Source organism: Cryptomeria japonica, chromosome 2, assembly GCF_030272615.1.
Source record: "Cryptomeria japonica chromosome 2, Sugi_1.0, whole genome shotgun sequence".
Taxonomy (NCBI): Eukaryota; Viridiplantae; Streptophyta; class Pinopsida; order Cupressales; family Cupressaceae; genus Cryptomeria; species Cryptomeria japonica.
The window spans coordinates 317,267,903-317,339,991 of NC_081406.1; the positions used below are offsets into that span (position 1 = coordinate 317,267,903).

Below are 72,089 nucleotides of genomic sequence, written 5' to 3' on the forward strand. Positions count from 1 at the left end.
TACGGATGCCCCCATTTGGCTTGAAGATAGGCACAATGTTGGATATCCAATTTGCATAATCAATTGGTCTAATGAAACCAACATCTAGGAGTTTCTTGAGTTCTGCTTTGACTAATACTGCAATCTGAGGATGCATCTTACGAAGCTTCTGCTTGATAGGTTTGGCTCCTTCCACTACGGTGAGGTGATGCATGACTAAATCAGGATCAAGCCTAGGCATGTCTGCATATGACCATGCAAAGTTGATCTGTCGCTTTTGAAAGAACTCTACAAACTGAGGCTGTTCCTCTGGAGTTAGAAGAGATGCCAGATGTATGTGGTGAGGAATTTCAGGAGTCCCCACATTGTATTCTTTTGTTTCCTCGATGAGAATCGTTGATCGTTCCCATTGTGTACTAGCAGGGAGAATGTCAAACCTTTCATCCGTCGGTGCCTTGGAGAGGTTTTCACCATTGGATACGCTCTTTCTTTTTACTTTTGTTGAATCAAACAGTGCCACAGTGTGGTTTTCACTGGAAGATCCATATTTTATTGTTATATTTTTGCAGCTGAAAGGTTTGGCATCCGCCCCAAAGTATGTTGCGCTATTAAGTTCAATGGCGAATCCAGCTTTGTGATCCTCGCTTGGTATGGTATCCTGCAGTTCCAAAAAGTCAATGATCGCCTCATCATTTTGGAAATGGTCAAGACATGGGGGATTAGGGTGGTTCCATTCGATGAGTTCAAGATGGATAATGGGCATTACTTCATCGATTAGGTTAAGTTCATTAGATGTGTCAGTGAGGGTTAAGACGGTGTGGTGAAGGTTGTTGATGGTACTCTCCTTGTCAGAATCAGGCATAGGATGTGACGTAGGGTCTGTGGAAGAAGTTTCCAGCTCAGGAACCCAAGAGGTCTTTATCTGCGCTTCTCCGTAAATAGGGATGTCTTTGCAAGGTGGAGGTAGTGATGTGTTTTCCTCATCTGAAGTATTAAGCTGGATGGAATCAAATTCCCATTCATGTGAGTCGGTCTTTGAGTCACTTTCCAGTATCCAATTACTATACCATACTGGGATGTCCTTTGAGTTAAACACTGCAGGTGTGATCGGTTGATGTACCTTTGTAGATGAAATGATTGGTGTTGCAAGAAGGATGATGGGGATCAATGAATCCGATACGGGGAGTATCGGTAGTGTTGACTCTGTTGCTTCTGCTGGAACTGCTGATGTTGTAGATACTGTTGCAGGTTCTGATACAGTTGTTGCTGCTAATGGTGCTATTGATGTTATTGTTGTTGCTGATGGGATCACTGGTTTGATTGGTGGGATGATTGGCGTTGTAGATGGTTGTGTTGGGATTTTGAGCTGCGATGGGGTAGTTGCGATGGTGTTTGATGCTGCTTTGATAATAAAAGGTGTGCTCTTTGCAATAGGCTGATATAGTGGTTTGTTAGGTTTTCCTTTGAATCCGAGCTTAAGAAATGTCTCCTTTTGAAAGCCTAGGCCTATATTATCTTTGGGCTTTAATTCCAGCAGCAGTGGTTCATGTCTTCCTTGTTTGCAAGGTCCCAAAGCACTCTGAGCATCATAACCCATTCTTTGCATAATGAGGAGGCCTTTTCCATACTGATCCATGGGAAGTGTAGCTTGCGGCATATTGGTGGTCATGGGATCTTTATAGATCCATTCCGCTAAGTCCCCATCTCTAGTTTCTTCTTCTTGACTCTTCCCAATGATGAAAGGTGTCAAAGCACATGCTGGTGTGATTAGTGATGTTTGAAGTAACTGTTGAGGTTTTCCATGTGTTCTAGGAGAAGTGGGCATTTGTCCCACACAAAAGAGTTGACTCAAATTGTATTCCCCAGGACCTTCCTCTGCTATTTTCATCTTAAGCTTTTCTTGCTTGGGTATAGTGGTGTTTGAAATGGCAAGAGAGGCTGGACTTATGTATGAGGTGGAGGAGATGGCTTCTCTATTGTTAGAAACGGTAATCTCTGGTTGATGACTGATATTATGACAATATGCAAAGGGGTTTGCATCGCCCAGGATTGTGATGTCTACACCGTTATGTGGGAACTTGATACACTAATGGTAGGTGGATGGAATGGCTTGCATGGCATGTATCCAAGGTCTTCCTAACAATAGATTGTATGGCAGAGGAAGGTCCAGAACTTGACAGATGATATACTTCACCACAGGGCCCACTCGAATAGGTAGTACCACAGCTCCTTTGGATGAATGCTCTGCATCATCGTAAGCTTTGATTGTGATCTTTTTACAGGGATCCACTGATTCTATTGCATATCCCAAAGCTATGACCAACTGCAGTGTACAAATATTCAGGCCGACCCCATTATTGATCAAGACTCGCTTGATCCTATGCTGGTTGATAAATCCTTCAATGTGTAGGGAAGCGTTATGAGGTTGCTAGAAGGAAGAGTTGTCACTTTCGAAAAAAGTGAGACAAGGTGATGGCTTTAGACTTCCAACCATGTCTTGGAACTGATCTGTATTTAGGTTTGTAGGGACTGACGCCTCTTGGAGAGTTTGATCCAAGATTGTTTTATGAGACGGAGATAGGCGCAATAGCTCTAAGATAGATATCAGTGCGGGCGTTTTGTCTAACTGTTCCACAAGGTTATACTGCTTTGGGATAGATGGGGTGCCTTGTGGAGCTGCTTTTATGGTAATCTTGTTGCGGCGTGTAACAACATTGCAAGTGGAGCTAGGATTTTTGATGGTTATAGTTGCAATTTGTTCACTGGCATCGTACAGGTGATTCACAGTATAATTATACGCGGCTTGCATATAATCAGTGGTATCAGTGGTATCAGTGCCTCTCATGGAAGTGGAAGGACACCTTTGATCTTGTGATGGAAGTGGATTTTTGAACATCAGATGATCATTGTTTGTTGTTTTTGGGTCATGTCCTTCAATTTTGATTTCACCTCGGTCAATAAGATCCCAAATAAGATCTTTTAATCTGTGACAATTGCTTGTCTTGTGTCCTCTCTCTTGATGGAAATCACAATATTCAGTATCCCTCCACCATGCAAGTTTAACTTGAGGTTCATAGTTTGATGTTTTGGGTAGAGTTACCAGATTTTAAGAAACAAGTTGTTGTAATACTGTTTCAATGGGTTCCCCTAAGGGAGTGTATGTTCGCTTTTGTTTTTGTTGACACGGTCTGGGTTCATCGTGAGATGTGACGCAGCCTTGATTTGGAGGAGCAATTGTGTTAGTCTGAGGTGGGGGATTCTGTCCTGCAAATCAAACTACAGGTTGTGCACTTTTGATGGTTCTGGCATCCACAACCCCGTCATTGACAATATTTTTGTTCTTGTTCCAGAAGCTTGGTTTGTCACTATTGAAGCGTGGGCGATCATTTGGCTCATTATAGATTTTGATAAGTCCTTTCTTGATGAGAGCCCACTCACATTTTAATCCATTGGTGATCATGTCATTGAAAGAGTCTGTGTCTTTGACATCCAGGTGAAATTCCATTTCTTCGTTTAAGTTGGAAATAAATATTTCCACTAGTTCTTGTTCAGGTAACTGAAGAGAATGTCTGCTAGACATTTGATGCCATCGTTGCAGGAATACTGAGAATAGTTCACCTGGTTTTTGTTTAGTGTTACATAGATCAGCCATGGTGATATCACGTTCAATGTTATGAGAGTAATGTGCCAAGAACTTCTGAACTAGCTCTTCAAAGGTCCTAATGCCACCTGGTAGTTAGGAAAACCATGATGTGGTTGTTCCTGCCAAGCTTTGGGGAAAAAGGCACATGAGGTACGTATCTTCGTATGCCACTTCGAGGCAAGCTGAGTGGAATTCCCTGACATGATTGCAAGGATCTCCCTTTCCTCTATACTTTTCGAATTTGGGTGTTTCAAATCCTCATGGAAAAGGTGGCATATAAAGATTCCTATCAAAGGGATAGGGACAAATGTCATTGAGTGAAAATTGATTAGTTTTCACACCACTATGAAGTTGTTGGGCGAGATTTTTAACTTGTTGCCTCAACATCTCTATTTCATTTGGAGGAGGAGGAGGTGGGTTACCTCGAGGAATATTATATCTGATGGGATCTCTACCTCTTTCTTCTTCATGGTGACTTTGTTGTTCTGATGCTTGTCTTAGTTGTGCAAGATCAAAGTCAGAGGGGAGTTTGGCTCCTTCTTGAGCAAGCTTTAAAAAGTGAGCATCCGCATTGCTCCTGAGTATTTCGTCAAAAATTCTGTTAAAGAGAGGGTTGTGCAGAGCCCTTTCTATTGTTGCAGGAGTAGGAGTACTTGGGTTTTCGTCATTAGCATTTCCTCCAAGTGCTTCTTGAAATTCATTGATATTTTCCTCCTCTTCTTCTTCAATTTCTATTTCTTGTTGCCTTGACTGTGATCGGGTATGGGCCATTTTGTTTACAAGTTTTTGTTTGAAGTTGGGTGAAAATGATGATGAGTTGTTGATGAAATGAAAGATTGATGATTGGTGTAGTGTTTATATGGATCTCTAGCACTTAAAGGTAGATGTGACCGAAATTCTTTCTTTGAATTGCTTGTTGTTTTTGAAAAGGTTTGATGTGATAAGGTTTAGAGAAATCTGAGATGTGTTACAAACTTAACTACCTAGTAATGAGAGGATTCACTCATAAACTAGTTTTAACCTGTTTAGAGATGTCTCTTACGATGAGCTTATCCTAGATGTAGAAACAATCTAAAAGTGATGTTTTGTGTTTGATTCAAGCAATATCCAAAAGATAACTTAGTACAAGAACCTCTTTAATGTTTTGAGAGTTAAAAATGAATGAGATGATGTGTGAATGAGAAATGGATGAAATGTTTAACTTCAATAAAAGCTTTGTGTCACAAATGGAACAAATTCTATCTCTTCCCTTTCAGGCATTGGTGGCATTTCTCGAGCTACGTTGTAAGTGATACAAATGTCTGGGAAGAAGTTGGGATTGATCTTGCCTCCTTGGTTTTTGTGATAACTCAAAGCTCTATATTGCATAAAAGCTCTGCGATTCAATGACTCTGGATCAAATTCGTTTGATTTGCCTTGAAGGTAGAGACGCATGTGACATAGAAAAACTCTATGAGAGACAAAGATTTGTCTATTTAGATAGAAGAATTTCCTCCTTTTGATCAAAGCCTTTGAGCTCAATGGTCTTCTTTTCAAGTTGATGTTTTGATGAAGATTCTTCTTTCTCAAGATGTGAATAATGGTCATAAAGTTTTGATACTTTGCACTTTGTTTTTGATATTTTTGGTTGGATTTGAAAAATGTTTGGTTGGATGAATACTTGTTTTGATTTTTTGATTTTATGATGTTTCTTTGACAAGAAAACAAAGCAAGCACACAAACACAAGAATGTTGCCTCAAAGGCACAAATGAGTATGGGTCTAGATCAACCCAATCCTTGGACTTTTTATGACCCTTTCCTTTAAGTGTATTTTAGGTGTTTTCTTTCCAAAGCCTGAAGTCGGCTCAATTTGTACTTTGGTCTTGACTAAAATGAAAATACTTCAAACACTTTGTATCCCTAAGGTCAAATGGCCAGTTGCGATAAATTCAGCCCACATCTTGATATTTCTTTGACTTTGGTACTACATACCTTATGAATCCTGTCGTGGCAGGTAAAGATGTGATATACTAAGTCTTGCACGATCTTAACAAATAGATGATCCCTATGATGGGGGAGTCACCACTTTCATCAAGCCACAAGTGACTTTTCAAAAAGCTATATTTCTACTCAAGGAAATATGTATGGTGAGTATCTTGGGAGCAAAACCATCTATGATCTTGCATTGAATTATATCACAAATATCCTCAATCAATAGAATGTGTGGGCTACTACTTAAAGGTGTTTAGTAATTTTTGATGTCTTTGGACATAAGTTCATTCTGCAGTGACTCACTTAAGAGCCATGGTTATCCCTTTTGCCTTTGCACAAGAGTTTATCCATTGGATAAAAGCTTTATTATTTGAATAAAGAATTTATTCATTCAACTAACCTTGACCTTAACTCCCAAGTTAACTCTCAGGTCATGTCAAGCATTTAATGCTTATTCCCTATCCTCTCAACCTATCTCACATTGACACTTGTCATCCTGGGATTGGGTTGAAAGCCCTCACATGGATCTCAAATCATTCAATCTTGACCCTTGTTGAGATTACTCATTCTCAACCATCCATTGCTCCATTTTACCTATAAATAGAGCTCACATTCCTCATTTTCAAATCCTCAAGCATTTAGCATTCATAGTCATAATCCTGAAAACTTGTATGCATTTAATCTATAGTGAATTTTAGAGAGCATTTAGCATAAATCACTCATATATTGTCATCTTGAACTAAAATAAATCTTAGTTCTTTTTCATAATATGTTTTATTAATTTGTTTTACACTTGCATAGCATAAGCTTGAGATCATTTACAATCTTGAATCTCCATAAGCATCCATAGTGCAAAAAGCTACTGAGAGCTACACTGTTTTGGAACTTGGAGAGGAGAGGAACAAAGGAGAAGGAGCTAAGAACATGTTAAGAGGCATTTGGAGATGCCTTCTTACATTTGTGTCATTTGTTAAATATGTTAGCATGATCTTAGTATCTCTTTTGATATGCCTTCTTAGATTAGTTCTTGGTTGAATAATACTAACTTTTTCTTGTGTGTTTTTGTGTGTTATACGACTACAGGTTCCAGTCTAACCTTTGGGTATTTTGCAGAGCATCATTTAGATTTTTTAAAATATAGGTAGGCTAGTTTTTTAAAAGCACAAATATGAACAAATATGATATCTACTTATAATCTTGTAAAGATAGATATGCTAGTTGTATACTCTATTAAAAGCACCTATAAAATCAATTAATAATATTTAAATTAATTAAAAAATTATACAACATAATATAAAAAATAAAATTTTGAAATACCTCATCTATTAATTATTTTATAGAAGTGACATCCTAATCATCGGTCCGGGTGCGGCTTATTTCCAACACCAATACCCCCCTTCAGCCACACCTCTCGTGTGCTTATGGCTCCTAGCCTGGACCTAGCTTTGATACCATGTTGAGACATGGACCAGCTAGGACTCAAACCTAGGACCTTCCATACGCTGCCGGAGTGCTCTACCACTGAGCTACTGGCCCCTCTTGGACCAGTCCATCATCGGTCCGGGTGTGGCTTATTTCCAACACCAACATTTGTTAAATTGATGTATACGCATTTTGTATATATTATTCTATCATCCAATTCTTTAGAGAGGAATATTTATTCTTCCTTTATACCTATCAATGGTGCCCCTTCACCAAGGGTCACCACTCTTCCAAGTTGGTCTCCAATAATTATATTAATAATAATATAATAACTATACAATATATTTATAATATAATTATTTATCACATAATAATATAATTATATTATCTCTCAATAATTTAATATTATCACAATAAATATAATGTAATTAATTATTACAATATAATCACAACCTTTATGTTGTCGATATCGACCTGAAGGAATCCGACCATAGCACTTATATATTTGTCTTCCTCGGGCTAGAAGTGATGACCAACACTGCCAATATTTGTGTAGCTCAATTGATAAGAAATCAATGCAATGGTGTTCATAATACTACACCTCAACAAAAGATGGGTGTATTTATTGCAACAAGAAGCAAATGTATCGCAATGTTAGGTTTCATTAGATATTTGCATTGCATGCATCTAATGTACATAATTTTGCAAAAAGGTCGATGTATGATCAAATATTGGCAAAATAGTAGCATGTGATGTCTACCAACAAGCTTAATATATATCAATGAATTACACATTTAGCAATACATACATTGAACAACATGTTCATTAGCTCATTTACTAAGTAACCAACATTACACTTTGAAGAAATTATGAGAGAAAAATGTTGAATATATAATATATGTACAAAACAAGATGCTTTGTTGATATTTTATCAAGGCCAAAAATGTTGGTTTAATGAGAAGCAAAAAATTCAATAGACCCAGCTTTTAGTTTGCATATACAACATGCAATGGGTATAGTGAACCCTGCTTGGTTACAAAATGTTGAAGTTAGTTGATATATGAATAACTAACTCACAAAAAAGCCTATCAAAGTAATGGATACAATTGCATTAAAATTTGCTCACAACATTATTTGTGGATAATTGTGATCCTATGAGACATCCAGTTGAGCATAATAGATTTTATAAGGGGGTTTTAGAAGGAATGAAATCGTAACTATAAAATCAATGTTGGCTTTTTGTATTAGTTCTAACTGCAATTATTCCATAGAATGGTGATTATATTGTTTTTGTTTGTTGAGGTGTACTATTCTCAAAGTTTTGTTCTCCAATCAACCTTTTATTCTAAATATATTTGCAAGCTAATAGATAATTTTTCCTATGTTCTAGGCTTAGTGTGATTGTGAGATGGATAGAGAATGAGAAAGGCAATGTGCCCAATATAAAGCTAATCCAGCTCTTTGGCCAGCCTAGATATGCCCTATACTCGTGAATTTACTTCTAGCAGGAGAAAATGGTTTCACATTGATTCTTTTGCTTTGCTCTAAAACAAAATATTTGTGTAAAAGTTCTTATTTAATTCGTCATTACTACTGAATCCACTAGCATTAAGGGACTTTCAATGCATACATAAACATAAAATATATATGAAAAAGATTATTTACGCTTATTGTAAACACATTGTGAAATATAAAAAATTAAACACAAAATAGAAAATAAATAAATAAATAAATTGGAGGACTATTTCATTGAGAAAAAATGCTCCAAATTGAGTTTTAATATGTAAATATTCAAATGAAGTATCCTCCAATTGAAAGAATAGCAAATGTTCAAATATCCATTTCATAACTTCCAAAAGTCAATACAAAAAAGAATGTTCAAATACACATAAATCAATAATATTGAATACCCATTAGGTACTGTCTAGTGAAGAGGGTCACTCTATGAGTTTTTTGGTGTGCCAATTGTTTGATTAATGCAACACATGCATGCTATTTTTACATCTCATTGTTTATTTCTTATTTATAATATGTTTGTTTATTTTTTATATTAGATTTATTTTTGTTGTAGAAATATTTTCAATAAATTCAAATACTATTGATTTTTTAAATAAGCATTTACTAAAATATGTTAATTTTATATATTTTCATATTTATTGATTTGTCATAAATCCTCTCCACCTCATTAACTTTAAGTGCCTTTGTGTAGTCAAGAACGAAGTGGTTTACAATGGAAAGTAGTTGTTTGCAATTCTTTGATTAACATGTATGCAAAATGTGAGAATTTAGAGTCTGCGTGCAAAGTGTTTGATAAAATGCCTCAACTAGATCTCATGTCATGGAATACCATAATTGGAGGATATGCTCGCAATGGAGATAATGAGGAGACCCTGGAAGTTTTTTGTGAAAGGTATCAGGCAGGCGAGAAACCTGACTATGTTAGTTTTACAAGTGTGCTCAGGGTGTGTGCCAGCCTGGAGGCGTTGGAAATTGGCAAACAGATACAGGCATCTATTGTTAAAAGCGGATTTGGATTTGATATCTTTGTGGGGAATGCTCTTATCACTGTTTATTCTAAGTGTTGCAGTGTGGAGGGTGCACGAGCCATATTTGATAAAATGCCTCAAAGAGATGGGGTGACATGGAATGCTATGATTGCAGGATATGTTCAAGAAGGCTGGGATAGGAAAGCCCTTCAATTATTTGAACAAATGCAGCAATCAGGGTTTAAGCCAGATCATATTACATTTGCCAGCATCCAAACTGCATGTGCCGACCTAGAAGAACTGGAGTCTGGCAAATAAAATCATGCCCACATAATTAAGACTGGATCTGAAATAGATGTTTCGGTTTGCAACACCCTTGTTTCTATGAGTGCTAAATGTAGGAACATGTAAGGTGAATGCAAAGTTTTTGACAATATGCCTACTAGGAATGTAGTTTCATGGATTTCAATGATTACTGTATGTGCACAAGATGGACAGAGCGAGCATGTTACCCAGCTATTTAAACAAATGCGAATGTCAGACATTATGCCAAATCAGGTTACTTATGTTAGTTTGCTCAGTGCATATTCTTCCTCAGAAATGCTGCAAAGTGGGAAGCAGGTTCATTTCCTCGTTCTAAAAACTGTGTATGCGTTGGATGTAAATGTTGGAAACAGCCTTGTTACAATGTACAGCAAATGTGGTAGCATAGAAGGCGCACGACATATGTTTGAAAAAATGCCCGAGAGGGAAGTGATTTCATGGAATGCTATGGAAATTCCCAAGATGGCAAGTGTGAGGAATCCCTGGAAGTGTTTGGCCTAATGCAACGGGCAGACATGAAGCCCAATTCTTTCACCTTTGGCAGCATTCTTTGTGCATCTCTGGTAAATCTGGATAAGGGTAAGTGGATCCACACATTCATCCTAAAAATTGGATTTGAATCAGACGTGTTTGCTGGAAGTGCACTCATTGACATGTATGGAAAATGTGGCAGCATAGACGATGCATACGATGTAATCAACAAAATGTCAGAGAGAAACTTGTTATCTTGGACTGTAATGATTGCTGGATATGCTCAGCATGGTTACGTGGAGGAGGTCCTTAAGCTTTTTAGCCAAATGAGCCAAATGCAACGAGTAGGGGTATGAAGCCAGATCGTATCATATTTCTTGGTGTCCTCTCTTCGTGCAGTCGAGCCGGTCTTGTGAATGAAGGACGCCATTATTTCAATTCAATGAGTCAAGAGTATGGTGTAACACCAAGATTGGAACACTATGCTTTCATGGTTGACCTTCTAGGACGCGCAGGACTGTTGGAAGAGGCAGAGGACTTTATCAAGAAAATGCCCCTTGAACCAAACATTTCAGTGTGGCAAAGTTTACTCGGTGCCTGTAGAATCCATGGAAATATGGATCTAGGAAAATTTGCAGCAGAATGTCTTCTTAAGTTGGAACCAAATGACTCTGCAACTTATATATTGCTTTCAAACATCTATGCTGCAGCTAATAGATGGGAAGATGCAGCAAGGGTTAGGAAAATGATGAGGGACCGTTGTGTGAAAAAGGAGGCCGGGCGAAGTTGGATTGATATAAATAACATAGTGCATGAATTTGTCGCAGATGACCGTTCACATCCTGAAGCAGAAGAAATATGCTCAATGTTGAAGAGATTGTCCAGGGATGGCTAAAAACTAGTATGATATAATAGTACAATGAGTAACAAGCTCAAAAATCAATGTTATCATTGGATTGACTTCAAATGCTAAGGGATCTAAAACTTGCACAATTCCAACTGACAATCCAAGGGCAAATTGGGTTAGCTTTGTAGGATGGGCTGCAACAAGAAGTGGGCATGCAAAAGAGCTACAGAGCATATAAATATCAGACATGAGATCTACATATTTGAAATAACGGATAATTATTTTTAGTAAGAAGTGAAATTGTCCCTGAGCATTACACAGGTTATTTCTAAAAACTTGATTTCCTACACAAATAGTAAGCCTGGATATTAGCTCACAGTGTACATGAACTAGAGTTAAATTTAATTTATGGTCTGATTCAAAACTTACCAAATATAGTAATAGATGATAATTAGTACATACAAAACTAGGCTACGATACGACAGTTGATTTTCCTAGTCTTTGATTGAACAAGCCTCTCCAATTTAAACTTCGGAAATTGTCTTAAGTTCTGATATGTTGTAAATTAAAAATACAGCCAAGTCAATGCTGTAACAAAAGAATTCATATGAAGCAAAAATATTTTATATTCAGAGACTGCTACTGAAAATGGTCTAGCCAGTTGAATGTCATAACTAGAATTTAAAAGTTTAAGCCACTTATGTGATTGTATCTTCCACTGTAACTGATTCAATAAAATGTTTTATGTCATCACATGGTCCTGCCCTCCAGGTTTCAGACATGAGGAGGTTCACACAGACTGATTGAGAAATACATGATGACAATTTGGAATTTTGTTTACAATCTGTTAAATCTTAACGTTCAGTCTTCTATTTTTGTAATAATTGTAATCTATCTAAAGCCTTAAATTATCCCAAAGGATAGCCTTTACCTATTCACTTATAGATATTCTCTCATGAAACAGTAAACATGACAATAAATTGAATTTCGCATAAAAATTAAAATGATTAATACTTCTTTGTTCATGTTACCAGCACAATTATTGGCAACAATAGGTAATGTGAGGCCCTACCCCGACCCATCCTAGCATTTCAGTGTTTTCATGTTGGAATTATTATGGATGCTTTATTTTTATGCATTATGGATATAGAATTTTAGATGATCCCAGGAATTGGATAACATTGGTATATTGATGCTTCGTTTCTATGCATTATGGGTATATAATTTTATGTGATTCTAGAATAGGATAACATTGAGAGGATGTATGTCATTATTTGATTTGCAGGACTTTATTATGATGCTAGAAACATGTTTGCATATCTTATGAATGGATTAAATTATGAGGATTATGATGAATTGTTTATGTGAATTGCTTTGATATGTGGCAAATTGTATTGTATAATGTCAATTCTATGCAGAGTGATTGAATTGTATTCTTGATTACGTGTTTAATATTATATGAGGCTATTGGAAAGTACTAATGTTTAAATTGAGATGCGCAAGAAATTATCCATGTGACCATGAAAATATTATGGAGAATCAAGCCTAGGTCTATGTACGTTCGTAAAATTAGGGGTTGTCTATTTGGAGAGACAACACTCCGTATGTATTGTATTTTATTCGTAAACATAAATGTTTGCATGAGTATAAATTGTTTAAATCATTCAAGGGACAATTGCCATGTGTGTATTTGTGATGTGGAATTATTTTGTAGTGTCACTTGACACATATGTTGTATGTTGTGTTGGCAATTGTCATGTCACCTTTTTGAGAGATTTACTTTTTGTTTAATTGATATATTTCCAAATTGTCCTTGAAGGTTCCAAGAAATCTAGGATAGTGAGCCATAAGGAGGGTCAACTCAGAGTTGACCCGTAGGTTAACTCTAGTTGGACTTTCTGAGGGTTAAATCAACTCCTAGAGTCAGTTTTAAAGCATTTTTATTAGGCCTCATGGGGTTCCTATGGGTGAAGGTCAAATTTGACCATGTGTCCTTCCCCTAGGGCTTGTTTAACCACCCAAAAAAGTGGTTTTCCCAAGATGGACGAATTTCATCTATAGGAGTACCATCCTTGGTTAGAGAACCTTCTTGGTATGTGTCATTCCTCTTCCCCATTTTATTCTTCTTGAGGTGTCTTGGTTAGGGAGTGTGTAAGACCTAGGGAAGACCAACCAATGGGAGTCCCTCACTCTATCCAAGAGGTTGGAAGGAGTGAGAGAAGTCTTCTTGGGCTAGAGATTGAGGCTTAGTGAGCTAATCACCCACTCTCCATTTTTTGAGATCTTGCAAAATTTGAAAGAAAACCAGTTTGGAATAGGGATTTTTGGTTAAGTGTTGCAGAAAATTTTTGTGGATTGGGTTGCTCTTCTCCAAGCTTTCCCTAGAATACCCTTGACAGATTCAAGGTAGGTGCATTATCTTGCTTATATGTTAAAATCTGTTTGTAGAATGCTTGAATGAAAATATTGTAATTTTTCTTGTATTGTATTTGTGAAGGTTTTTATGTGGTTTCTCCCTTTACTTTTGTTATGCATTTTATTGTGCTTTGGGTGTATCCAAGACCATCTTACCCTTGGGAGGGCAAAATGGTCTTGGGGGTGGAAGGAGTTTAACAACCTTAGAGTGAGAGGCTCTCATCATGAGAGTGATCTCAAGGGTTTGTCCATGTGACCCTTGCTGCATAGTTCTGTTTATGCATTCGGGGGTCATAAGGGGAGAATATATGACATGTATGCCTTTGGGGGTCATAAGGATATGAGGTTAAGATGAGTCTTGTTGTGTTCTTGGATGCCATGAGTTGGCTGTGAGTTATTATCTAGCAGATCTCCTCAAAGGTACTTGGTCCACTTCCACCCTAGTAAAACATCACATTATATGATGAAGTTTCAGCTTGGGAATGAGAATGTGTTTGTTGTGCTTTTCCCCTTGCTTGTTTGTGTTTGCTTGAGTGTAACCCGTATAGGATTTGGTTCTCCAAGCTCGGGGGTGGCTTCTAGTAAGCCTAGGCTGGGAGGTGAGCACCCCATGGTCACAGCTTTATGTTTTGTATGCAGGATGCTTGGAAAGAGGAAAGAAAGCTAGGAGTTGCAGATTTTACTTTAAGTTGTAGCAAGAAAGGAAAAGAATGTAATATTGTAATTTGTTAAAATGAAAGAGTAGGAAATGCAATCTTATATTTGAGTTACAGAAATGTAAGTGAGGAGATTTATATTGTATTTGTTTTTTGTATGAAGAAACGCAATATGTTATTTAAGTCCTCATTATTATCTAGCAGATCTCCTCAAAGGTAGTTGGTCCACTTCCACCCTAGTAAAACATCACATTATGTGATGAAGTTTCAGCTTGGGAATGGGAATGTGTTTGTTGTGCTTTTCCCCTTGCTTGTTTGTGTTTGCTTGAGTGTAACCCGTCTAGGACTTGGTTCTCCAAGATTGGGGGTGGCTTCTAGTAAGCCTAGGCTGAGAGGTGAGCATCCCATGGTCATAGTCTTATGTTTTGTATGCAGGATCTTGGAAAGAGGAAAGAAAGCTAGGAGTTGCAGATTTTACTTTAAGTAGCAGCAAGAAAGGAAAATAATGTAATATTGTAATTTGTTAAAATGAAAGAGTAGGAAATGTAATCTTATATTTGAGTTACAGAAATGTAAGTGAAGAGATTTATATTGTATTTTATTTTATATGAAGAAATGCATTATCTTATTTAAGTCCTCAAAATTAGGAATGAGAGACCAGTTGGGGTAAATTACCCTCATTGTAAAAGTTGACTATTGTTGTTTTTAAAAAAAAATTTATAAGAAAAGTGTTGTGACTGAAAGGCTGTAATGTGAATGTTGTTTCTTTTCTCTGAAATCTATCAATTATAAGAAAACTGTATTTTATTTGAACCTGTCATTTAACTGCAATCTGCCCTCTATTATCTATGTAATTTGTATAAAAAAAAAGGGATGCAGAAAAATAAATGAAAATGTTTTAAGTGTCTTTCCTGCAAAATTTTAAATGTTGCTGTAGTTATATGTATTACTGTCATTTTCCTTTATCTCAAAAAAAAGAAAAAAGAGATACATATTCAGATTTAAGCATAGTAGAAAAACCTAGAGATACAGGTAGAAGCCATTAATTCTGTTTTATCTCTGTATATAAAAAAAAAGAAATATAACAAAAAATATACAACTATATCTATCTAAGGGTTGCTTGTACATTTCTAACATTCCATAGAGATATATGCTTGAATCTGTTTATATATATATTCACATTTTAAAACATTGTAACTAGGAAAGAAAATAAAATAATAATAAACAAAAATCAGGGGCATAGGACCGAACCACTGTGTGTTAACACAGTGGACGACTCACGGGCTGAGCCACTATGTTTACGATGCGGGAGGTGCCGCCACCGTGTGTAGACACAGTGGACGGCCCGCGGCCGCCACTGTGCTTACACACAGTGGACGACACCGCCCGCCACTGTGTGTACGCACAGTGGCATCCGGGGGGAGCCCTGCACTGTGAAACCCGACCTCCTCTCGGCCTCTACCCTTCCATTCGGCCGCCGCCTTGCCCAAATTCGGCCACCGCGTTGCCCTAGTTCGACCCTGCATAACACACAAGAGACACACAAAAAAAATAAATATAAAATAATAAACTTTAACCCAATTTCGGGTTAGGGTAAAAGCAATAAAGAAGGAAAGAAAGGAATCTTAGTTGTTAAAAATGCAACCCTAATCCAATTTCGGGTTAGGGTTAGCATTTAAATAATAAAGGAAAATTAGAATTGCAACCCTAGCCAATATTTGGGTTAGGGTTAGCAAATAATATAAAAAAAAAGAGAGAGGGATTATTAAATTGATTTAAATAAAATATAGGAGAAGATAATTACTCAACCCTAATTAGGGTTTGAGATTTAAAATATTAATTAAAAAAGAAGAGAGGGAAATACTTTTTAAATTTTGAAAAAGATTCCCCCATTTAATTTTAGCTCTATGTGTTATTAATTTAAAACTCTTTATTCGATTTGGGAAAAAATTAATTTTAATATAGTTTATTTTATAGAATTTAAAATGAAGATTAATGTTATATGGTTACATTAATCGCATAATTGATTTAATTTATTTAACTAGGGAAGCTATATAGTTATTTTGTATATCCAATTAAATATGGATGTCAAGTGGGAATTAATTTGGAGAAAATTTGTAAACGAGAATTATTAATTAATTTAAATGAATTTTTAACCTATGAGGCCAATGTTGGCCAGATTATTTAAATCGTCAAATTTGAAGGTTTAGGGGAAATTAAAATTGACTATAGTATAAAATTATATTTATTGGCAAATGACATTATTGAATTTGAACCCTTACTGGTTAGATTTAAATAATAAAGTTTGCGTGTGCTCGATTAATTAAATTTTTAATTTAAGATATCCTCGTCATCATTAAATTAGCCCGGCATAATTTAAATGTACTTGAGATATCTAGATATCCCTCGACTTTAATTAGCGACAAATTAATTAGGCTGATTAAATTAACTAGTAAGATTGCGAGGACCCTCTTAGGGAATAATTAGCCCTCATTTTAATGTCGCCCTTTTGATGCGAGTTAGCTAACCCAATGTTAATAAACATTTCCACTTACAACTTAGTTAAGAAAAAATTCAATTGTTTTCCTTATAGCGTAGGCTATGTTATGAGTTTATGTTGTTCAAAAAAAAATTTGTTGTTCTGTTTTTTTCCCAAAAGTTTGGGCACGACAAGTAAACTGAATACCATTATTTTAAGCAAGCATTGTAATAGCTTTCCAATGGTATATGTTAAGCGTATTTTTAGGGAAAGATGCCTTGTGAATCTAGCAAGCCACTATGTGCCCTGGAGTCTACTCCTGAAATACATAAGGTAAAAAATTAAATTAGTAATAGAAATAGAAATATGGAATGCCATTAGAAAGTACATTTAGAGATCTTTCCAGCAATAGCAATATCTTTGTAAATGATTGAACTTGGACATGATAAATATGAATAGAAAATTATAAAACAAAACAAAAAAAAAAGATTTCCCAGCCAAAAGTAAATAAATTAGATGAATTTGGTGGTATCCATGGAATTCATATAGATTTAAATTAAACTCATCTTTTCACCATGCATTCAATCTATGATATTCTCTATTATGTAGCATGACATCTGGCAACTACATGACAACTTAAGTGTCTTGATACATGTGAAAGTTCTAGGTTTTTGTGAAGAGCAATATGAAAAACTAATTATGGCTACACAATATGCACAAGTCAATTGTATTTATGTATGCCAGATTACTGCCAAGTGAAACCATAGCTAAACATTTGTCTATTTATTTGCAAAATCTACTTCTATGTGAGTGAATCTCCTTCTGGAGTTATTTTCTTAGATTAGCCTTGACTAAAGTACATCTCAGCCTTGATTGTTAAGAATTTGTAGTTTGTTGTTGCCATCATTGTGAACACAAGATTTTTTATAAATCTATAGATAGTGGAAAATAAGATAGTGTGCAAAAGATTTGTCATTATACAACAACAAAAAGAAACAAATTAGTACTAATTTCTGCAATTACATTTTGGGAGTCCATTTCTCAATTAATGTATGTTTGTGCGTATAAATAAAGGTACTCCTCCCTTATTTGATGGAATAAAAGCGAGATTCTGAAGTAATCTTCCTTCACAATATTTTCCATATACTTATATTCATATTCATATTACTCATATCTGATCAAACAACCATGGTAGATCATTTAGGGGAGAGAAAGAACGTCTTGCTACAGCTTGTTCAGGGCTTTGATCACATCTAACCAAGTGGCATAAACAATTGTACTTACAATTCCAACATCTAAAATAAAACTTTATACTGGTGCAAAAAATAATGAAAAACATGTAATTTTGAAGCATATATTGAATTCATAAAGCCGAACTAACCTATATTGGAAAAATTAAAATGAATGAGAACTGTGTTTAACATATAAAACTGGACAATGGTAGTAACCATTCAAATCTATGCTACCTCATTTAACACAAAAATGAAACATATAAACTAATTATGGATGCAGCTAACAAGCATCCTTACATATAAAATTTTCTCCAAATCCTAGTTGAAATGAAATAAAGAGATTGAGAAAGCATACCCAAAAATAAACCACAAATGCCAAAATGCTGAGCTTTTCACCTCTAAAAAGCAATTCTCCCTTTTAGCTGACAATAAATAACATGTACTCAAAATGGATGCAAATTGGAACTCTTATGCCTTTAAAGAGTTGAACCTGCTTTTTGCATTCGTTCAAAAATTAATATTTTTAGCTTGATATGAATAGACCACTGCAAAATGTGAAAAGGTTGAAGGCAAGCATAAAGATGTTTAAACAATCAAATTATTACCTGATTGCCTATCAAGCTAGATAGTTATTTGAGATTGGTTCCCTCGATGAATTTTACAGTACTATACTGTGAAGGATATGATCCTGTTGATACCTCCTTGCATATTAGAGGAAATACAAATAAACATGCAACCACAAATATAATCTGTTAATCAACATCATGATGAAGTGGATTAGATCGTATATCCAACAGATAGCCAAGGCTCACAAAGACTAGAATGCAGTGATTGTTGCCTTGAACCAAAATGATGTGTTCCAGTCCCTTTGACCTTGGCCATTTGTTGGAATTAATACAATCTCATTCTTTCTTTCCTTATAAAACTCAACTACAAGTACTATGTTTTTAACATTAATGTTAGAAGGTGCAATTTCAGAATCAAAACCAAGCAATATTTTGCAACATTTAAAGCTCATGCATTAAGTATTTAAATATCTATGCCTTCTACGATAAAGTTGATGCTTTGTTATTGCCCAACTTGTAAAAGAAATGATCTCAAGAATGTTAAAGCAAGAAGAAAATAAATACCTGACATCATGGCATATATAACCATCGCATCTTAGAAAAATCATACTGTTGGTTGCACTAATACTTGAATCACAATCTTAGTGTTTTGAACATAATATAAATGCCTTTTGAGTGGCTCATAAAAATCTGAATAATAATCCATTTTGTAGCATAATTCTAATCTATACCCTTTCAATAAATATATAACACCAGTTTGACGGGATTTCCAAGTAAAAATTTAGTTGCAAATGGTGAGCCCATTTAGGGCTTTAAGTTATTTCTATCATTATTTTTTGTTGTAGCATCATTTTAATAAAGAAATAACATCAGGACACAACTTAAACTATATGATGAGATTTCCAACAAGTGAAGACTTAATTGCAAATGACAGGCCCATTTAGAGCTTTGAGTGATTTTTCTCACAGATTTTGTTGCAGTTGCAGTGGTAGACATGCATGTTGAGTTTAATGCTTCTGTTAGAACAATGGTTTTGAAACAAATTCAATGAGGCATGCATGCCTACTAGCGTAGTTGCAGAAACACAGATGAAATTATGAAACCCTTACAAAAGAGAGGGGAAAGCAACCAACGATTAAACACGAGCACCCAATATCCTTTAAGGGTCTGACCACTCATATAGCTCTCAACTTTAAGAGTCATCCTGATAGACTAACATTGTGAAACAAAATTGCTAGGTTAAAAACAAATATACCCACCATTAATAACAAAGGGTCAAGTGAAGGCTCCAAAATGGAATGCTGACCAAAAATAAGAAATGCAAGTAAATCAAGTCAATACTGATAGAATCTGATCCTAGAAGGGAAAACCACCACAAAGGGGCTGATTTACCAATATCTCTATAAATTGGAGAGCCAACTTTAAACTAATAATACCAGTGCTATGGAGAACTAGGCTAGGTAGAACATTCAGCAACAAAACAATTGTAAAAACACAACCCGATTGTCAATAGAATTTCTGAATACTCACCTTCTAGAAAAGAGTAGAGAACCTAAACACTGAAATGTTTGCTTAGCATCAACAAATGGTTAGAGGTAACATCCACTAAGCCGAAAGCAAAATACGGAAGCATACTCAAAAACCCTCAGGAAATCCTCACCAGTTGCCCATATGTTATGCTGCCACAGAATATGTAAGCAAAATGAGACAAAATTTGAAAGACAAATAAAGAATTACATACCTTACTGAATCTGTTACCAAGCTCAAAATACTGTGATTTGATTAATGGTCACTGTTGAATAGGAGAATGTTAACAACCGAAATTGATCTGCCAACTCACATTCATTGCATATTACGAAGACAACATGTGAACACCTTATTTTTTCTTCTTATTTTTCATAATTAAAATGAAAAAAAAAACCAAGAAAAATATAATGAACCAATCAGTAAGAAGGCAAAAATTATGATAAATGCTATTTATGAAATGTAGATGTTACAAACTATGGAAAAGACTAAAAATTTAACTTTATTTTGCACAAATTAATATGAAGAGCTCAATCGAAAATATTAGTTCCCTGCCTATAATTAGATATAAATTTAAAAAAAAAATGTAAACTAAATTTTCTTTAGTACCTAATTAAATCTTCAGATTAATTCTAACAAAAGCATGTTAAGGTTAGAGTTCTGTCTTGTTAAATTTCCCTAGATTTTATTCATCTCGGGTACTGCTATATTCTGTGATTCCGAGCTCCTTAATAGGGGTTTAGAATGCTCCCTCGAAGGCGGCCATTCCATTCCATTGCCGGGAGGGGGCACCTGCTGGAGCAAGGTTCTCCGTAACAACTGGATAAAAAGGCATGATGTGCATACTCTCAGAAAATTGGGTATATTCTGGATTGGCCACATCCCGTGGAGTTGTACTCCCACACAATAATTTGCTAAAATATAATCTGGGTTGCAGACAACTTAACAGGTCTATACTCAGGAAAATACCACGGGTTTGTCTGATTGAAATGAGCACAGGAAGAATCTGCACCATTAAGGTTTTTAGCTCAATTCAGCTACATGGGTTTCAAGCTGAAGAGCATGCGGATTCTGAAATGTCAGGTACATCGGATGAAGAAATGGATTATATTTCTGATGGTGATTCGATAGAGGATATTGAAGGGGAATGGAGTGCTGATCAATTGGATACAATTGCTTCACTCTTCCGAAGCCTAACACCCCCAAAATCAAGAAGTCAAATGAAAGAAAGGTACCTTCCTCTTCCCATGCCTCATAAAATTAGGCCTACAGGTGTTCCTCAATCTAAGAGAGCTTTCAGGTCACCCAATCCTTTGAACAGGGTCTACAAAAACCCACAGTTTCTGATAAACCTTGCTAGAGAAATCAGAGATCTTTCTCCAGAGGAAGAGGTATCAAAAGTCCTAGATAAATGGGAGTGTGTCCTTAGAAAGGGTTCACTGTCCCTAACCATTCGGGAGCTTGGGCACATGGGTTTGCCTCAAAGAGCTCTCCAGACATTCTGTTGGGCTCAGAAATGCCCAAAACTTTACCCAGATGATAGGATTCTAGGTTCTATACTGCAGGTACTTGCTCGAGCCGGTGAACTGAAGACACTCTTTGACTTAAAGAGCACCTTAGCTTCATGCAACAGGAATACCCTCGAGTCTATTGCTAGAGGTTATATCAAGTCAGGCCAATGCAGGCAAGCCAGAGAGGTTTTACTGGCTGCAAGGGATTCGTTATTTAAGCTTGATGATGGTATTCATGCCAAGCTCATTGTTGAGGCTTCCAAATCCAGAAGATGGCATAATTTAGCAGGTAAACTCATAGAAGAGCTTGGAATGAGAGATGAGTTGAAATTGGAAATACAGGACTGCACTGCTGTTATGAAGGGTTGTATCAGACTCGGAATGTATGAAGCAGTGGAGAGCCTTTTCTTTTGGTGGAAGGAATCAGGTCATAGACCAAATGTTGTCATGTACACTACCATAATGCATAGTAGATACTGTAGTGGCAAATTCAGGAAGGCCTTTGCACTTGTGTGGGAAATGGAAGAATCGAATTGCTTGCTTGATCTACCAGCCTATCGAGTGATAATCCGTTTGTGTGCTGAGCTGGGTGATCTGTCAAGAGCTGCAAGATATTTTAGTAAAATGAAAGATGCATCTTTTGTGCCCACTCGTGATATTTACAGTAATTTAATTGCGCTATACTTCAAATCAGGAAGAGTGGTGAAATGCAGAGAACTTTTGAAGGAAGTGGAAAGAATAGGCATCAAACCAAACCTTGAGATCCTTCAACATAGATTTGAAAGCTTGTCTGAAAGTGAGAATCCTCTCTTCCATGTAAAAAATGAAAATTCGGAAGCAATGTTTTAGATTGTCAGTTTGCTTATTTCCAGATTGTTTTTAGATTGACAGATTCAAATAAAATTTAACCTTACCTGGTTAATAATAGTATCTGGCATGTGTAAATCTTGTCGAAAATTTTCTGTTCAAAACTGGTAAATTCTGTTTTCTTTTATGATTCTACCGTGTGTTTCATTAAATCAAATATTACTCTCTTGCATCTGAAAAAGCAATCAAATCATCTAATGAGCACCAAACGTGAAAAGAATCACATTTTTTGGTTAGCAAAATTATTTTTTCTTAAAGCGTTTATGTTTCTCGCTTGAGTAACTCGAAGCGTCTTGTTTAACATTTGGTAAATAGAGCAATTTATAGCTCTACCTCTAGATGAGCAAAACAAAAATAGTGATTCAATTTTGAATTTACCTAACTTCCAAAAGAATTATATACCTTTGTTTAATATTTGACAAACAGAGCAATACTTAAACAAACTTATAGCTCTACCTCTAGAAGAATAAAACAAAAATTGCGATTCAGTTTGTCATACCTCACCTATTTATGAAATCGCAACCTCTATATATGAGATCACAGCCTTGCTAAAAATCAGATCGTAGCACTTAAACTTAAACCTGGGCGGATGAAATAAGAGGGCAGCGATTCATTTAAGGAGGTCGATTAAGTTTAAAACTAACAATATCATTTTTAAAGCGATTCTTTAAAAAGTCATTTAAAGAATGTATTGAAGAATATCCAGGGCAGTGGTTTTCTAGAATAAAAGGATACTTAATTAAAATTAAATTAAGATTCCAGGCTAGCGATTAAGATGAATGGTTGTGACTCTTCCAAAATGCAGAAATAATGAAGAGGCATGTCTCCCTCAAATGTAAAGATATAAGAGGAAAGAACAAATCATTTGGAGGGGATCATCTGACAATCAATTCAGAAAATTATCTAGAAGCAATTAAAAGAATTCAGATTACAAAAACAAGTATATACTGCAGAAAATAATTAATTGCAGCCATTTGAGAATTAAACTTGTTACTACATCAAGAGGTACTTAGTAATAATCTAGCAAGTTCCTTGAGAAATCAGTTTTGAATTTGTGGGAGTATTTTGCAAATAGGAAGGATGAAATCCCTTCCAAGTTCACGAGAGATGAAAGGACGGCCCCCCTTTCATGCTCTTATCAAGTTGAACAAGAGTTGGAAGGATGGCTATCCTTCCATGCTCTTGGGCTTGATCAAGGACAGCAGGCCTCAAAGGTGGACTGAGAGATGAAAGGGTGGGCACCTCCCATGCTTCCAGCAAGTCAAGGATGACCAGCCTTGATAATTGCCATTTGCAAGCATTTCTAAGGAATTCATGAAGTGATTGGCTGCGAGGAATATGCTATGCTGTATTGATCTGAATTGTAATGATGCTATGATGTATTGATTTTAATATTATCATGATTTCTTGATCTTTAATATTTCTAATATCAGTTCTTAGTCATTAATATTGTTTGTAAGGATTTATTTTTCTCCACCTAAACAATGTGTAAATTTTGGGCTCAAGAACATATGTAATAAGGTGTGTACCTAGCTTAAGCTTAGCAGTTGTGCACCTATTTAGGATGGCCAAAGCCCTGAATAGAGGTACAGCACACACGAGCTATTTTATTTGTGATTATTTACCTAAGATATTCTCAACTTGAGAAGTTAATTGGTTTGTAAATTAGCTTGTTCTTTTTTACCTTGAGAACTTTTCATGTAATACATATCTTTTTCTCTTTACATGATTTTTTCCCACATCTCCCAGTGTGATTCTTCTTAATTGGCATTCCTTTTAACATTAGCCTAATTTATTTATTTATTTTTTAAATAATACACTAAACCGACAAAACATTTCGACAATTTATTTTTTCAAAGGCAAGAACACCTTGCTCAGTGACTAGCTTTAGCTGCAACTCAACCTCTTTAGCCTCTACAACACTTGACTGTACAGCCCAATGTTTGTAAGAAGGAAATCAGGAAACAATTGATCTCATGTTATTTAGTTGCCTTTGGGTAGTTCCTTGGGCTCCAAAGATGGCAAGAACAATTTCGAAAATTGGTTCAACAGCTGACTGATTTCTCACCGTTTTTGATTAGTATGCAGCCATGAAAGTCTTTATCCCAACCTCCAAATGCTATTCTTTTCCACAGCAATAAAAGAGAACCTTCTAATTGCATCAACGAGTTCAAAGTGAAGTCTTTATTGTTAATTTTAGCAATCAGATTAAACAATAAACAACAGAAATCAGAATGCAATGAAGAACAAACACAAAACACACAGATACGCTGGGAAAACCTCCCTCTTGGAGGTGAAAAACCCAGCTATAAATCTCAGATCTTATTATGCAATAATCAGTAGATGTCCTTAGAATCTGCTTCACACATGAAGCACTCAGAATGCACATTGAACTAGGGCACAATGCAACATACTTGTTTCACTGAGCAAATAAGGAAATCCGCTAGACAAGATGTGAATGAGCAGACCAATGGGTAAGTGCAACTGTCACAGAAGATGAAGAACTGAATTCACTGTCATGAAAGGAGATTTTCTGCTTCAGAATGATTCGCTGCTCTAGCAGATGAAGTTGCAGGCTTCAGGGATGACTTCGCTGTCCTTGAGGGTGCCTTTGCTGTCCTTAAAGGTATCTTCACTGTCCTTAAGGGTGATTCACTATCCTGAAAGAAGTTCGCTGCTCTTGAGTTATGGCTCACTGATCACTGCAAGTATTAGTTCACTAAGTGAAGGAAGATGGTTTATCGCTGAATGTGTGTTGATTCAATGATTCACACTTTGTATATATATGAGACTTAGCCTCCCAATTCATCATAGGTCGGCTTACAACAAGGAGCAATATAATGCTTTAGATTAGGCGCCCAATATAGGGTCAGCCCACGCTACAAGTTACCTCAATACAAGTTACATTCAATATAGGACTTGACCCATTACAAGTTACATTATGGGTCTTGCCCAATTTTCATATTTGCAAGTTACATACACCGCCCAAATAGGGCCAGACCTAAACAAGAATTTATGTAACAAAATGTAATAGCAAACATGGCTAAGGCCGACAGGGCCATACACATGTTAAGTGTGCTAAGTCGGCCCTAGAGGGGATCCGACTTAGCTACAAATATCAACATCCTTAATGGTTACAAGTTACATAATGTGTTTGGGTCCAGTCCAATACAAGTAATACTTATATTTGATCCGAACTAGCTATTATTTCAACATTTATCATTCTAGTTCATGCACTGATCTTTCCTTTAAAAGTAGATTTTATCTCTCACATGTAGATAGGGGCTTACATGAAAGACACCATAAACAACTAGACATATCACATCAGCAAGCACTTCATCCTTAAACTCTGGATTAAACCCATATGTCAACTTACATTGCCTTTAGACTCAAATGTCCACTCCTTGTAACTTTGGGACATTAGGTTTGCTTATGGCATGTATCAAACAATGCATCAATCTTCTTACCCTTGACTTGTATCTTGATGTGGAATAATTTAGTGAGTTCTTCTTCATCCCAAGAGCTTTCAACCACTATACATCTACCCTTAAACACCATAGCACAAGACAAACATTGATAGAAAACAACATAATTAAGGTCATAGATGTGTGTCATGCTTCTCATTCTCATCTTAATATGTGGAAGTTTCCTCTTGTTACCTTACCTCAAAGAAATGAATCAAAGAGGATTCCTTATAGATGCAAAGGGTGGGGCGGGGTAGCGATTTATTTGGTCTTCCCTTGGTTCCAAACTATGCTATTGCAAGTTGTCCTTTGTTTCTTCTCTTGGGGGATGACAGAAAATTTATCTTAACTTATGGACCTTACAAATTTCCAACTCTTGTTAATTGGGATACCTCACTTTTGAAGTTAAGGCAAAAACATATGCCGGTTCAAATTTGCAACGAGAGATAATAATAGAGTAGTGCAGCAGAAGCTGAATTGTGAGATAGATCTTCATAGAAAGCAAAGTTAGAAGTTGCAAAAACCAAGCCATTTCATGTTGGGAGTCATCTTGAAAACTCTCTCCATCATCATTGTTTAAGGACAAGCAATCTTGGGAAGGGCGGACTGTCATGCCCTTGCCAATCTATGAGATCACAACCTCTATATATGAGTGTTAGCCTACTTTGTCAAGTGGTCAAATAAGTTTATCAAATTCATAAATATTAAAATTTTAAAAGAAAGGAAAAAGGGCTTGAATATTGTGTTTTGTCCATGGTAAAATCTTCAAGTAATGTTTCAAAAGCTTAACTCGGTCAAAGGTCGCACTGCTTATAGAAAGGTGTGTGAGGGAAAAAGCGAGACTAGGTTATCATGTCCTAATCCTACCTCTTGTCACACATTACGGAATACGAAAGAGCCTAGAGGTATCGCACAATTGGCTACTTCTTTTTGTGAAAGAGAGCGCCACGGGCTACCTATTAGGGTTTCTATTCCTTTGTTGTAATTGAAAGGTAAGATTATGCAAGTCCAATTCCTAACCCTAGAATGCAAGTATGAACTAATAACAAGATTGCAGAATTGAACTTAAACAATGGAAAGCTGTAAATACCAAGATAAAACAAGAATGCAAATGCGTACCTGGAGTCAAAATCTGAGTGGAAATGTTCGGGACGGGGGCGCGGGCGCCACTGTCCTGATTCTGCACCTGAAACTGCTGTTTTGCACTTTGGAAAACTGTTTGAAATGCTGTCTGTCAGGAGGACCAGGGCACCCAGCGCCTCTGTCCCAGGGACCAGGGCGCCCAGCGCCCCTGTCCTGACAGGACCAGGGCGCCCCACGCCCCTGTCCTGGTATTCTGCTCTGCAATTTGGTGTGGGGTGCTGTCTCGACCTGCTTTTTCCGGATCTGCAACCTGCGGCGTCGTCCGAATCTCGAAACCTGCACTTATATCTGAAAAAGGTGTTTGGGCGGCTATATAGGGTTTTGCCTTAGTCAAACCCCCGCTTCGGTGATTTCCACCTCCACGAATAGCCAAGTTGTATTGTAAAAGTAATGTGTGTGCAGACCTTGTGTGTGTGCAAGATCTAAAATGCAAGTAAGCAAACTAGAGCAACCTAGAAAGTAAACCCTAATTGCTTGTAAATGATAATGTAAATGCTCTAAATCAAGATGCAAAGTGATCTAAAGCATGAATAAATGAGATATTGAAGCTTATGCAAAGACATGAAAACAACATGAAATCATACCCAACCCCCAAGGGAGGGGTACAAGCCAATCTTCAGTCGGTAATCTCCTATTGTTCTTCAATGTCTTCCAAGCCCTAAATGGATGAATGGAATTGATAAATGCTTGATAGAGGGATGTTGAATGTTGTTGAAGTCTTCAAAGATCTGCTCTTTCGCTGCATATGAGGTTCCTGAAAACAAAAATCCGATCCCTTCAAATGAAGAAAGAGAGCTCTTATATATGAAACCCTAGGCCTTAATTCCAACTTTTGGCCGACCTAGAGATTGAATATCCCGCCAATTTCTTGGGGTTAAGCTTTATTTTATGATTGGATCGTGCTCCTAAAATTTCGGGAAAAATGTCCGGGACCGTGTGCACTCCGGGCGCCACGGTCTCGACAACTTTTCACCAAATTTTCAGGGCCGTCAGATATGATGATTTTAGAGAGAATCCCGAAGTTATAGGTGATTTCGAGATGTTTTGACCCCCGAAATCAAGCCCCCAAGCTCAGAATAGGGCCTAATTAGGGTTTTTGATTAAGTGATGTATTGGAGGAATAAAATGAAAGGGGCACACTTTAATGAAAGGGCTCGACTTTATGATGTGGAAAATGATGAAATAGAACCTTTAGACCTAATTAATTTGATTAATTAAGTGCTAAAGGGGAAATGTAATGCAAAATGCAACTGCGCCAAGGCGGGTGCTAAACTAGGTGTTAAATTGTACTGCTTTAGCAAGTGCGTACAATTTATGACGTTACATTTAGCCCCCACTTTAGCGGTCATATGAGTACTACGTGCATATGCAAGCTAAAGTACAGAAAGTAAACATCATTTGAAAAAGGATATATCCATAAGTTGTCGGACGAAGCCTCCAGCGGTATCTACAGTACACAGTTAGGAACCGCACCCTACAAAACACACGTTAGATCACAAAATCACCTAATGCTTACTAAGGAAGGTGATGAAATTTGCGAGTAGCTATATGCCCCCCCCCTGTTTCGGCTTGCTTATTAGGGAGGTGAAACAGGGTAACATGTTTACTTACGACAAATTGTGTAAGAGAGTATTGATGAGGGATGTTCACTGAAAAGGCTTCATCAGAGCACTTTTTGGAACATCCCGAGAGTAGGGGAGCGAAAATATGATTCCTACGCAACAAACGGTTCGAAAATCGCATCTCCCAAACTCAAGTCATGATGAAATGAGTGATAGAGGAAAATTAGGGTTTTGAAAGCAAAGGTAAAGGAATGAAAGTATATACCTTGAAAGAGACATTTGCATTTGTCACTTTGTTGATTCTGAGTACTGTTCATTGCAGCGGAGCCCACATAGCCATCATCATGCTTTCACGACGACCGGAGCGTCCCACGAGGATTGAGATCATGCGACAGGCCGTGATCGACGACGAGCCACTGGACGAGGTGAGTTGACTGAACTTTGACTTTTGATTTTCTGTATTTGACTTTCTGTGATCGTTTGCGGGCTCCGGAACCCGACCGTGGGTCCCACACAGGGCGCCATGGTCCCTCAGGGCGCCATGGTCCCAATCAGGACTTGGCGAGAGATGCCAGGGTTAGCATACGATGTTCGACAGTTTGCATGAATGATTTTTGATGATTGAGTACTGATTATAGTTATGTTTTTGTGATGCAGGGTCTCCCGTACATGAGAGAGCACACGGCGGGGCAGATTCTTCGCAGTTTGCGAGATCAGATTCCCCGACTTACTCAGGCAGAGAGAGACACATTGTCGATAGTAGGTTTGTGGTGTATGATTCTTATGCCGGCCATCCGATTTCATCCTGCGATGCCGATGGCACTCATGGAGCGATGGGATCCTGACACATGCACGTTCCAGCTTCCAGTAGGGGAGATGACGGTGACACTTGAGGATGTGTACCGCATTCTTCGCCTACCGATCAGAGGAGCTACCGTGACATATGCGACCGATCGGTCAGTAGAGGATCATCAGAGGGAGCAGGTATATTGCATAGGGAGAGTCATGCCGAGTGAGACGAGAGGTCGTATCATGGTCAGCTGGCTCTTACATCCTACAGGAGAGGTGCCCCTCATGAGACGTCTTATGATAGCCATCATTGCACTAGCTGTCTGCCTTAACGGGCGAGGTACACACATGCATGGGGGTTTCACATGGTGCATCAGGGCTATGGAGAGACACAGGAGAGTATATGCCTGGGGTCGGAGTATGCTTGCACATCTCTATCACGACCTCGAGGAGTATGTTTTCGGACAGGTTTGCAGCTTGATGACATGCACACTTCTGCAGGTGTGGATATTTGAGCACTTTACATGCACCAGGCCTGTCGGCTATCCGATGAGTACGGCTAGCGAGCGACCTAGGGTATTTGCTTATCCACTTACCAGTGAGTGGAGATTTGGAGATCTATTGTATTGGAGAGTGATAGTTGACAGATTGACAGCCGAGGTGACCGTGTGGAGACCATATCTGCCGATGCACAGATGGGATGGGATGGAGAGACAGTTAGCATGCCTACAGAGGAACCGCCTACTGAGAGGACGATATCCACACATCATAGTCCCATTCTACTTTGACCGAGTACGGAGGCAGTTCGGGCTAGAGCAGTGTGTCCCAGCCGATGTGCCCATCTACACTCGACACTCACGAGTCCTTCCCAGACCCAAAGCAGTAGCGAGACCGACGATAGACGATATCGAGATCACAGATATAGAGGGGTCCGACCAGGATGTGGTCACTGATTATGCTGCAGACCCCGGGGCACAGCGCAGATATCATTCCTAGTTTATGAGATCATACCCAGGGCCTATCTTTCCACCAGATCACCCGACAGGCCATCCAGGTCCATGGAGGCATGGAGATCGAGATGAGGATCAGGGATCCAGATCGGAGGAGCCAGAGGAGGGAGAGGGTCATGAAGAGGCAGGAGGTCCTGATCCGCCTATAGGAGATCAGCCTAGTGCCGAGGAGGAGGAGGACGAGGATGACGAGGAGGAGGAGAGATGATGATGAGGAGAACGAGGATGCAGATGAGGATGGGGATGACGAGGAGGAGGAGGATAGAGATGATGAGGAGGAGTCAGATGCAGCTCCTCACCATTCAGGGGATGATACCGTAGCCTTAGATCCTCCCGTTATTCCCCAAAAGGGGGAACACGAGGCGCTACGGAGACCTGCACCTATCGCGCACAGATCGCTCGAGCGTGGGGAGCCTAGTAGTTCCCAGTCACAGATGCTACCATATCACGATCCCTACTGGCGTGAGGGAGATCCAGGTATAGTAGGTTTATATTGATTGATTGATGTTTTGATGATATAAAATGGTACTAACACAAAATCTGTTCTACTGCTACAGCTAATGTGCAGGAGTGGCGCTCCTTGATCCAGCAAGCAGTGACAGATATCTCCACGACAGCGCAGATCCCTAGTTCCTCACAGGTTGCTTATAGACCTCAAGGGAACGCGAGTCGGCATGATGATTTGTTCTCCCCATTTCGAGTATAGGTAGAGATATGGAGGGAGAGAGAGCGGGCTCTATCAGAGGACCTTCAGCGAGCACAACGTGATCTAGCAGCAGCTCAGGCCGAGGCTACCTCGTATCGCGCTATCCTTATGGATAGGGATCGTAGGAGTTCCTCTCGGAGCCATTCACGATCTATATCACGGTATACGCCTATGGGTCCACCTGCACGGCCGGATCGGGAGGGAGCATCTAGTCGTCACTCTCCGGCCACCAGCCCTAGGGATAGAAGATGATTTTATGATGTAGGGTAGGTCATATTTCGGGTGTATAGGGACCTACCTTTGTATATTGATCCACACACACACATATATATATATATATACATGCTTCTTTGTTTCAAACGTGTTATCTTTAATGTCTAAAACAATGTGTATTTTGATTAAAGTTAATACATTTGGTAGATGTACATGTATGTTCTGAATTTAATTTCCATGTGATTGATTTCTCAATGCTCCATGATTAAATTGATACATGTGTGACTAAATTAAAATATTTGATCAAGTACTATATTGATGATAAGGAAGAAAGTATGTATTAAGCCTACGAATCATATAACCAATGTGATTTAATTTGAATTTAAACACAACATGACATGATTCAACTTAACACATAAAAACATTGTATAATATGTCAACATAATGAAAATGTAAATCTTTTGTAATTTACATAAATGAATTCAAGACAAACCATAAAGTAAAAAAACACGCTTGTCAGGAATGAAGCAATATAGATTAAACAAAACATCATTTAATTCCATTTGCTCTAACAAAGATATGCTAACATATTATCCAATTTTGAAGAAGTGAGAAAGGAAATAGATGAATGATAAGGAATGAGGAATTAAGCATAGTATCTATGCAAGTGCATAGCGTTTATAGGGTCTTTAAGAGGCGTATCGTCTACATCCGCTATTTTGTAAGCACCTGATCCATAATCTTCAATAACGATATACGGTCCAAGCCAATTAGGACTGAATTTTCCCTTTTCTTCAGGTAAGGCATTCACATTGCGCTGATTCTCATAGAGCACTAAGTCACCCACTGAGAAGGAACGTTGAATAACCTTATCATTATAGCTTCGTTGTAGAGTTTTGTGATACGCTTGAATATGCTCAAGAGCATTTATACGTTGTTCATCAAGCATCTCAAGCTGTTGAAGTCTTTGTTCTCTATAGGAGTCATCATCTATTATACCTTTGAGAGAAACTCTAAGTGATGGAATCTCTAATTCTAAAGGCATAATAGCATCAGCACCATAAACAAGATTATAAGGAGTAGTTCTCGTGGCAATTCGTACACTCGTTCGGTAGGCCCAAAGAGCATAGATTAGCTAAGTACTCCAATCCTTACCATGCTTATTCACGGTTTTGCAAAGAATTTGTTCGATTATTTTATTGGATGATTCGGCTTGACCATTTGATTGAGGATAGTATGGTGTAGAAAATCGATGTTTAATATGATATTTCTCAAGGAATTGCTTCACGTCTTTATTCTTAAATGATGTCCCATTATCAGAGATTATAGTGGAAGGTATCCCAAATCGAGAAATAATGTTTTCTAGAAGAAATCGACAAATCACTTCAGCTGTAGTGGAGCGAAGAGGAACAACTTCTACCCACTTTGTAAAGTAATCTGTTGCGGTTATAATGAAAATATGTCCTTGAGATGAAGGAGGAGAGATTTTACCGATGAGATCCAACCCCCATGCAGAGAAAGGCCAAGAAGCTACCTGAGAACGGAGTTCTTGGGCAGGAACATGAATCAAATTATTGTTTTGTTGACATTGATGACATTTCTTAACAAATGAAAAAGAATCTTGCTGCATAGTTTGCCAATAATATCCCATACGAAGTAATCTTTGAACCAAGGATTTACCTCCAAAATGCCCCCCACAGGCACCTGAATGCGCCTCTTCAAGAGCAATAGGGATTTCTGATTTGTTAAGACAGCGAAGGAGAAGACCGTTATAACCCCTTCGGTAAAGAACATTAGAAAGAATGATATACCTAGCAGACAACTTGCGAACTCTAGCCCTGGTGTTCCTATTGGCGGAATCAGGAAAGGTACCATCAGTCAAGTATCTTACGATATGCGAGTACCATTCATCTGAGTCTATGAAGTCGCAACATGTCACCAGGCTGGAATTATCTACAATAGCTGGAGAAGTAAGGTTGTGAATAACAAATTTAAGATCAACCACAGGGTCCTCTAAAGATACAAGAGAAGCCACACATGCCATTGCGTCCGCATGTCGATTATCTTTTCGAGGAACAGGTTCTATGGTGTAAGAATCAAATTTTTGTAACAAAGAGATAGCAAGGTCTTTATATTGTGATAACTTGTCTTGTTTTGCTTGATACAGTCCTGTTACTTGTCTTATAATCAGTTGAGAATCTCCAAAAATATGTATGTGTTTTATATTCAGAGCTAAGGCTGCCTTTATTCCTGCTATAAGAGCCTCATACTCAGCAATGTTATTGGTACATAGGAAATTGAGACGATAAGATAAGGGAATAAACTTCTTTGTAGGAGAAATCAGAACAACACCTGCCCCCGATCCCGTACGACACTTAGAGCCATCAAAATATAACTCCCAAGTTTCATCTTTCTCTGTACAAAGAATGAAGTCGTCAGGAAAAGACTCAGGGTTAGGGAAGGAGAAAGGTGAAGGGGCCTCAGCTAGGTGATCGGTCAATGCTTGCCCTTTAATTGCTCTTTGTGAAACAAATTTAAGGTCAAATTCAGTTAACATCATAACCCACTTAGCTAGGCGTCCTGATAAATCAGTTTTAGAGAAAAGATGCTTCAACGGATCAAACTTTACCATGACGTGGACTTCTGAGTTTAAGAGATAATGTCTCAATTTCTGAGTCGCAAACACCAAGACCAAGCATTGTCTTTCTATCGCAGAATATCGGGTCTCATAATCGAGTAAGGTACGACTTATATAATAAACCGGACACTCCTTACCATCTTTATCATGTTGTGCCAATAATGCTGCAAGAGCATGAGAGGACGTAGCCGTATAAAGAAGGAAGGGTTTAGAAGGTTCAGCCGGTCGAAGGATAGGAGGATTAGCCAAATACATTTTTAAAACTTCAAATGCTTGCTGACAATCCTCATTCCATTGAAAAGTGATATTCTTTTTGAGAAGTTGAGTGAAAGGAAAAGTACAATCCGCAAGTTGAGATACAAACCTACGAATAGCTTGAATCTTTCCTTGTAAGCTTTTGAGTTGAGACACATTTCTAGGAGGTGGCATGTTGACAATAGCATCTATTTTCTTAGTATCCACCTCAATCCCACAATGCGAAACTATGAATCCTAATAGTTTTCCACTATCCACACCAAAAACACATTTTCGGGGATTCAAGCGCATGTGATATTTACGAATCCTTTCAAAGATTTGACGAAGGATCTTAATATGATCTATGCGAAGAATGGATTTGGCTAAAACATCATCAACATAGTCTTCTAAAATCTTATGCATGTAATCGTGAAAGATAAGGGTCATCGCTCGTTGATAAGTTGCACCGGCGTTTTTAAGTCCGAAAGGCATCATTATCCAACAAAACGTACCCCAAGGAGTGGTGAAAGCGGTTTTGAATTGATCTTGAGGGTTAATGAAAATTTGATTGTATCCTGAAAAACCATCCATGAAGGATAACAAGGCATGTCCTGCCGTAGAATCAACTATCATGTCAATGTTTGGAAGAGGGAAATCATCTTTTAAAGAAGCCTTATTTAAATCTCGGAAATCGGTACACATTCTTATTTTATTATCTGGTTTAGCCACAGCGACAATATTTGAAATCCATGGGGAATAATCAATAGGGCGGATAAATCCAGCCTCCAATAACTTTTCAATCTCAGCCTTAACAAGCAGAGCCACCTTAGGGTTCATTTTTCGAATCTTTTGTTTCACGGGCTTAGCATCAGGGACTAAGACAATATTATGAGTAACAATCTTAGGATCTATACCAGGCATGTAAGAGTATGTCCAAGCAAAGATCTCGGGGAATTCATGCAATAAATCTTCATATTGTTTTTGTTCCTCTTCATCCAAACATTTTCCAATTTTAATAACTTTTTCTTCATTGCAAGGATCCATCTTAACATCAATGGTGTCACTTATGAGAAGATTACTTTGTTGAGGAGTATCCTTTAACTGAGGGAATTCTTTCACAATCTCATCGTTATCCATCTCTTTTCCAAAATAGGCTTCAGTGTTCAAACAATAAGGGAGTCCCCTATTGTGATGATAACGAGGAAGAGTATCATATGCTCCTAAAAATTCAGCTAAATCATCATCGGTAGGAAAAACATCCAAAGCACAGGCACACGAAGGATCTTCATCAATATACTCGGGGTGTTGCATTGATAGAGATGTAGAAATAGTATTAACACTAATACATGGTCTTCTAGAAGCCTTAGTGCGCTTACAGGGATTATAGCCAAGTCCAAAGGCATGGTTGTGAAGATTATTCTCTAGAGGAACCTTTATCCCTTGTTCGTGAGCGCCACAACCATTTCCATGATACCCATGCTTAGCAAAAATGCAAAAACCACGACCATAACGATCAGCCATTTCAGACAGAGAAGGTGGTTTTTCATAAGACAAAGAATCAAACCCTTCAGAATTGGAAGTGCGGGGAGAAGAAGTTTGAGAAGTGGCCACAAAGTTATTACTCATAGGTTCAGGTAGTGTTGATTGATTTTTAACTTCTTCCTTCTTTTCAGCTTTAAGCTCTCTAGAAGGAACCTTATATTCACCTACAAAGGTGGGATTAAAATCAAGAGATCCCCAATCGTCGTCTGGGAGAATCTTCTCAGGATCAAAATCCTTCTTATGTGTAGTTTCAAGTCGAGAAGAGTCTTCTTCAGGAGCTCCAGACTCATCCAAAGAATTTTGATCATCAGAGAGCGAGGACTCATCGATAGGTATCTTGTTTAAAGAGTCATCACTAGACGAGGACGGCTTAGAAGAACCCCCCTTGGAAGTAGATGTTTGCAAACAAGCTTGAAAATTAGTATCACCTATCAAGGTATATGTCTTATTGTTATAGATAAACTTAACTTGTCTGTGCAATGTAGAGGGGACGGCTTGCATACTGTGAATCCAAGCTCTCCCTAATAACAAGTTGTATGTTAGATTTCCCGACATAACATGGATAGGAGTAGGCAAAGTAACAGGCCCCACTGTGATGGGTAAGGTGATAGTACCTAATGAAGTTTTAGCCACATTATCAAAGCCTCGAATAGGACGAGAGTCCGGCTCAATTAGGGATGTATCCACATTCATCTTATGCAAAAGATTAATGCTACACACATTAAGACCAGAGCCATTATCTACTAGTGTTCGTCTTATAGCAGTGTCTTTCATGATAACCACAATCATCAAGGGATCATATTGATGTTGAATTTCACTAGTAGGCAACTCATCTTGGGTAAACACAATTTGAGCTTTAGGATTCATCACAGAGTTAACCAAAGATGCTATATTACTAGATGTGTTCGGTGGAGGAACATTCAAATCTTTCAAAGCATCTTGTAACATTCCGTGATGAGCAGAAGAAGTTTGAATCAAATCCCAAAGGGATATCTTAGCAGGGGTAGCCTTAAGTTGTTCTATGAGATCATATTCCTTACTAAGAACTTGTGAAATACGTGGAGCTTGCGGAAGAATTGGTTGAGGATTCGGAAGAGAAACTGGAATAACAGGAGGAGGACTAGGCTGCCTATTATTTCTGGTATGATAAGTATGGGCAACCGCATGATAACTCTCTCTAGTTAATTGCTTGGCATAACTATAAGGACTTATAGGTTTTCTTCCTTGCTGTCTCGACCTGCTTTTTCCGGATTTGCAACCTGCGGCGTCGTCCGAATCTCGAAACCTGCACTTATATCTGAAAAAGGTGTTTGGGCGGCTATATAGGGTTTTGCCTTAGTCAAACCCCCGCTTCGGTGATTTCCACCTCCACGAATAGCCAAGTTGTATTGTAAAAGTAATGTGTGTGCAGACCTTGTGTGTGTGCAAGATCTAAAATGCAAGTAAGCAAACTAGAGCAACCTAGAAAGTAAACCCTAATTGCTTGTAAATGATAATGTAAATGCTCTAAATCAAGATGCAAAGTGATCTAAAGCATGAATAAATGAGATATTGAAGCTTATGCAAAGACATGAAAACAACATGAAATCATACCCAACCCCCAAGGGAGGGGTACAAGCCAATCTTCAGTCGGTAATCTCCTATTGTTCTTCAATGTCTTCCAAGCCCTAAATGGATGAATGGAATTGATAAATGCTTGATAGAAGGATGTTGAATGTTGTTGAAGTCTTCAAAGATCTGCTCTTTCGCTGCATATGAGGTTCCTGAAAGCAAAAATCCGATCCCTTCAAATGAAGAAAGAGAGCTCTTATGTATGAAACCCTAGGTCTTAATTCCAACTTTTGGCCGACCTAGAGATTGAATATCCCGCCAGTTTCTTGGGGTTAAGCTTTATTTTATGATTGGATCGTGCTCCTAAAATTTCGGGAAAAATGTCCGGGACCGTGTGCACTCTGGGCGCCACGGTCCCGACAACTTTTCACCAAATTTTTAGGGTCGTCAGATATGATGATTTTAGAGAGAATCCCGAAGTTACAGGTGATTTCGAGATGTTTTGACCCCCGAAATCAATCCCCCAAGCTCAAAATAGGGCCTAATTAGGGTTTTTGATTAAGTGATGTATTGGAGGAATAAAATGAAAGGGGCACACTTTAATGAAAGGGCCCGACTTTATGATGTGGAAAATGATGAAATAGAACCTTTAGACCTAATTAATTTGATTAATTAAGTGCTAAAGGGGAAATGTAATGCAAAATGCAACTGCGCCAAGGCGGGTGCTAAACTAGGTGTTAAATTGTACTGCTTTAGCAAGTGCGTACAATTTATGACGTTACAAAAGGAAAATTGCTTTTTAAGGGGTTTAAGTCTTAATTGAACTATTAGTGCTGTTAGGCTTTCATCACTTTTAGGCATGACAGTTTTACAGTCCTCCATGGCGGCCAAGGATATCTTTAAGTCTTGAAGGGAGATATCTAGGAGGTTCACACTCATTCTAATGCTCCCGCATTCACTTTCCACCATGAAGAGAGGTCATTTAAAAAAAACAGTTATGAAGAGATACATGCACATGGATCTTGTAATGACAAGTCTGCTATTCAGTTTGTGGTCAAAACCTGCACACAAAGTTTGCCAATCAAATCAATTATCATAAAGATCTATGAGCTTTTCCAATAAGTTGTAAAGGTGTTTGAGGTCAACATTTGTATAGTTTTATAATGTTGGGAAATAAATAAGAGCAACAGATAGCATAATGAGCATAAGACAGTGTTGCAGGCCAATTTAGTGATCTACCCATAGTCCAAGAGGATAAAGTGCATAGCTATCTGTAGGAAAGGACAATTGCATTTCTGACGCATGGACAAAATATATTCTGGATGCCACTGTAGCTTCTATCAGTAGAATCTATTTGAAATCATGGGACTCTTCTGGAACGATTTGCAGTGCACACAGAACCATGCATCAATGCCTGGATATCAACTATGACAGTACTTTACAAATGCAGGTTTTGCAAGGCAACAATTTATTGGCCACACAAGTAGATCAAAATACTGTCGTCCTGCAGTGTCTTTTGACTTTGGAGTCAGGTCCTATTTGTTGTGTTATTCAAAAGTAGTCTCAGATCTTCTTATTTGAGCGAGAAGGCAGGGAGTCTGTATACTATACCACTTTGGGTATGGTATTGACACAGCAATATTCTGAGTATGCAGTTCATAGTCTTTTGCATAGTTTGAGATGCTTAGTGTTTGTGATGGTAAATATATCATTCAAGGTACTCATAATGTTATGGTTGGCAAAATTCTAATTCATTCTCACAGATGTGAAATTTTGCAGGCAAAGATATTAGTATTTTCCCTTTGGCATGTTTATCATGGCATGTTTGCAGCTATTTGGATATCTTCTTCATCCTGAAGTGTAAATGCTTTCAATGGAATTAAGTTTAGGGAGCCTTACTGAATAAAGATGCAGCCTATTTCCCATATGACATGAGTAGGGAATATGGTCAACCTTTTAGAATACTTGATGATAGGTACAAAGAAAATGCAAAGCAAAGATTGCTCAGTATACAAACTGGCAATTGCACCTTGTGCAATGGGTACCATGAAGTGTTGTGGAAGGTCAATTAGGGAAAATTTGGGTATATTTTTTGCATACCTTTGTGTTATACATGACGTCAATTTGTAGGCCACTTAAAAAATGATATTGTTTGTGCAACAAAGGTCTCAATGGAGAAGCAATAGCTTTAAATCAGCTATCTATCCACTTTAGAGATCCAAGGTCGAGTGCTTGCAAAAGAAGAAGTTACTGCTTCACCCGAGCCCCATAGCAACACATTGAAAGCTATTTAGGGCTTCCCTGTATTCCAATCATAGATAGTTGACAGTTGCCCTCTCTCCATGAATGAGATTCCTACTCCCATGATTGAAAGAAAACCTATAAATTAGACTCCATTACCAATAGGCTCATGTTATGTTTGCAATAGGGAGAGAGGGAGAGAGAGAGGGAGAGGTAGGGATAGAAAGAGGGAGATATAGAGGGGGTAAGGAGATAGAGATAAGTAGTAGGGAGAGGTATAGAGAGAAAGGGAAAGATGGAGAGAGGGGGGAAAAGACCAAGCGAGTGAGAAAGAGCAGTAAGGAAATAGAGATGGAGATAGAGATAGAGATGGAGATGGAAAAGGAGAGGGATATGTAGAGGAGTAAATATTGTTATAATTAATAAAAATCATCTCATACATAATATAATAAAATTTAAGGATAGTTTGATTTTACAAAAAGAATTCTTTACACAAATTATTTAGTTTGATTTAATATCTATAATAATGAATATAACCTATATTGTATTGTAAACTATCATGATAATTAGAAAGATAATTGAGCTCCATTACCAATAGACACATGTTATATTTTCAATAGGGAGAAGGGGAGAGAAAGGAAAAGATAAGAATAGAAAGAGGGAGAACTTCTATAAAGGGGAAGAGAGATATGGAGAGGAGAGGGAGGAGATAAAGAGAGAGGGGAGAGGGATAGATATAGATGGAAGAGAGAGAGAGGGAATGAGAGAGGGAGAGATAGAAAGATAAAGATAGAGATACAAAGTGATATATATAAAGAGAGGTAGAGATATAGGGATAGATAGAGATGGAGATATAATAAGACAAAGATAGAGGGAGAGATAGAAGAAGTATGAATAAATAGAGATAGAGAGGCAAAGAGATATAGGTATAGAGGTCTAGGAAGAGGGTGAGGGAGAGATATGGATGGATATATATATATATATAGAGAGAGAGAGAGAGAGAGAGAGAGAGAGAGAGAGAGAGAGAGAGAAACAAGGAGTGTGTGTGTTTATGAGAGAGATATAGAGAGGGAGGGAGAGAAATAGAGAGGTGAAAGGAGAAGTAGAGAGATATAGAAAAAGAGAGTGATAGACAAAGAGGGATAGAAAGAAGGGGAGATAGAGAGAGATATAACTTAGGATAGATAGAGGGGGTGATACATATTATAGAACTTAGTTTATTTTTAAAAACAAAACTCAGATATCTATATCTAAAACACATATTTTAATTTAAATAGAAAGTAAAATAAAATAACTCTTAAACAAATAAATTGACTTGAAATTAATATTTTGGACATTTTAGATAGATTTATTGTTCATATTTAACTTGTCTTTAAATGATATGCGCTGCTTCTGGATTCAATTGTGTGAGTGTTTTATGTTATATATGTATATTGTCATTACACTGCACTCCTTATTATCATTGCAACTCACACTTTGAAAAATAATTATATTTATTTATCTTTATAATATATAATACAATTATATTTATTATTATATATAATTTTACAATATTTAGTTAAAATATTGTAATATAATATATTTTAGATAAAATACAATTTCTTTTAATTATTTTAAATAACCTAAAACATAAAAATAAAATATAATTTTTTTTTCCTTTACAATATACATATTATTTTATATATGATTTTCTAACTAGGTTAACCATAACTTATTGCCACGTGGCGGAGGTCATTACATTTCAGTCATAAGCATAATAACAAATAGACTAATTGTTTCTTGTGTAAGTCCACTACCATAACCTTGTAGCAAATTAAAATGAATACAACTAAAATGTTAAGTACCTTTCAATATTCATGGAAATGCTAATTTCTTGAGAGATCCATGATTTCAGAAGTAGGAATAAAAAGGATCAATGGAATAGTAAAAATATCATCCCTAATAACAAGGCAAAGAACCCTGATCACCAATAGGCCCAGATTTTGTTTTTGGTGTTTCGAAGAGCCTAAAAGAAAATTGAGGCACACGGAGCCTACTTCCTGTAAAAATTCAATGGTGTCAGCACACGTTTTATTCTGTTCCTTTGAGCGCGGTTTTTGGTGTCTATTGAACATTGTTATTTGCATACCTGGCACGTTCCAACTCATTTAGCGATAAAACGTACGTCAAATTTTGATGCTTTCACATTATATTTCTGAGTGATGTGATGCTTTCACTTCATGCACTTCTAACATGCAAACTGTGTTTGACAGGAAAACAATGAACAAACACGATGTCTTCAATCGTCTTGCATTCTTTTTGTCCATTTTCAATCATTGATTTTGAAAATCCGGTCGCCCATATCAAATAAGGAACACCTTTGGTGTAAAGATGCTTAACAGATATAAACCAATGAATCTGGCAACAGAGTTAACTGGACTTAGCAAAGGATAGCAATGTTACTGGGTAGACAAGCTGTTTTCCAATGAGTTGCATAGTGAAAGCAAATGACAAATGTCAGTCCCTAAAGAGACAACACTAGTTTTGCAAAGACTTCTTTCAATTTGTGAACAGTATGATGGTGATGGCAGTCCATGTGAGAGACAATAAGATCCAATACTTACGAAGATAGTAGGAGTAAAGGCATGTAAGCAAACATGATGACAATGACTATGAATTTGATGATTAAGTGCCATGAAAATGACAACACAAGAACAACAGGGTACCCTGAGAAGATGCAGTGATAATGTGGAAGATGGAAATTCATCATGACAGGGGTATGCACTAAGACACTCATAGCATAGTTGCAAAAGGGTAGACCATGATATGAAAGTGACATAGAGCAATATGACAGAGCCATGAACAAGAGAGCAGGGGAAATCAAAAGAAGACAATCTCATGATCTTAGGCCATAACATAAGAAGTCAGCAGGCCATGAGCTTTTGGAAGCATTGTTAGTGATACCAGACAAAGAAGACAGTTAGAAGCCAAGAAGAAAAGTTTTGGGCAGTCATCAAATGGCAAAGCTATGACTGATAAAGAAGAGTTTTGTCTTGATAATCGCATGCATGGAATTAAGAGGATAGTGCAATTGCAGTGGAATAGAACATTGAAAAGCTTCAAAGAACAGCAAGAACATAGGCAAGGCATTTGGCAGGTTTGATGTTCTGCGAATGGAGGTCTTAATGAGGTTGGGAGTCATAAAGCTGAGTAACTGAGTGAAGAGTTTCAAAACCTTCCCAAAGGCTTGATCTGTATCAAGAATGAACAGCGATGTGTTGATATCTTAGAAAATTGTTAAATCCTTTTGGGCTTTATGACTGTCAAGGCTCATAAAGTCACAGTGAAGAATCCATATTAAGTGTAAAAATCTTTATCAAAGTCTTGCACTTGTCTATGAAGGAGTAATGAAGAAATTACAGCAATGAAGACCTGAATTACCTGTTAAAGACCTCACTGTCATGAAAATAGACTGTTCTAATAAAGAAAATATAAAGAGCAGAAGTCCTATGCCAAATGTCTTCTCTGTCATGCAGGTGACAGTAATGAAAGGAGATAGCTAGGGGTTTTGCATCAGTTATGAAGGAATTTCAAGGGAATAAACATTATGAAAGCATATGACAATTATCCTTCAAACTTAGTGAGGAAAGAATGATAAGCATGAATAACAGGGAAAAAGTGACAGTGATATTGCATGGTAAATAAAAGGGACTATTTAGTGGTAAATAAAAGGGTCTGTTTAGATCCTCAAAAGAGTATGACAGTGACAGTCCATAAGGATGTGGCTATGTCAGGAACATAATAGCCTATTTAGAGTTACAAAGAGCATGCAAGGAGCAGCTTAAGGAGGATAGAGGACTGTCGTAAGTGCAGGGTGCATGACAAGGGGTGATACTATTATGAAAGATGTCAGAAAAATATTGTCACAAGGGCAAAGAAAAGGCATGAAAATCTTCAAAACCACACGCAATATCCTATCCCTGTACAAGGAGTGAATACGATAGAAGACACTTCTAAGGGTAAGTCTTAAAAGGACAGTCATAAGGATAAATGGTAGTCTTGACAAAGAACCAACCACATTGAGGTACAAGTGATGGATGACTTGTAAGGGACAAGAGGTCAAAGTATGCTGTCCTTTCACTATTACATTCTCATAAACCATATGGCTGCCAAAGACAATAAGAAATGTAAATGACAGTCAAATCTTTAATGTCACGAGTCCAAGAAAAGAGTAAGAGACAATCAGCATGATGAATGATAGTTGTTTCCATGAAGAAGACATCACTCAAATACCCGGTTGACAGGAGTAAAGCACAGTCCATGCATGAAAAAGGGGTAGATTTATGACTCCTAGGTGTCTTTTTGACATGTGTAAAGGTGCCTAATGGATATATATGCATCCAAACAGCAGTTTCAAGCATTAACGACACATTTTGAAGAATTCGTAGAGGTCTTAAAAGACCTATTCCAGTACCATCCGACCCCAAGACTTTCTCAACCTCAGAAGCAAATAAGAAAGCACATGTCCTATGAACTAGGGAAGCTGGTAAAGCAGTTTGGCAAGGTGAAACAAGAATTGAGGACCGAGGGAGCAGATTTAGGGGAAGTTTGGGAACTTTTGACTTAGTCCCAGCATACTCCGAGCATCTAGCAACCAATGTAGCAGCTCATCAAGTGGGAAAAGCTGTGATGAACCCAATGAAATAGGGCCAGGTGGCCAATCCAACGGTGTTTGCTAACACCCATCTATTTTGATTTTTGCATTTATATTATTAAAATTGAAATTTTAATAAATGAAATTAGAATAAATTTCACAATATCAGTTTTCTTGGGCCGACTTTATTAGTTTAGATTAATATTTTGTTTTTTGATTTTGGGCCGACTTGAGGTTGGCTACTCCCTAAACTGGCACATATAACTATTTATAGGAAGCTGATCGAATGTTGGGAGCATTCTTTGATTATATTTTCTCTGCTTGAGTGCACGTAGGTGTATTGGGACGACACCCTCGATGACCTACAACAGGGTAGGATGAAACCCCGTCCTTGATTAAATATAGTCTAAGCTATCTCTGCTGTAATAACACCCAAAATCATATACATTCATTTTGACTGGTGAAGAGGGAAATAGTGATCAGAATTATCAAGGTGAATCAGAATAATCACAAGCCAATTTGCACCACTAGTAGTCGATTGAGGAAAGACCTGAATTCTGTGATATCAGTGCTCATCTCCAAGAGTCTCAGGATTAGACATTCTGCAAGTGGGAGGAGAGCCTACACATGACAGTGGCACCATTCCATTGCCACCTAGCACTAAGTGCTGAAGCATATAGTCTGAGGGCATACTCGAGTCCAGAAGCACCAGCCTCACAGTTGACGTAAATTCACTGCCACTGATTTTAATTCAACATTTACAGAGTAAATTGGGCTGGATGTGATAGCAGATAATTCACGGAATTCACAAGTAGACAAAAGAACAAGGCAGCCATAGAGATTCAACCAATTCAATCATATTGCCTGTAACCGTGTGTATCAGATCAAACAATATGTTCTGCATGTTTGTATGTTTTAAATACTTTGTGAATTGTTGATGCACAATCTGATAATTATTCTATTGTGGCCATACTGAATGTATAAACTGTTGATTTTAAGGTAGTCATATGTTCTAGAAATTTAATATATTAAAGGTTGACTATTGTTTTCACATTGATTGTCTAATAACATTTTAATTTCTGATATAAGATCTATTGGGAAAAATTAGCGGGTATCTTCCATTGGTATTAGAGAATTATTCCTGCCAGCTGTGGGTTTGTTTGATGAGTGAGAGGGAGCAGAGGTACCAGCTGAGGGAAACAAGAAAGGGTTCCAACATGGGTGACATTGATGAAGAAGCAAGGGCCTTCTTTAGGAGGTCTAATGAGCTGCATCTCAGCGTGTCTGAGACACTAAAGGAAGTAACCCAGTTGCTAAAAGGGCTCAAACAGAATCATGATGGTGATAAATCTGCCAATGATAGAAATGAAGGGAGCGCTACCAATGGAGGAAAGTCTGTCGCTCATGATGAAGGAAGCAATTCCAATGGACGGAAGCTCGTTACTAATGGTGAACAAAACTCAACCAAAACATTTAGGGCTAATTTTTTGACAAATGAAGAAATCGGTGAGAGCCAACCAGATCAGATTGATGAAATGGACCGCCTCTGTAATGCCCCTGCTATGAGGCCATAATAAACAATAAAATGCGAATAATTTACTAATACAATGTGCACGATGATCATACAAGATCAAGATATAAATAACATCTAAAACCAAACAAGAGTCCTCAAGGCCCCACAACAAAAATACATAAATAAACTCATCCAAACATAAATGATGAAATTGTGAATACATTGTCCTGTACAAGATACTTGGATCAATTTACATAGCCAAGAGAATATACATAAGATCATTGTTTACAATACAAGGTATTCATAAGGATATAGACTCCAAGGGTACAATAATGAAGCGAGTACAAAAGCCGAAACGTGATGGAGATCTTCAGTCTTCTCACGAACTATCTCAAACATGAAGCATTTCGAACCCAAACCCAATGGGGGCAAATAACACTCCACCCTACCATGTGGTACCATCAAGCCCACCCCCCGTGCTAGGAGGTATCAGTCAGACCCAAGAGACAAAAGGAAGAATCATAATGATACAAGGATACACACGAAGCACACAAGGCTACAATCACAAGAAATCCACAAGACGAGATCAAGCACTCATAAAGACAACAACAAACTTCCAGAGGCCCAAGCAAACACAGATGAACAAACCAAAGAAACCACTAGGTATGCAATTTGGAAGAGTGTCATCACTAGGTTGTCATGAGTTACCTTGGTAGGTCTTCACTAGTCCCGACCCACATCTTGTGTTACCCTGGTGACCTCTCCTGACCCCCGACCCTCGTATAATCACTAGTGGATCACACCAACCTTTCGAACAAACAAGATTGGTGGAAGCCATTCCAGACCCTTCTCTTCTTACCTCAGCCCTAAACAAGCACCTGAGCGTAAGAGAGGCAACAAATATTAATCTTTATTAATGTGATCTAACTACCCACCCCAATTCATTATGTTATGTTTTCACTTGATTACAAACTTTCATTGAGTTACCCTGGTGACCACTTTGAGTCCCGACCCCCAATGAAATCCACTCTCCCATGAATGCACCTAGAAATCCGACAAAACCAAAGACCAAACCGGAAACCACAAGATGGAAAGCACCAAAATACCATAGCAAGGCATGATTGTTAGGCGTAGAAATGAATAATACTTTTCTCATCTGAATTGATGTGATTGGCTGCTTTTCTCATCTTTAAAGGAAATTGAACTAATTTTAAGATAAAATTAGAAAAACTAATTTATTCTATATTTTATTCAATTTTGATATTTAATTGATTTAATTGCTTTTCTGAGATTTTTCAATTTAATTCCATTTTGATATCTTTTCTCAATTTTAATTCTTTTTCAAATTAATTCCTTTTTTCCAAATTAATTCTTTTTTTAACTATTTAATGGCAAATTGATTTATTAATTAAATATGCTAGGATATTTAATTAAATAAATAGGATAATTGATTAAAATGATTTACTTGGAATGATTAATTAATTAAATGATTGTTTAATTAATATAGAATGATTTATTTGCCATGTGATATTGATGACTGAGAATTAATTAATTAGGTGTTCTGGATTGATTTAATTTGTCTTTGGTTAGGACCTTGGTGATGTAGTCGAGATTAGGGGCCCATGGTTTAGATGACCATTTTTAGGGTATTACATTTGCCCCTCTTTGAATTGATGTGCGAGTAGCACATTGATTCAAAGAAAATTTAATGTCAAACAGATTATCAGTTCTGAACTTGATGGATCACAAACGGATGAAGAGAAAGATGTTCAGCTTGATTTGAAGCGATGAAACTGAATAGATTGATTAAAGCAACACCGATCCCGAACTTGATTGAACTAGGATTGACAAAGAGCGAGATATTGATCTTGAACTTGATGGATCAAGAAACGAGTATCGATCTAGAACTTGATTGAACTAGATTGAGCAAAGAGATGAAACCGATTCCGAACTTGATTGAACAAGAATCAATGAAGAGTGAAAAGAATGTTCAGCTTGATTTGAAGCGATGAAACTGAACACTGACTTGAATTAAGTGCGATTTAGACGAAGACAATATCAACTTGATTTGATGCGATGAAATTGATATGCCCCTAGAGATTGATTCGATTTTGAAGAACAATAAGGTTTTGTTTGATTAGTCTTTGATTAAAAAGATTTTCTACTCGACTTTAGATGAAGATTTGAAAAAAAATCTCAACTTTTGATGATGAAATCATTGATAATGATGATGCCCCCTTGGGAGTGAAATTGAAAGATGGCGAGGTTACAAGGATTGTAGGCAATTTTATTTAATAATTTTATTTAGCGATGATAATCTGAGCACGAAGATGTATTGGAGATTTAAGTTGAAATCAGAATTGATCTGAGCGAAAAATGACGAGAAAAAGTGATTTGAAGATGAAAGTACCAAGTGGTCAACATTGTGAGATTTTGACTAGAAAAATTATCTCATATTTTGATTTCTATCCCGAAAATGGAGTTAGGCGGTCGATTTAGTCAAAGGTATAATTTTCACATCCATCAGAGCAAGTTGAAAAATTAGGGTTTTCTATATAAGGGGTGAAAAGGGTCATTTTCATTTCATTTTCACTTTTCAAAGTTTAAAAATTCAAAAACCTTCTCTGGAGCAAAATGGCAATTCCTAAGCATACCCATCGATTCGAGCTGCAAAGACGACACAATTGACCTAGGAACTATCTCCCTGCGGTAAGTGATCGATCTTTATCTTCTTAAATTTCCGAATTTGTGATTTTTTTAACGAATTTCTCGTTTTAATTTCGTTTTAGCTTGTGTCTTGTCGTTTCGTTGTATGAGTAACTATTAAATAATGTTAACTTGTATAAAGTCATTTGTTTTGTCATTCTGTAGATACCCTTAGGTCGTACGAGACATTTCATCAGGGTTTGTTTAGCCAAATGAATAATACTTTTCTCATCTGAATTTTGATTTCCATGATTGATTAGTTGGATTCATGGGCACTTTTGACAGCTTTCTAACTCAATTTGTATTGCGTACTGACGAGTTTATGTTTAATTTTGCAGGTTAGCTTGCCAGACATACAGTTTCGGTGTACCTATCCGCCGACCAAGAGATTAGTTCGACAACTCTCAGATGCTCAGAGGGCTCATATTGATGCATGTGGATTTGGACAGTTGTTGCAGATGCTAGATATTCGTGTGAATCACGGATTACTGAGGGCATTAGTCGAGAGATTTCATTCAGAGCATAATACGTTTCACTTGCCTACCAAGGAGATGACTATCACTCTCAAGGATGTATACCGGATTCTAAGGATTCTGTTTTTAGGTGGCAGAGTGGACTATGATTCATCTCCTCAGGTGTGGATTACAACATTATGCAGGGTTTTCCAGGATGACAGTCTTATAGTCCACTCCATTTCATGGGATGACCTGATGAGCAGATATGGAGGGAAATTTCTTGTTGCTTGTGTGCTGGCTGGACTGATAGGATGCTTTGTTATGCCGAACAAAGGTCACCAAGGATTCTTGTGTGGTTGGGGGAGGATTTTGGAGATGTTAGTTGCTCAGCTGAGGAGATTAGGTTGGGGATTTTGCTTGTTGGCACACATGTACCATGAGATGCATGAGATCGCATACCAAGATGCAAAGAGCATGGATGTCGGGGTTCTTATTCTACTTATATGAGCATAAGAGCATATCCCAGTGTGCAGACCAGTGGTTGATGATTCAAGAGAGGCACATCAACCCATCGTGTGTTGATATTCAGGTTACTTGACGCAACCCCACTTGGGGAAGATAGGTTTCTGGAGATGCCAGTTGGATGACTTGATTGCAGTTGTCTGGAGGCGTGAGCGGAGATTGATGTTTATGACACACCCACTCATTAGGAGATCTCAGATGATTATTGAGTGGTTTGTTGTTATCCAGGTGATGAGGCAGTATGGGCGAGTGCAGGCTATTTTCACAAGAGTTTACAGCTTACGCTCAATTCAGGGATGAGGAGAGGAAAGGATGGGGGCCAAAGTTATCTTATGCCCTAGCAGTACATGAGATGATAGCCCTCCAGCCACAACGCTGTGATTATTTAGAGGATATTGCTAATGTGGGGGTGACCCCAGAGTACAGGGATGAGTCCTTGAGACATCCATTCCCTCGGTTTACAGATCCAGGAGAGCGAGTGCCTCAGATTGATGAGGGTCGAGAGGACGTACCAACTCAGGCACATGGACAAGCTCAGGTACAGGGACATAGAGTAGATCCACCTAGGTGGGCTGAAGGTGATCCTGGTGCGAGCAGCAGTAGGGCACCAGTGATTGGTCAGTAGCGGAGGAGGGGAGAGGGTGGTTCATTGGGTGCAGTCGGAAGGAGAGGGAGGTGGAGCTTAGGGTGTAGGGGTTAACGGTGGTACTGGCGGTGAGGGGGAGATGGGAGAGAGCTGCCCCTCGACAAGTGCAACAGCGAAGGGATGAGCCGATTGAGAGAGGAGAGGAGGAGATACCTCGGGGAGGGACGCTAGTAGATATGATCCGTATACTGAGAGGGAAGGTGAGGACCCTCTAGACGCAGCTAGCAGTCGCACAGACGCAGGTTACAGAGCATGACCAGGAGATTCACAGATTGAGATCAGAGTGCGATCAAGAGGCGCAAAGATTGAGAGTAGAGGTAGCTGCCTCCCAGCATGAGGTTCTGCATCAGTCTAGCCGAGCAGCGTATTATGTGGCAGCATACAGTGCAACAGTGTTGACAGACAAACAAGTGGCTCCTTACTCACAGTATATGGCTAGATCAGAGGGAGCACAAGCACCTTGATAGGTCGATGTTCCGTAGGCACCTCCTCCTCCACCAGGCGATGAGGGAGAGGGCCAGAGCTAGATTGTTATAAGCTCTATGTTATGTTGTATATCCCATTTTTGTAGTTTATGCGATTCTTGCCCCGATAGACATTATTTATGACAATTTATATTATTTGTACCCCTTTGACATTGACATTTTTGATGAAATATAAACGACACATGATTCGATCTCATTGTTCTTGTGTTGAGTTTTTGTGAGATGTCCTTCTATATGCATATTTCTACGTGATAATCTAAATGAATGCATTTTTTTTCAGCATGTATGTAATGCATACAAGTATGGATGTTTTTGTTTCTTTTTCATATGCAATAAATGATATATATATATATATATATATATATATATATATATATATATATATATGCAATAATATGAATGCAAATGAATGCTTAATGAACTTATAGATCTATATATGATATACTCATGAATGCAGTGAACATCTCATGTAAGTTTTAGATTTCAATGCGCAAGAAATCAATCATGTCGATACAGTCAGTTGACCACTTGGTGAAGAAAAAAATGATGATTTCTTCTAAGCCAGGCTCTTATTCAAAGAACAAAGAGAGAGATTGTATTATGCTGAAATCACTTGTAATGCACACAATTAAGAATGAATGCAACCTAAAATTGAGCCACTAGATTTTAATTTTCTTTTTATCATCACTGAGCGGAAATGTAGGAATAAACATAAGTATCAAAGCACAAAGAGCCAAGATGACTTGAATGTTATGTCCTTTTTAATATAGCAAACAAACATAAGCATCAAGGCATAAAGAACCAAGATGACTTGAATGTTGCTTGCATGCAAACACACCAGACAAAGCAGAGTTCCTTCCTTGTTATATGCGATATTGATTATCTTGTCCGCAATGACCCTTGTATTGTTCATATCCTAGGACAGATTAAGAATGTATCCAGATTGCATGATAAAGAAAGTTACTCAAAACAGACAAGGAAATGATTCCAACCTCCCTGTAGCATACAAATAAACGAAGTTGAGGTATGTGTGGCGAGTTCACCTTGATGTGAAGGCACTTATCACAGACAACCAGCTTATGAGATGTTTTCAGATCATCCGAATCATTCCTACAAGCAGAAAACAAAGAAAACTATCATACCCCCAGTCTTTGCTCCTCTTAGTCAAGATAGACTTCTTTGAGTTACTCAAAGGGAATAATAATCGAAAACCAAGTTAAAAGACAACATTCAAAGAAAATATCAATTAGAGTCCAAACAGTTTTCAATGATTGTTTTCAGTGTTCTTGCTTTATGTGTTTATTTAGTGGTAAAACTTAGTAGTGGATAGGAGATAGACGACTGACTCAAATTGGATGACTTGGTACTACCAATAGACAGATGACCTGGTTGAACTTATGAAGACATTTAAATTGATCAGTGGATTAGCCTAAGACTAGGACGTTGACCGGTTTCAAGCCATGAGGGTTCCAAGAAGAACCAAGGTGTCACAAAAGCGACTGAAGGATATATACAAGCTAAAGCGAAGATGCATAAAATAGGGAAATAAAGAAGGAAATGCCAAATTTGCATTGATATATGGAGCACTTCAGTACAAGAGGTGCCTGTTTACCAGGTTTTCACCAAGACATTTTTCTTTTATATTTTGATTTTTTTTTTCTTTTCTTTTTCTCATTTTTTTTTTCAAGACTTTTTTCTGATTTTTTAGAATTTCTTCAAGACTTTTTCGTTGTACAAAATGTTGGAGCAAAGAATGCTAGGTGTAAAATTTCTTCAAGTGGATGGTGTTGATCGGTTCACATAGATGTTCTCCTTCCGATGTTGAGAGTTGATAAGCGCCAGAGCCAAAGGCTGTAGTAATGATGTAGGGACCCAACCAATTTGGTTCAAATTTCCCCTTTTGTTCTTGAAACTGTTGATTTTTAGGATTCTATCTTAAAACAAGGTCACCAACCTGAAATTCTCTGTGTCGAACTTTCTTGTTATAACCTCTAGACATTCGTTTCTGATAAGCTCTCAGATGATAAAATGCCAGTTACCAACGTTCATCTAGCAATTCGAGTTCTTGCAAGCTAGATATTCTGTGATCTTCATCAGTGACAAGACCTTGCAGAGAAACTCTCAAAGAAGGGATTTCTGCCTCTATAGGCAAGACTGCTTTGGCCCCATATACCAAAGCAAAAGGTGCAGCTCCTGTAAGTGTTTTGATGCTTGTTCGATAAACCCACAGTGCCAGATTGAGCTACAGATGCCAATCCTTTCCAGATTTGTTGACCGTTTTGTGTAAGATAGTCAACAGATTTTTATTAGATGCTCCAGCCTGGCTGTTACCTTAAGGGTTATATATTGAAGACCAATGCTGTTTGATTTTGAAATTTTCGCAGAGCTCATCTAGATCTTTGTTTTTGAACTTCCCTACATTGTCAGTCACTATCGAAGAAGGTTTTCCATACCTGCAGATGATATAGTTAAGAATGAACATAGCTACCTGTTTGTTGGTTGCTTTGATTAGCAGAACCGCTTCAACCCACTTGGAGAAGTATTCAGTGGCAGTTATGATAAACTTGTGTCCATTAGAGGATGTAGGATAGATTTGGTCGATGAGATCAAACGCCCTTGCTGAAAAGGCCAATGTGTGATAAAAGGTATTAGCTCTCTTGTTGGAGCATGTATGAGATGCCCATGTAGCTGACATTTCTCACAAGTTTTAGCAAATTTTTTATCTTTTTCCATATCTGGCCAATAGTAGCCAGCCCTTACCACTTTCTGAGCTAAAGTTAGACCATTTGAGTGAGATCCACAAATACCTTCATGGACTTCAGATAAGGCATGTTAGGATTCTTCAGGTTCTAGAAACCTAAGCAAAGTACAATCCAAAACTCACCTATACAAATCATTATCAATGATGACATATCGTGAAGTGCTTCAGAACAAGTTTATTTTCTCATTACGGGTAAGGTTATCAGGGATAATTTGGTCACGTAAGTAAGAGTAGATATGACTATAATGAGATGAGTCGTGTCCAATGATAAAACAAACCATTTGGGACTCAGGGGAATCATAAGAAGGATAATGAAGCTCTTCCACTAGGAATTCATAGCGATACTCAAATTCGTGTAGCTGTGGTATAGATGCCAATGTAGCCATAGTATCGGCTGTTCTGTTTGTTGATCTAGGAATCTGCTGAAATGATACATAGGTAAAGTATTTCTTAAAGTCATCAACCATTCTTTTGTACAAGGAAAGAGGATCGTGTATGCCTTTGGGATTGAGTATCTTTGAGGAGTGATAAAAAGAATTCCAGCACTAGAACCTTGTTGATTAAAAGACCCATCAAAGAACATTTTGTAGGATCACTGAGTAAGGTGCATTATGGACTCATGTGCAAAGGTTGATTGTCTTCAAGCAGAGAATCAACAAGTTGATCTACAATTACTTGTCCTTTGATAGCTTTGCATTCTATATATTCAATGTCAAATTCTGTAAGAATCATAACCCACTTAGCCAATCTCTTTGTAAGCGTTGCCTTGCTGAGAAGATATTTGAGTGGATCTATCTTAGCCACTAGTTTGATAGAATGTGCTAGCATGTAATGTCTTAATTTCTATGATGTGAAGACAAATGCTAGACAAGCTTTCTCAATAATAGTATAGTTCATCTCATTGGACACAAACGTCCGACTGATATAGTATATAGCTCTTTCCTTTTTATTCTCATCCTATTGAGCCAAAAGTGCCCTTAGTGATGTATCAGTCGCTGATATGTAGAGTATCAAGGGTTTGTTTTGAATCAGTGGCATTAAGATAGGTGGATTAGAAAGATATTCCTTGATTTTCTTTAGATGATGCTCACAGTCTTCATCCCAGTTGTAGGTAACTCCTTCCCATAAAGCTTTTATGAATGGCTAAGCTTTATCTGCAATCTGAGAGATGAAACGTCTTATTGATTGGAGCCGCCCTTGTAGAGTCCTCATTTGATTGACATTCTTTGGAGGTGGCATGTCCATGATAGATTTAACTTTATCTGGGTCCACTTCAATTCCTTTCATTGAAACAATGTATCCTAAGAGCTTGCCAGACGTGACTCCAAATGCAAATTTCTTTGGATTTAATCTGAGTTAAAATTTTTCCATCCTGTCTAAGATTGGCCCTAGCTCTGAGAGATATGTTGATCTTTTCATAGATTTGAGTAGAGTATCATCGACATAGTCCTCCATGTTTTTGTGCATCGTATCATGAAAAATTGTTGTTACAACTCTTTGATAAGTGGCGCCTACATGCTTTAAGCCGAAGGGCATTACAGTCCAGCAGAAAGTTCCCCATGCACAGGTGAACGATGTTTTCTCTTGATCCTTAGGTGCAATTTTGATTTGATTGTATCCGGAAAAACCATCCATCAGAGAGTACATTTCATAACCAATAGTCATGTCCACTATCATGTCTATGTTGGGCAGTGGAAAATCATCTTTTGGACATGCTTTGTTTAAATCTCTGAAATCTATGCAAACATGCATTGATTTGTCAGGTTTGGAAATAGGTATAATATTAGATATCCACTTAGCATAATCAATTGCTCTGATGAATCCAAATTTTAGTAATTTTTCTAGCTCGGCCTTAACAAGTAATGCCACATGAGGATGCATTTTTTGGAGTTTTTGCTTAACAGGTTTAACTCTGGGAGCGATAGAAAGATGATGCATGATGAGGTCAGGATCCAGACCTGGCATATCAACATATGTCCATGCAAAATTGATCTTTTTTTTTTCGTGAAGAAATCAACAAATTTTTTCAGTTCTTCTGCTGATAAGGATTGAGCTACATGTATGGTATGATGAGCTTCTTCTGTTCCAACGTTTACTGGCTGTGTAGGTTCAATCAACACTGATGATCGCTCTTGAAAGTGATCAAATAAAATATCAATTATTTCATCTTCAGTTGCCTTAGAGAGGTTTTCACTGTTAGGTAGGACCATCCTTTATTTTTACTATTTTTGATTTTGACACCGTCACAGTGTGGTTTTTGCCGTCAGAACACTTATTTTTCTTTTTTTGGTTTTTGAGACTAATATACTTGACATCTGTTGCCATCATGTTCTCACTTTGTTCACTGGTGGAAGAGCCCATTTGTTCGACTGCATTAAGATAATATGCTAATGTATAGTCATTGGCAAAGGTAGGGATATTCAAGGGTGGATCTTGGAGAGTACAATCAATAAGCTCAGGATGTACCAAGGATAAAGATTTAACAGTGTCTAGGGAATTCATGTATTGTCATCACAACCTTGGACCGACAAGTTGAGGTCTAGGAGACTACCTTGCGTAAGCATCTTGTGACCAGGAAGAGTTAGAACACAATTATCAAAGTTTACGTTAGTTTTTAAGGGACCTAACCCAACAGACCTACCACTAGCACCATCCTCTACTTCAGACTGTACTACATATCATGGTTCAACAGTACTAGGATTTTCAGACAAAGTTTCGACATTCATGATGAAGTAGTCATAGTTTGGTGTGGAATAGGTAATGTCATAAATAGATCTTATTTTAGAGTGATCAGAGTTGGAAGATGAAGGCTCCGACTCCTCTTCAAGTGGCTTCATGAAAGTATGTATAATATCAATATCAACATCTTTGATGCTGCAAGTTCCTTCATGATTTGGGTTTAATGACCACTTTTAGTTGACATACTTGTTGACATAACCTTGATGACTCTGTTAGTCTCTGTCATCTTTCCCACTCAGCTTCCTCTGGGCCGATGACCGGTCTTGCTTCTCTAGCCTCTAGTTCTTCATTTGTAGTCCCATATCTGATTTTCTCTATCTCATTAGAGGGGGATATAGCAGGTGAAGAAATTTGATGTGCTTTTCCTTCTTTCACCTGTTGTTCATAATCTTCTTGTCTTTTTAGTGTGATTTCCTCTATTTCTTTTTGCAGCTTCAAGCGTATTATTTATTGTGCTTCTTCTATGATATCATTAGGTTCTTTAGGAGATGTATCTGAGAGAGGCTCTAGAACCCATTCATACTCATTCGAGTCTGTTTCTGAATCCTCTACTTGCATTCTTCCCGTATATGTGACATGAATGTTTAGTGATGCAAACATGTTTTTTAATTCCTTCTACCTCTTCTCTTATGTCTTCTGGAACATCTACTTCTTGTAGTGTGATTGCTGATACAGTTGGAACTTGATTACAAGCTGCTTCTTCTCTCTTGATTGCCAGTTCTTCTTGTTCTTTTTCATACCCATCTTGAATTTGCTGAGTATTTACTTCTTGCGATGTTGGAGGTAGTATCTTTTTTCTCCACTTAGGTTGTTGATGAGAAGTATGTTTTTGATTTGATGATTCTTCTAGATGGTAGTCGAGTCCATTTTTATCATTTGTAGACTTAGTTTGTAACTTGACAGGTTCGATGATTCCTTCTTGGCGCTTTCCCAAAGAACGGATACTTGAATATCCCATGCGATGAATTATCTTATAGCCTGGACCATATTGTTTAGGGGTAATATCATTGTGTTGTCCTTCTCTATTTTCACTCTTCTTTGAAAAGCCATTTGAGAATTGCCGCCTCTTCTATTTCATTTGCAAGGGAAGTAGAGGACTATACAAAAATACCATCATAGACGACGTTTGTATTTGAAGTTTGTAGTTTCATAGCCTCTGATGCTTTTCCAGACTGTCTCGGTGATGGTGGAAGAGACATTAATGAGAGTACAGGTTCTATTTTGTATCCATCCATGCCAGTACCTGTGATTTTCAATTTTTTGTTCTAAATCTTTCATCAAAGTTTTTGAACATTCAGTTGTAGAGGTTGCTTTGTTATGAGGAACAAGGGTATCAACACACTGCTTGAAAACATTACAGGTATAGGTTGTATCCGTAGGAACACTGACCTCAACGCCATTGTAGGAAATTTCAAACACTGATGGTAAGTAGACGACACTGCTTGCATTTCCCGAATCCATGGTCTGCCCAACAAGATGTTGTAGGAGAGAGGAAGATCAAACACCTGACAAATAACATCTCATTCTACAGGTGCCACCCCGATCAGTAATAGTACTAGACCCTTAGATGTTCTTTCTCCGTCATCATAAGCTTTGATTGTTATTTTCTTTGTTGGATCAATGACATTATCAGAAAATCCCATCCGTATTAGTAAATTGTAGGTACAAATATTCAACCCAACACCTCCATCTATCAAAACATGCTTGACTCGGTGCTTATGGATCATAGCTTCAATATGCAATGGCTGATTATGTAGATGATTTAGTGAATTTTCATCTTCTTCAGAAAAGGACAGGTAGTGAGGTGAAGTTAGGTGACCCACCATAGATTGAAACTGACCCAAATCTAAGTCCTTAGGGACATTAGTAGTGAGCAAAGCTTTGTCCAGAATCTCTCTATGAGCAGAAGAGATTTGGTGCAGGAGAACCTCATCGAACCCTTCAAGATGACATGACAGACTCTGATAAGGGAGGATAAGGCATTAAGAATGTCTTTAGGATGTTTTATATAGATTTTTAATCATGCATTATATGTTTGTAATAATGAATCCCATCTTGTGAGCCAAACTCCTATTTTGGCATTTCTATGAGCCAATTAGGACTTTTGGACAATAGGGATCCAATGTGTTGGTTTTGAGTGTTTTAAGATGTTTTAGGAGGAGTTGAACTTGACCCAAGGCATTAGAAGGTGAAAGATGACATTTTGACAACTTTTGCAAAAGTTTTCATGAGCAACTTTTATGCACTTTTTGCATTTTGTAATTTGAAACTTCTCCAACGGCTCTAACCTCTTGATTTTCGGTCGAGAGCAGTTGAGGAATGGTTTATACACCTCAAGGATCCAATTTCCAGGGTGTGTGATTGTACGAAGAAGAGTATTGATGCAAACAAACCAATAGAATTATGAGTTTTCCTGCAATTCTGGAGTTTTGGTCCGTGGAATGGTTCTGTATGAATTGGATCCATTCCCAATGATGTAAATTGATTTAAGAGGAGAGTTGAATCTATCTTGATTTTGATTTGGAGACTTGATTGTGTGTGTTGCTCCTGATATTTAAGTTTTGCTGTAGGTACTCGGAAAACCAGGGTTTACCTTGGGTTTTTCCTCATTCATGGCCATATCTTGTACTTTACCAATTTGAGGCTCATGGGATTTGGTGAAAGGCAAGTATGGTTGATGTATTTTAGAGTTCCAAGAGTGTTTTGCAGGAGGAACAAGGGAGATAAGTGTTTGAAGCGACCCTAGGTAGACATCTCTATATGGCTACCTAGACCTTGAACAAACAAAATCACCTTGTGTGCAAATGGCGATGCTTCCAGGCGTGTAACCCTGGAATCCCTGTTAATTTATGTTTCCCAACATGCCCATGGAATTATAATCCACCGGTTCATTCATCTGAACATAGTTGCTTCACAAAAGAGACCTAATTAGCCCCTTCTAAGACAATCAAATTCCTACCGGCAAAGACCTTTATTTTCCAGACCTTGACCCTTCTTTTGGGGACTTGTATAAATTCCAAAAGGGTTTCTGAATCCATAATTTGTTTACCAATGTGTTTGGGAAAATATGAACTTAAGGTCCCTTTACTTGCTAAATAGGGCTACACGCGACTAGGCCTAATTGAGGAAGTTTCTTAAGGAATGGGCATGAAATCTTGTGACCGGTGCTTTGTTTGAACTTGGGGAGTTTTGTATGGCCCTAAACCACTGTGAAACTGGTTTGTAATCCTTGGAGGTACCATGAAGTGTGTTGTAGCAAGATACCCCTAATTGAGTAGGAGAGGGTCTTGGAGATGTTGAGAAGATTGTACTAAAGTTGTAGAGCCTTGCCTTGATAGGATCCCATCCACGTGTTAAGGGGTCAGTGTCATACATTTGGAGGTGTTTGGCAGGTAACAAGGAGGGATTTGCATCAAGTGGTATTAGAGATAGTAACGAATTTGGTAAGGAGATAGAAAATTGAGAGATGTCAGAGGGACAAGAAGAAGAGGTCCATAGAGGACCAATCACCAACATGGAATTGACAAAGATTGTAAGAGAGCAGGCCACTGCTTGCAAGGCAATGTAGATGGATCTAGAGAGGTTGAGAGGCCGAGTAGATGGAAATGAAGATGGAGGCACTGGTAGTTGTGATGAAGGGGATGAGGATGAGATCCCTATGTCGGAGGAAGAGGCGATTCCTCCTGACCAGAGGCACTTCCTTAATGCCCTCAAATTCATGGAGAGGAGAACCATGGAGCAGAAGATTGATTTGCCAAATTTCACTGGGAAGATGGAATCAGATGTTGTGATGGATTGGATAGACTCCCTATCTAGTTTCTTTGAGTGTGAAGACATTCCAGGACACCAGAAGGTGAATATTGCTAAGTCCAAGTTGAAGGGAGCAATCCTAACTTGGTGGAACTTTGTCCAAGAGAAAAGAGAGAAGGACAATAAGCCCAAGATTGTTTCTTGGAAGAGGATGGTTACCTTAATTAAAGAGGCCTATGTACCCAAAGACTATGAAATACAACTCCATAAGAGGAGACAAAATCTCAAACAAAAAGAGATGGATGTGAACTCATATACAAAGGAGTTCCAAAGGCTATGCATGAATTATAAAACAAAAGAGGAGGAGAGTGAGAAAGTTGCTCGGTACCTGAATGGATTAAGGTACAACATTCAAGAAGAATTGAACCTTCTCAGCCCGGATACCGTTGGTAGATGCCATCAACTTGCTATCAAGGTGGAAGAGAAGATCAAAAGGAGACAAGAGCAAAATAATAAAGGAAGAGGAAGACAACAGAGGTGTGGAAGAAAATTTTTCAGAAGCAAAGGCAATGGCTAAGGAAATCAAAGTGAAATCAGTCAAGAAGGCACTAAAGGAGAGAGCATTTCCAATAACAATGGAGGATACAATCAGAGAGGAAATTTCAGAGGAAGAAGACCACCATTCAGAGGGATATCTCAAGGTAGAGGTCCAATCAAATGTTATAACTGCAATCAAGAAGGACACATGGCTAATAGATGCCCAGAGAAGCCTACTAGTTCCATAGGAGAAAGAAGAAGTAACTTGATTTTAGAGGCTGACTGCCAAAGTGTGGCAAGTGCCAACACATACCAAAGTATCAATACCCTTGACAGTTATGGATACCCTGAAAGAGGTGAAGTCTTAATGATTAGAGGAGCAGTAACCACAATGAATATGTCTGATAGAGAACTCCACAGAGGAAATCTCTATTCAAGACCACTTGCAAAGCAAGTGGAAAAGTCCGCAAGGTCCTAATAGATTCCAGTTCAACTGAGAACTTTATGTCTCTAGAGATGGTGGAGAAATTGAAATTAAGGAGACTACATCACCCTTGCCCCTAGAAGGTCTCATGGCTCACACAAGGACAACAAGTTGTTGTGGAAGAGCAGGCTTGGGTAGAATTCCAGATTGGAACCTATATAGATAAGTTGATGTTTGACATTGCAAAGATGGATGCTTGCCATCTCCTATTTGGGAGACCATGGTAGTTTGATTTGAAGGCACAACATGATGGTGCTAGAAATACATATTCCATTTCCAAGGATGGTAAGGTAATCGAGTTGCTATCTTTAATGGAGAGTGAGGAGGAAACCAAACAAAAGGAGGCCAAGGTGTTGATATTAGGAGGGAAGTAGTTCATGAAGAACATGGCAAATGAAGGCATGGTCTATTATGCCCTTTTCCCTTTTCCAATAGCAACAAAGGTGGAGAGGTATGAGGATAGGAAAGAGGACAGATTGAGATTGATTGACCTTGTAGTGCAACAACTAGTAGACAAATACAAGGGTGTCATCTCTAATGGCATGCCAAGGTCACCACCTCCCATGAGGGACATAAACCATTGTATAGACCTTATACCTGGATCCACATTTTCTAATAAAGCAGCATACAAGCACACACCGGATCAGAATGTTGAGATGGCAAAACAGGTTGAAGAATTATTGGAATCCGGATTGGTTGGAAAAAGTTTGAGCCCATGTGCAGTCCCTGTAGTCTTGGCACCCAAAAAGGAAGGTACTTGGAGGCTTTGCACCGATTCAAGAGCTATCAACAAGATTACTATCAGGTATAGGTTTCCCATGCCTAGGATTGAGGATTTGTTAGATTGTTTGGGGGATGCTAGATATTTTACAAAAAATGATTTAAAAAGTGGCTATCATCAGATTAGGATTAGGCCAGGAGATAAATGGAAAACTGCCTTTAAAACAAATGAGGGGTTATATGAGTGGAAGGTCATGCCCTTTGGCTTATCCAATGCACCTAGTACCTTTATGAGGTTAATGAATGAAGTCTTGAGGGATTTCATAGGGAAATTTGTTATAGTCTACCTAGATGACATTCTAGTTTTCAGTCAAACCAAAGGAGAACATCTAAAGCATGTAGACCTGGTCCTAAGGAGATTGTATGAAGAACAATTGATGATCAACTTGGAAAAGTGTTTCTTTATGTAGGAAGAGATCATTTACTTGGGATTTGTAATCTCATATGGTGAATTGAAAATGGATCAAGAAAAGGTGAGTGCCATATTGTCTTGGCCTACACCTAGGACAATGAATGATGTTAGGAGTTTCCATGGCTTAGCTACCTTCTATAGGAAGTTTATAAGAGGCTTTAGTCATATCTATGCCCCTACACTTGATACAATAAAGGGAGGACAAAAGTGCAGGTTTAGTTGGACAAAAGAAGTAGATACCTCTTTTGAAACACTGAAGAGAAAAGTTGCAGAGTAGCCAGTCCTTGCCCTACCTGATTTCAATAAGATCTTTCAAGTAGAGTGTGGTGCTAGTCACATGGCCATTGGAGCAGTACTTAGTCAAGAAGGAAGACCAATTGCTTTCTTCAGTGAGAAGTTGAATGAGACAAAGAGAAGATATTCATCTTATGACTTAGAGATGTATGCTCTAGTCCAATCCTTGAAAAATTGGAGACACTACTTGCCACCAAAAGAATTCATAGTTTTCACAGACAATCAAGCCCTTAGCTTCATAAACAATCAAGAAAAGTTGAATCACCGACACATGAAATGGGTAGAGACCCTACAAGCTTTCACTTTCATTCTTAAGCATAAGAAAGGAGTCAAGAATAAGGTGGCAGATGCTTTGAGCATAAGAGTCCTAACTGCAAATCAAATTCAGTTAGAGAGTATTGGAATAAACTCTTTGAAAACCATGTATGAAGATGATGAAGATTTTGGAGAGACCTACAAGGTATGTACTTCATTTGATGAACGGTTTCAAGTTGAGTATTCTGAATTTTTGATTCAAAATGGATTGTTGTTTAAGGGTGCACAACTATGCATACCCAAATGCTATATGAGATTGAATATCATTAAGGAAAAACATTGTGGAGCAATGGCAGGACATTTTGGTCTTGACAAGACATTAGATTTGGTAAAAAGACACCATTTTTGGCCCAAACTATAGATAGATGTTAGGAGATTTGTGGAGACATGTGTGCTCTGCCAAAAGGCAAAAAGAAAGTCCATCAATGCAGGTTTATACCAGCCTTTACCCATACCTTCAAGACCATGGGAACGCATAAGTATGTATTTTGTTTTAGGATTGCCTAGGAAAAAGAAAGGATATGATAGTGTTTTTGTAGTGGTGGATAGGTTTATTAAGATGGCACATTTCTTGCCATGCAAAACAACTTGTGATGCTTCTTATGTAGCAGATTTATTCTTTAAGGAGCTTGTTCGGATACATGGCTTACCTTTGACCATAGTCTCTGATAGGGATGTAAAATTTGTTGGTCACTTTTGGAGGACCCTTTGGAAGAAACTTGGTACAAATTTATCCTTCTCCTCAGCCTACCATCCCCAAATAGATGGTCAAATTGAAGTTGTAACCAGATCACTAGGGAATCTCTTAAGGTTTTTGACTAGACAACATGGAGAAAGGTGGGATAGTATATTGTCTAAGGTAGAATTCTCCTATAATGACACAGTGAATAGGAGTACCGGTAAGTCACCTTTTCAAATTGTCTATGGCATCCACCCAAGGGGTGTGCTGGAGTTGAGAGAGATACCTCAAGGAGAACCCATTAGTGCAGATGGAGAAACCTTTTCTACTACTATACAAGAGATCCATGACCAAGTGAAGACTCATCTTCACCAATATGCAAAAAGATATAAAGCCCATGCTGACAAAAAGAAGAGGGATGTTCAATTTGATGTAGGAGACTTGGTGTGGGTTCACTTGAAGAAGGAAAGACTTCCAAAAGGAAGATACACAAAGCCGATGCAAAGAAAGATTGGCCCTTGCCAAATCTTGAAGAAATGTGGTTCAAATGCCTATGAAATTCAACTACCATCTGATCTTGGTTTGTCACCTATTTTTAATGTTTGTGACTTAACCCTTTATAAGTGTAGTGTTGATGCAGGCGAAGACACAATGCAGGATATTGCTGATGATAACATTCCTAAACATGAACCACCAAAGTTGCATAAGGTTCTAGATACTAAGGTTGCCAAGCAAACCAGGAATAAAGTTTACATGGAGTATTTAGTGGCTTGGAAAGGACAACCTGATTTTGAAGCAGTCTGGATGATAGAACAACAAATCAAAGGTCATGGTGCAGACTTGCAAACTCTCATCTCAAGTGGACTTGAGATTTCTTCTTCCGGGGAGTATAGTGTAGGAGCACCTCATCAATCCCTTCAAGATGACATGACAGACTCTGATAAGGGAGGATACGACATTAACAATGTCTTTAGGATGTTTTATATAGGTTTTTAATCATGCATTATATGTTTGTAATAATGAATCCCATCTTGTGAGCCAAACCCCTATTTTGGCATTTCTATGAGCCAATTAGGACTTTTGGACAATAGGGATCCAATGTGTTGGTTTTGAGTGTTTTAAGATGTTTTAGGAGGAGTTGAACTTGACCCAAGGCATTAGGAGGCGAAAGATGACATTTTGACAACTTTTGCAAAAGTTGTCAAAAGTTGTCATGAGCAACTTTTATACACTTTTTGCATTTTGTAATTTTAAACTTCTCCAACGGCTCTAACCTTTTGATTTTTGGTTGAGAGAAGTTGATGAATAGTTTATACACCTCGAGGATCCAATTTCCAGGGTGTGTGATTGTACGAAGAAGAGTATTGATGCAAACAAACCAATAGAATTCTGAGTTTTCCTGCAATTCTGGAGTTTTGGTCCATGGCATGGTTCAGTACGAATTGGGATTCATTCCCAATGATGTAAATTAATTTGAGAGGAGAGTTGACTCTGTCTCGATTTTGATTTGGAGACTTGATTGTGTGTGTTGCTCTTGATATTTAAGTTTTGCTGTAGATACCTGGAAAACCAGGGTTTACCTTGGGTTTTTCCTCATTCATGGCCATATCTTGCACTTTACCAATTTGAGGCTCATGGGATTTGGTGAAAGGCAAGTATGGTCAATTTATTTTAGATTTCCAAGAGTGTTTTGTAGAGGAACAAGGGAGAGAAGTGTTTGAAGCGACCCTAGGTAGACATCTCTATGTGGCTACCTAGACCTTGAACAAACAAAATCACCTTGTGTGCAAATGGCGATGCTTCCAGGCATGTAACCTTGAAATCCCTATTGATTAATGTTTCCCAACATGCCCATGGAATTATAATCCACTGGTTCATTCATCTGGACATAGTTGCTTCACAAAAGAGACCTAATTAGCCCTTCTAGGACAATCAAATTCCTACCGGCAAAGACCTTTATTTTCCAGACCTTGACCCTTTCTTTTGGGGACTTGTATAACTTCCAAAAGGGTGTCTGAATCCATAATTTTTTTACCAAGGTGTTTCGGAAAATCTGAACTTAAGGTCCCTTTACCTGCTAAATAGGGCTATAAGCGACTAGGCCTAATTGAGGAAGTTTCTTAAGGAATGGGCATGAAATCTTGTCACTGACGCTTTGTTTGAACTTGGGGAGTTTTGTATGACCCTAAACCGGTGTGAAACTAGTTTGTAACCCTTGGAGGTACCATGGAGTGTGTTGTAGCAAGATACCCCTAATTGAGTAGGATAGGGTCTTGGAGATGATGAGAAGATTGTACTAAAGTTGTAGAGCCTTGCCTTGATAGGATCCCATCCATGTGTTAAGGGGTTAGTGTCATACATTTGGAGGTGTTTGGGAGGTAACAAGGAGGGCTCTGCATCAAGATTTCAAGTACAAAAATGGAGATTTGAGCGGTAGTTTATTTTAATTGTTCAATAATGCTATAACCAGAAGAAGATGATGAAGTCATCTGTTTAAATTTAGTCGTGATTGTATTGTTTGAAGAAGTTGGTAGGTTTGACACTGTCAACAGATTTGATGATGTTTGATCAGGGGAGGAAGTTCTAGCTCCTTTGAGAGTAACCTTCTTTTGGGCGCGAGTTACGACATTTGCAGTTTGCGTTTTATTTTTCTTATCTTTAACTATGATCACATTGCAATATTCAAATTGGAAAGATTCAATCATGTTGATCAAATTGTCATTGTTGGCATAGGTGTAATTGACCTTGGCACCTCCCTTGGATTTTGAGGAATTGCCCCGCTCATAAGTAGGTAAGGGATCTTTGAAAACATTATGACCAGCATTAGTTGTATGATTTCCAACAATAATTTTGCCAACATTGCTGAGGTCTTGAATCTCATGTTTGAGTTTCATGCAGTTATTGGTTGTATGGACCTTGTATCGATGATATTCACAATATTCCTTTTCCCTCCACCATTTAGGTTTGACGTCATGATCATATGGCTTAGAGTTGTCACGCAATGTGATCAGTTCGTTTGCCAATAGAGTTTTAAAAGATGACTCATAGGATTCACCTAGAGGAATAAAATCACGCTTAGGTTTTGAAACCCAAGGTTTCTCTTTAAATCACTCTTTTTATTTCTTAGGTGGGTTTTTTTGTAGGCCTTTAAACTACTTTGAGGGCTTGTGTTCTGCTAGTTAGATTGAATACTACGGGTTTTGATTTTGTTTTGACATTATCGACTACTTCATCATTAACAACATTTTTGTTATTATCTTTTCCGTACTTCCAGTATTTGTTCTTTTCTTTGGAACTAGATCCTTGATGTGTTTCTTTATAAGGTGATATATCTCCTTTCCTTACAAGAACTGATAGTTCTGATACTTAATATAAGTACAGATCCAATAGCCAACAAGATGAGAGGGGGGGGGGGTGAATCATACAAACTTAATCATCCATAAAAACATCAGATTCAACCTCGGTAACATATATATCAGTCATATAACCAAAAAAACTATCAAACATGTAAACTCAAAAGCATATGAACAATATAAACCTCATAACACCAAATTTAATGTGGAAACCCAAATAGGGAAAAACTATTATGGGATTTTAGACCCACTAAGAAATATACTCTTCTAGAGTATGCTCGATTAAAAGAAAATCCTGTTAAAGATTACAAACACATTGCTAGATGTGACCCGGTTAAGGGATTTCCCTTAGATCTGTTAGGATCTTCACTTTGTTAGAAGTGACCTTGTCAAAGGATTTATCAGAATGTCACCTTGTTAGAGGATTTACATATAAGACTGTTAAGTCCACTCGGTTAAGAGATTTCCTGTCACTTTCACAAACTAACAGTAACGAAAATCTATCTGCAACTTCACATCTAAAATGCTAAAGCATATTCCTATTTGTTCAATACAATCTAGACATATAACTAATCTTGTCTATCTACTGGGCATCAATTCTCTGTTATACTAACAAGTCTTCAAGCTTCTGTGCTCGGTAATCACTATGTAGCATCCCTGTGCATACATTTGCCAGCATACATTGTTTAACAACAGTTTCCTATTTATAAACAATTAGGTAACCGCTTAATCTCATTGATCACATTTCCCATGATCAATCATAGCCATCAGATCTTCAATCTTGTCCGGGTTCATTGTATCTTTTGATCTGAAAATGTTTTACCCCGCCTTGGAACTTTCACATTCACCTTGGAACTTGTGTTAGGGTAATGCGGTTCAATTTGAGTTGTAGATCTTCATGCCGACTTTCCATTGCCTTAGATTCGTTAACAAACTTCTTCCACGGCTTACCAATCATTGATCCGCTCCAGCTCATCAGCTTCTTTCATTTAATATCACATGTAAACATTTAATGCATTTTGTTATAGCTCGGTTACAACTCGGTGAATACTAAACTTCACTCGGTAGACATTCTGTCTTCATTAACCGATAGTGATAACCTTAGGGTTTAGCGACTAGGTTCCTTAGGGTTTACCGACTAGGTTCTTTGCCTGATATCATAGTGTATTATTAACCTTTACATTTTACAACATATGTTTGATGTTAAAACAATCTAAAACATCAAGATCTCATCATTGTCTGACTCAGTAGAGTTTCCCATTGAATAACTTATCCCCTTATTCATCATATTCTTTCCTGTGTCTTTACCAACTTCTTTATAATCTTCATATCATATTTCTTAAGATATGGCAACATCATACTGAATTAGAAAATCAATTTCTTGACATCAATGACAAAATAATAATATCAAGATAGTAAAACATCTTTAATCAGTTATGTCCATAATCATCAACAACCTTCTCAATATCCTTATTGAAATGTCAACAATCTTTCATTGTCTATTATAATGTAATATTGCCAACAATCTCCCCCTTTGGCATTGATGGCAAAACCAATTGATTTGACCTGTAAAAGATTCAGATTGCTGTGATTCTAAAATGCTTGAAATGCTCTCCCCCATACATTAGACTTCTCTTCTTTATTTCAATCTGTACTCTTCTCTCAGTCTTCTCCCATATATTCTCAGTCTTCTCCCCCTTAGGTCTTCTCCCTCATTGGTAGGTCTTCTCCCCCATTGGTAGGTCTTCTCCCCCTTTGACAACAATGCCAAAAAGTAAAGAATTAAAACATAATTTCTTTCTGTAAGAAGTTATTTCCTCCTGTTTATGTATCAACTAAGTCTCGGTCAGAGAATTTGTCTTCAGTTCCTGTTCTCTGTATCGTTGTCTGTATAATTCCAGTACACTTTCAGAAAAACATTCTAAAGTGTATCACTCTAGCATCAACTCCCCAAAAGATATTCAATAGAGTCATCAAAGTGATGCTTTCACCAAACTCGGTCAATGAGTAGAAGATAGGGGTAGGACTCCTAACTTACTTTTGAGATATTCAAAAGTGTCCTTTTGTAGTGGCTTGGTGAAGATATCGGCTATTTGCTCCTTTGTGTTAACATATTCCAACACCACTTTCTTCTCTTGAGCTTCTTCTCTAAGATAATGATATTTGATAGATATGTGCTTTGTCTTAGAGTGCATAACAAGATTCTTTGAAATATTAATGGCACTAGTATTGTCACAGAATATAGTTACTGGCTCGGTAACTTTCTCATTTATACCTTCCAACAGTTGTTTGATCCATGCAATGTTGGTGCAATTCAGTGCTGCAGCAACATATTCAGCTTCGGCTGTTGACTGAGAAACACATCCTTGTTTCTTGCTAAGCCAACTCACTAGTCTTTCTCCTAAGAAGAAAGCTCCTCCACTTGTTCTTTTCCTGTCAACAATGTTGCCTGCCCAATCAGCATCAGTATAAACTTTCAAATCAAAATTATTTCCTTTCTGATATACTAAGCCATAATCTTCAGTGCCTTTCAAGTATCTGAAAATTCTTTTGATTGCCGTCATGTGTATTTCCTTAGGATCTGCAGAGAATCTTGCAACAATACCTACTGCATGTGCTATATCTGGCCTACTGTGAACAACATATTGTAGTTTTCCAATCATGGATCGGTAGAGTGTCTCATCAACAGATGCAGATTCATCATTCTTTGATAGTTTACAGTTGGTAGTCATAGGAGTACTTACTGGTTTTGAATCTTCCATTCCAAATTTCTTCAAGATTTCCTTTATGTACTTGGATTGAGTAATGAAAATCTCATTTTTCATTTGCAGTATCTGTAAACCTATAAAATACTTTATCTCACCGATTAATGACATCTCAAATTCTTTGCTCATTTCATTTCCAAAGTTCTTGCATAAAGAGTCATTTCCACAAAATATAATATCATCAACAAATATGGCTGAGATTAGTATTCCATTTTCATCATTCTTCATGTACATGTTGTTGTTCTCACTTGTCCTTATAAAACCAATCTTAATCAAATAAGAGTGCAATCTTTCATACCATGCTCTAGGTGCTTGTTTCAGACCATATAAAGCTTTGTTCAATTTACATACCCGATCTTTATTATTGTTTTCAACAAATCCTTCAGGTTGTTCAATGAAAACTTCTTCTTCTAATATTCCATTCAGAAATACAGATTTGACATCCATTTGATATACCTTGAAGTTCTTGAAAGCAGCATATACCAACAATGTTCTTACTCCTTCAAGTCTAGCAACAGGTGCAAAAGTCTCACCATAATCAATTCCTTCTTCTTGGGCATAACCTTTGCAAACTAGTCTTGCTTTGTTCCGAATGACCTCACCTTTTTCATTTAGCTTGTTTCTGAAGATCCAATTTGTACCGATTACATTTTTGTCCTTCGGTCTTGGGACCAGTGTCCATGTGTCATTCTTCTTGATTTGATCAATCTCTTCTGTCATAGCATTTATCCAATCTTCATTGTTAAATGCCTCTTTCACTATTCTCAGTTCAAATTCAGATATCAAACATGTGTTCTGTCTTAGTTTGTTCCTTGTCATCACTAGATCATCCTTATCTCCTATAATCTGACTTGGTGCATGGTGTCTTCTGACATACTTGGCTAATACAGGCTCGGTAGGCTCTGTATGATCTTCTTCATCACTCGGTAACTAGATATCTTCTTCATTTTCTTCAACAGTTATCTTGGTAGGACTTCTCGGTTGCACATAGACAAATTCATCATAGTCTTCTGGTTTTTTGGAATTTCCTTCCTCATTTCTTTCTGCAAATTCATCAATTTTCACATTTGCACTTTCTACTATTTTGTTAGATGATTTGATCAGACATTTAAATGCTTTTCTTCTAGAAGAATATCCTAGAAATGTTCCTTCTTCACTTTTCTGATCAAACTTGCCATTTCTATCATCTTTATGAACTAGCATTTACTTCCAAAGATCTTAAAATAACTTACATTAGGTTTCTTGCCATACCAGATTTCATAAGGTGTCTTCAAAGTACCTTTCTTCAATTGAACTCAGTTCAAGGTGTAAACAGCTATGCTTATTGCTTCTCTCCAAAACATTTGTGGAACCTTCTTCTCAATCATCAGTGTTCTAGCACAATCCACAATAGATCTGTTTCTTCTTTCAGCTATTCCATTCTGCTGTGGAGTTCTCGGTGTAGAGACTTGTCTTTTAATACCATGATCATTGCAAAATAGGTTGAACTCATCAGATGTGAACTCTCCTCCTCTATTTGATCTAAGACATTTCAGTTGTCTTCCTGTTTCATTTTCAACTCTAGCCTTGTACCATTTAAATATTTGAAAAACTTCTAATTTTTCTTTTAAAAACATTACTGACATCATCCTTGAATAGTCATCCACAAATAATATGAAATACTTATCACCATAATAGCTTTGAACTTTCATAGGACCACAAAGATCAGTGTACACAAGATCTAAAATTCCCTTAAAAGTGTAGGACTTACTTGTAAGGCTTGATCTTGTCATCTTACCCATCTGGCATCCTCAACACATAGCATTCTCAGGTTTTTCAAGACTCAGTAGACCTCTTACTCGGTGCTTCTTACTTATTTTGACCAGATTATCAAAATTAACATGACAAAACCTTTTATGCCATAACTAGGTATTATCAATCTTTGCATGCAAACACTTATTGTGAGTTGAGTCAAGGTGAAATGTATTACCTTTTGTTTGTGTCCCGATACTAGCTAACTTCCCATTCTTGTCATGAACTTTGACAATTCCTTTCTAAAATTCTATTCGGTAACCTGTGTTGTTTAGCTGTGCTACACTCAACAAATTGTATTTCAAACCTTCAACCCAATAAACATCATTGCATCTTGCATTATCAAGAAGTGTTATGGATCCTTTACCTCTTACCAGACATGGTGCATCATTACCAAATCTAACATAGCCTCCATCATAATCTTCTAACATAAAAAACTTGTGTTTATCTCCTGTCATATGATGTGAGCATCCACTATCTATAATCCAAGAATTATTAGTGTTTATGTGAGATATTAGGGCTTTTTCTTCAGACCTTTCTTCATCTGATCCATCCTTGATAGCCACATAAACAACTTCCTCTGTATCTGTCTCATCTGATTTATCATCGTTAGATTCCTCATAAATTATTAAGCATGTCTTTCTATCTCTTCTTCTGAAGTCTCGGTGTCCTCTGTAATGGTTATCTTTCTGTCTGTCATCTCGGTAATCTCTCTTTTCAGTGAAATCTTTGTCAAGACAGTTAGAAGCCATATGTCCAATCTTATCACAATTGAAACATTTCAAAGGTAATTTTCCTTTATACTTACCTTTGCCTCTCGGTAACCTTTTGGCCAATAGTGCTTCAAACTCTTCTTGCTTTCTAATTTCTTCATACAGTTTATGTACTTCTTCCATGTTCTTCCGAAATCTTTCACTTGCTCCACTGTGATCTCCTTCAGAGTGCTTATACTTTCTTTCATTGTAATCATTAGATTGATTCA

At 37.7% G+C, this 72,089-nt stretch overlaps 2 protein-coding genes across 3 annotated transcripts; both read left to right on the forward strand.

The window, feature by feature from the left end:
- The first annotated feature begins 20,683 nt into the window (after window positions 1-20,683).
- Window positions 20,684-45,171, forward strand: LOC131027220 (pentatricopeptide repeat-containing protein At2g01860). Of its 2 annotated transcripts, XR_009102472.2 has the most exons (3): window positions 20,684-22,323; window positions 41,740-44,194; window positions 44,456-45,171. XR_009102472.2 is itself a non-coding variant. In XM_057957227.2 (2 exons), the coding sequence occupies exons 1-2, from the start codon at window positions 20,850-20,852 to the stop codon at window positions 41,748-41,750; spliced, it is 1,485 nt and encodes a 494-aa protein (XP_057813210.2). In that variant the 5' UTR covers window positions 20,684-20,849; the 3' UTR covers window positions 41,751-45,171. The 2 variants fall into 2 exon arrangements, 1 of the variants encoding a protein (XP_057813210.2); XM_057957227.2 differs by having other exon boundaries at window positions 41,740-45,171.
- LOC131873633 (protein MAIN-LIKE 2-like) lies at window positions 28,764-31,395 on the forward strand. The gene is made up of 3 exons (XM_059216634.1): window positions 28,764-28,988; window positions 29,221-30,839; window positions 30,920-31,395. Exons 1-2 carry the CDS (start codon window positions 28,815-28,817, stop codon window positions 30,346-30,348), a joined length of 1,302 nt encoding a protein of 433 aa, XP_059072617.1. The 5' UTR covers window positions 28,764-28,814; the 3' UTR covers window positions 30,349-30,839; window positions 30,920-31,395.
- Window positions 45,172-72,089: the final 26,918 nt, after the last annotated feature.

Coding starts and splice junctions, on each gene's coding strand:
- LOC131027220 (XM_057957227.2), top strand. CDS start 20,850: ATGATGTGCATACTCTCAGAAAATTGGGTATATTCTGGATTGGCCACA.
- LOC131873633 (XM_059216634.1), top strand. CDS start 28,815: ATGAAAGTATATACCTTGAAAGAGACATTTGCATTTGTCACTTTGTTG. Junction 28,989..29,220: donor ACGACGAGCCACTGGACGAG/GTGAGTTGACTG, acceptor TTTGTGATGCAG/GGTCTCCCGTACATGAGAGA.